The sequence below is a fragment of the Danio rerio genome, chromosome 5 (genome assembly GCF_049306965.1).
Source record: "Danio rerio strain Tuebingen ecotype United States chromosome 5, GRCz12tu, whole genome shotgun sequence".
NCBI classification, from domain to species: Eukaryota; Metazoa; Chordata; class Actinopteri; order Cypriniformes; family Danionidae; genus Danio; species Danio rerio.
In genome coordinates this window covers 32,814,657-32,884,483 of record NC_133180.1, presented here as the reverse complement: position 1 = coordinate 32,884,483, position 69,827 = coordinate 32,814,657, and the positions used below count along the sequence as shown (strand labels likewise).

The 69,827-nt window shown below is 39.0% G+C and overlaps 4 protein-coding genes across 6 annotated transcripts in view; 1 reads left to right on the top strand and 3 right to left on the bottom strand.

Annotated features, from left to right (window-relative positions):
* The window catches only part of myhz1.3 (myosin, heavy polypeptide 1.3, skeletal muscle), an 11,884-nt gene extending 5,704 nt beyond the window's left edge, over positions 1–6,180 (top strand). The window contains exons 24-41 of the mRNA XM_001923979.8: positions 1–41; positions 225–370; positions 456–546; positions 635–1,024; positions 1,115–1,241; positions 1,503–1,621; positions 1,747–1,943; positions 2,028–2,211; positions 2,325–2,490; positions 2,570–2,694; positions 2,774–3,082; positions 4,680–4,883; positions 4,988–5,113; positions 5,195–5,365; positions 5,487–5,591; positions 5,685–5,780; positions 5,868–5,999; positions 6,105–6,180. The exon at positions 1–41 is cut by the window's left edge and continues 136 nt beyond it. Of these exons, the coding sequence (XP_001924014.2) occupies positions 1–41; positions 225–370; positions 456–546; positions 635–1,024; positions 1,115–1,241; positions 1,503–1,621; positions 1,747–1,943; positions 2,028–2,211; positions 2,325–2,490; positions 2,570–2,694; positions 2,774–3,082; positions 4,680–4,883; positions 4,988–5,113; positions 5,195–5,365; positions 5,487–5,591; positions 5,685–5,780; positions 5,868–5,999; positions 6,105–6,125 (2,750 nt within the window). The 3' untranslated portion in view covers positions 6,126–6,180. The remainder of the gene's footprint in view (positions 42–224; positions 371–455; positions 547–634; positions 1,025–1,114; positions 1,242–1,502; positions 1,622–1,746; positions 1,944–2,027; positions 2,212–2,324; positions 2,491–2,569; positions 2,695–2,773; positions 3,083–4,679; positions 4,884–4,987; positions 5,114–5,194; positions 5,366–5,486; positions 5,592–5,684; positions 5,781–5,867; positions 6,000–6,104) is intronic.
* Positions 6,181–11,496: 5,316 nt separating this feature from the next.
* Positions 11,497–22,179, bottom strand: myha (myosin, heavy chain a). The gene is made up of 41 exons (XM_021476518.3): positions 22,091–22,179; positions 21,940–21,977; positions 21,333–21,547; positions 21,094–21,237; positions 20,853–21,009; positions 20,729–20,756; positions 20,510–20,624; positions 20,255–20,347; positions 20,103–20,166; positions 19,928–20,026; positions 19,737–19,840; positions 19,519–19,657; positions 19,277–19,395; positions 19,016–19,165; positions 18,763–18,933; positions 18,375–18,675; positions 18,211–18,275; positions 18,005–18,092; positions 17,802–17,919; positions 17,594–17,717; positions 17,359–17,495; positions 17,025–17,280; positions 16,699–16,941; positions 16,441–16,617; positions 16,201–16,346; positions 16,031–16,121; positions 15,547–15,936; positions 14,975–15,101; positions 14,622–14,740; positions 14,294–14,490; positions 14,029–14,212; positions 13,750–13,915; positions 13,544–13,668; positions 13,125–13,433; positions 12,803–13,006; positions 12,592–12,717; positions 12,334–12,504; positions 12,103–12,207; positions 11,941–12,036; positions 11,727–11,858; positions 11,497–11,615 (listed from the first exon to the last, which is right to left on the bottom strand). Exons 3-41 carry the CDS (start codon positions 21,537–21,539, stop codon positions 11,601–11,603), a joined length of 5,802 nt encoding a protein of 1,933 aa, XP_021332193.1. The 5' UTR covers positions 21,540–21,547; positions 21,940–21,977; positions 22,091–22,179; the 3' UTR covers positions 11,497–11,600.
* Positions 22,180–34,982: 12,803 nt separating this feature from the next.
* myhc4 (myosin heavy chain 4) lies at positions 34,983–47,096 on the bottom strand. Of its 2 annotated transcripts, XM_005171793.5 has the most exons (41): positions 47,068–47,096; positions 46,917–46,954; positions 46,342–46,556; positions 46,118–46,261; positions 44,355–44,511; positions 44,231–44,258; positions 44,012–44,126; positions 43,796–43,888; positions 43,644–43,707; positions 43,468–43,566; positions 43,277–43,380; positions 43,059–43,197; positions 42,817–42,935; positions 42,550–42,699; positions 42,297–42,467; positions 41,909–42,209; positions 41,738–41,808; positions 41,512–41,599; positions 41,283–41,400; positions 41,070–41,193; positions 40,835–40,971; positions 40,500–40,755; positions 40,178–40,420; positions 39,792–39,968; positions 39,567–39,712; positions 39,396–39,486; positions 38,920–39,309; positions 38,704–38,830; positions 38,334–38,452; positions 37,837–38,033; positions 37,572–37,755; positions 37,293–37,458; positions 37,087–37,211; positions 36,668–36,976; positions 36,356–36,559; positions 36,146–36,271; positions 35,887–36,057; positions 35,646–35,750; positions 35,455–35,550; positions 35,240–35,371; positions 34,983–35,101 (listed from the first exon to the last, which is right to left on the bottom strand). In XM_005171793.5, the coding sequence occupies exons 3-41, from the start codon at positions 46,546–46,548 to the stop codon at positions 35,087–35,089; spliced, it is 5,808 nt and encodes a 1,935-aa protein (XP_005171850.1). In that variant the 5' UTR covers positions 46,549–46,556; positions 46,917–46,954; positions 47,068–47,096; the 3' UTR covers positions 34,983–35,086.
* A 4,175-nt stretch (positions 47,097–51,271) lies between these two features.
* myhz2 (myosin, heavy polypeptide 2, fast muscle specific) lies at positions 51,272–62,465 on the bottom strand. 2 transcript variants are annotated; one of them, XM_005171786.6, is made up of 41 exons: positions 62,435–62,465; positions 62,300–62,336; positions 60,827–61,045; positions 60,562–60,705; positions 60,321–60,477; positions 60,198–60,225; positions 59,979–60,093; positions 59,802–59,894; positions 59,643–59,706; positions 59,468–59,566; positions 59,278–59,381; positions 59,060–59,198; positions 58,806–58,924; positions 58,523–58,672; positions 58,271–58,441; positions 57,874–58,174; positions 57,695–57,765; positions 57,474–57,561; positions 57,245–57,362; positions 57,032–57,155; positions 56,797–56,933; positions 56,462–56,717; positions 56,136–56,378; positions 55,762–55,938; positions 55,537–55,682; positions 55,366–55,456; positions 54,890–55,279; positions 54,677–54,803; positions 54,431–54,549; positions 54,153–54,349; positions 53,880–54,063; positions 53,601–53,766; positions 53,399–53,523; positions 52,988–53,296; positions 52,676–52,879; positions 52,463–52,588; positions 52,202–52,372; positions 51,882–51,986; positions 51,699–51,794; positions 51,485–51,616; positions 51,272–51,378 (listed from the first exon to the last, which is right to left on the bottom strand). In XM_005171786.6, the coding sequence occupies exons 3-41, from the start codon at positions 61,031–61,033 to the stop codon at positions 51,364–51,366; spliced, it is 5,808 nt and encodes a 1,935-aa protein (XP_005171843.1). In that variant the 5' UTR covers positions 61,034–61,045; positions 62,300–62,336; positions 62,435–62,465; the 3' UTR covers positions 51,272–51,363.
* Between the last annotated feature and the right edge of the window lie 7,362 nt (positions 62,466–69,827).

Below are 69,827 nucleotides of genomic sequence, written 5' to 3'. Positions count from 1 at the left end.
TGACCAAATCCAAGACAAAGCTTGAGCAGCAAGTTGATGATGTAAGTTGTTGTCATGGGGTTATTATTTTAGTATTTGTTCATACCACAAGAATAATGGTATGGAGTAAATATTAAAATAACAATGTATTAGACATATTGCTATTGATTTTTAATAGAATCATAAAAATTTAATAACAATTTGAGCACCTAATTTATGTCATGTCAACTTTACAAATAACTTAGCTGGAAGGTTCCCTTGAGCAAGAGAAGAAGCTCCGTATGGACCTGGAGAGAGCCAAGAGAAAGCTTGAAGGAGATTTGAAATTGGCACAAGAGTCCATCATGGACCTGGAGAATGACAAGCAGCAGTCTGAGGAGAAGCTGAAGAAGTAGGGATTCTTTGTAATTTCTATATAAGAGTGATTGTTAATTTGGTTTCAAATCATACATAATATTTTCCCATTTTACACACAGGAAAGACTTTGAAACAAGCCAGCTCCTCAGCAAGATTGAAGATGAACAATCTTTGGGTGCTCAGCTCCAGAAGAAGATTAAGGAGCTTCAGGTTTTTATTCATTTACATTTATTAAAAAATGTTAAAGGCAAAGCTAAAACAAAATCTAACATGGCTTTATTATTGTCTGAATCCATAGGCTCGCATTGAGGAACTGGAGGAAGAGATTGAGGCTGAGCGTGCTGCTCGTGCCAAGGTTGAGAAGCAGAGAGCCGATCTCTCCAGGGAACTTGAGGAGATCAGTGAGAGGCTTGAGGAGGCTGGAGGAGCCACTGCTGCTCAAATCGAGATGAATAAGAAGCGTGAAGCTGAATTCCAGAAGCTGCGTCGTGATCTTGAAGAGTCCACCCTTCAGCATGAAGCTACTGCTGCTGCCCTGCGCAAGAAGCAGGCAGACAGTGTGGCTGAGCTGGGAGAGCAAATCGACAACCTCCAGCGTGTCAAGCAAAAGCTTGAGAAAGAGAAGAGTGAATACAAAATGGAGATCGATGATCTCTCCAGCAACATGGAGGCTGTTGCCAAAGCAAAGGTTAAGATTTCATTGAGAAAAAAAATATCAAGGTAATATATCAAAAGAGGTTCATGATTCTTAAAACTTGATGACTTTGTTTTTTTGCAGGCTAACCTAGAGAAGATGTGCCGCACACTTGAGGACCAACTTAGTGAAATTAAGTCCAAGAATGATGAGAACATTCGCCAGATAAATGATCTCAGTGCCCAAAGAGCAAGACTTCAAACTGAAAATGGTAACTTTTTAAAAAACCTAAAACAAAACTATTACATTTTTACACTTTATTTCCGCCCCTAAACCCAGAAAAAGATTTTCAAATACATCATCAATGTCAAATACTGTCATGGCCCATTGACCTCTTTCTCAATACAAATATATTTTGTATTCATAGATGATATAGTTCAAATCTCCATTCTAATTGTGAAACAAATGTTTTTCCTATTATATTATTTAAATATTTTAAATGCACTTACATTGTTATTCTAAATTGAAACAGGTGAGTTTGGCCGTCAGCTGGAGGAAAAAGAGGCTCTGGTTTCTCAGCTCACAAGAGGAAAACAGGCTTTCACTCAGCAAATTGAGGAGCTTAAGAGGCAGATTGAAGAGGAGGTTAAGGTAATACAATATAAAATATAAGTGTATGTATATATATATATATATATATATATATATATATATATATATATATATCCCACATTTACTATAGAGCCAGGTTAATAGTATGTGACTTTGCCTCCTAGGCTAAGAATGCACTGGCCCATGCTGTACAATCAGCCCGTCATGACTGCGACCTGCTTCGTGAGCAGTTTGAGGAAGAGCAGGAGGCAAAGGCTGAGCTGCAGCGGGGTATGTCAAAGGCCAACAGCGAGGTTGCCCAGTGGAGAACCAAATATGAAACTGATGCCATCCAGCGCACAGAAGAACTTGAAGAATCCAAGTATGAACTTCAAAAGAAACGAGATTTTTTTTAAATTTGGGTGACTGCATGCATTTTTATTGATGACCGTGAAATGTTTAACAGGAAGAAACTGGCTCAGCGTCTGCAAGAGGCAGAGGAACAAATTGAGGCAGTGAACTCCAAATGTGCATCTCTGGAGAAGACCAAACAGAGACTCCAGGGTGAAGTGGAGGACCTCATGATTGATGTGGAGAGAGCCAATGCTTTGGCTGCCAACCTTGACAAAAAGCAGAGGAACTTTGACAAGGTAAAATATGTAGTCATGTTGTGATGTGATGTTCTTTTTCAGAAAGTAGTATGAGCTTTCTTCTGGAGAATACAAGTTGAACAAACCTGATCATAATATATTTCCCACTAAAGGTCCTGGCAGAATGGAAGCAGAAATATGAGGAAGGTCAGGCAGAGCTGGAAGGTGCCCAGAAAGAAGCTCGTTCACTCAGCACTGAGCTGTTCAAGATGAAGAACTCCTATGAGGAGACTCTGGATCAGCTGGAGACCCTCAAGAGAGAGAACAAGAATCTGCAGCGTAAGAATCAAACAGTTAAAATAAAAAATCTGATGAATGAATGTTCTTTATGATAAAAATTTTATTTTTCATTCTACAGAGGAGATTTCAGATCTGACAGAGCAGTTAGGTGAGACTGGTAAGAGCATCCATGAGCTGGAGAAGTCCAAGAAGGCAGTGGAGACTGAGAAGGCAGAGATTCAGACTGCCCTGGAGGAGGCTGAAGTGAGTATATGGAGATGGAAATTTATATGGGGTTATCTCTAAAACATTTTATACTATAAATTATTTATCTTTGTCATAGGGCACTCTGGAGCATGAGGAGTCCAAGATTCTTCGTGTCCAGCTTGAGCTAAACCAGGTCAAGAGTGAGATTGACAGGAAGCTTGCAGAGAAGGATGAGGAGATAGAGCAGATCAAGAGGAACAGTCAGAGAGTCACTGAATCTATGCAGAGCACTCTGGACTCTGAAGTCAGAAGCAGGAATGATGCTCTGAGAATCAAGAAGAAGATGGAGGGAGATCTTAATGAGATGGAGATTCAGCTGAGCCATGCCAATCGCCAGGCTGCTGAGGCCCAGAAACAGCTCAGAAATGTTCAGGCACAACTCAAGGTATGACTTCTCTTAAGCTTTAGGTGCATTTTGTTTAAATTTGTTTAGTTAACATGAACATTGTACATTGGTAAAACATTTCTGTAAACGCACCAGAATTAGCCGGAAGTAATTTTTCAAGTGTATTCCCTGAGCAGAATGTTAAAAGTCATCCTAAAGCAAATGTAATTTAAATACATGTTAAAACAACTTTACAATTATAAATCACAACCCATAAAAATGAATAAAAATACAAAATGCCCCAGAGACTTACTCCCAAGCTATATGATAATGGATTTTAATCTTAACGTACTGTAACTAACGTAATTTTTAATTTAACCCTAAATACTTCATATGTTCCTATATCTCTTACAGTTGTTGTTAAAAATATTTAATTCTTGTGCAGCTTTCATTAAAAATGAGAACTAAATAAGCTTACTTTACCTAAGTGGTATAATACAGTCTCTTTTAGAATGATAAACAGTTGATCTAATATTCACTAACTGATCAAGAGAGGGATATGTTAAACCATTAATATTTTTATACATCAAGCAGGCATTTGCATACCTAATCACAATTTCCCCAACTTAGCAGATTATACCTTATCAATATTGAACAGTGATGGATTTATGCAGGTTTCTAATTAAGAACTTTAATTGTACATTTGTATAAAAACTCTGTATAAAAGACTTTGTATAAAAGTATACTCTAAAATGATTTTAGAGTCGCTAAACTCGTCTAAGACCAAGTTGTTAAACAGTACGTTTTATGGGAAATAACCATAGAATACTTTCCCAGAGATTGGTTGCGGCTGGAAGGGCATCCGCTATGTAAAAACGTGCTGATAAGTTGGTGGTTCATTGCGATGTGGCGACCCCGAATTAATAAAGGGACTAAGCCAAAAAGAAAATGAATGAATGAGTGAACCATAGAATACATTGACAAGTCTTATTTTGCTCTGATGACATATACTTTCTTATAAACCTAAAATTAAAGAGAATTAACTTCACCTGTATACAAATCTTTTTAACCTAAGCTTTAAAAGGTAATTTTGAAATAATCAGTATTCCAAGATATTTAAATTGAGACACTACCTGCAGCCTCATCCCTGACTCATAAGCATCTGTTTATTCATTAATACGATTTGACTTAAAAAAAAAAAAACCTTGCAAACCGTTTTTGACACATTTAGTTGCAAGCAATTCTCATTTAGCTATGCTGACACATTTACCATAGAATTTGTAAGCTCATTTGTAACATTTGTGGAACTATTGCCGTGAACATAAACTACAGTATTATCTGCATACATCTGCATAATAATGTCAGGACAAGCAAAATTAATATAATGTATATAGATTGAAGAACTCCAGAAGAAGTACCTAAATCAGTTGATTTGTGATTTTGGACTCTGATACACTAAAGCCAATCTGACAGATATAATTCTATAAAACTAACTCTATGTTAAGAGAAAATAAAATTAGATAACTTAGACATCAGAATTTTATGATTAATAGTTTCAAAGACTTTCTTCAAATTAAGGAACACTGCTCCAACTACTCCACCTTTATCTAAAAGAGATTTATTACATTTCATAAAACAACTACTCTGTTGTGTTCAGGATGCCCAGCTGCACCTTGATGATGCCGTGAGAGGACAGGAAGACATGAAGGAGCAGGTGGCCATGGTGGAGCGCAGAAACACTCTGATGCAGTCTGAGATTGAGGAGCTGAGAGCTGCTCTGGAGCAGACAGAGAGAGGACGCAAAGTGGCTGAACAAGAGTTGGTGGATGCCAGTGAGCGTGTTGGGCTGCTGCACTCTCAGGTAAAAGAATAATAGCTTTGTTTTTTGTTTTCTTTTGTACAATGTCATTAAGATAGCTGAAAGCATCTTCCAATACATTTATATTGTTGCTTTCCATGTTGTAGAACACAAGTCTTCTGAACACCAAGAAGAAGCTTGAGGCTGACCTTGTTCAGATCCAGAGTGAAGTTGAAGACACTGTACAGGAAGCCAGAAATGCAGAGGAGAAGGCCAAGAAGGCCATCACTGACGTGAGCAACAGAACATGCTAAATGCTTAGTGTATTTAAAAAAATAATGAGATGCTAATGGAGATTTGTGTTCATGTAAAAGGCTGCAATGATGGCAGAGGAGCTGAAGAAGGAGCAGGACACCAGTGCTCACCTTGAGAGGATGAAGAAGAATCTGGAGATCACAGTCAAGGACCTGCAGCACCGTCTGGATGAGGCTGAGAATCTGGCCATGAAGGGAGGAAAGAAACAACTCCAGAAACTGGAGTCCAGAGTAAGCAGGATTTTATTCTCATGTTAATCATTATCATGTAAATAGAGTGTTGTGTTGGAATACTACTGAAAAATCAGATTCCTATTTAAGTCAGATTTGTTCAATAATGTGTTTTATTTAGGTTCGTGAGCTTGAGACTGAAATTGAGGCAGAGCAAAGGCGTGGAGCTGATGCTGTTAAAGGCGTCCGCAAATATGAGAGGAGAGTCAAGGAGCTCACCTACCAGGTAAAGACATCAGAGCAAAAAATTTGATCAAATGAATATAAAATAAAGTTTGGCAAAAGTTTAAATTACATTAATCTATGTTTCTTTATGCAGACTGAGGAGGACAAGAAGAATGTCAACAGGCTGCAGGATCTGGTTGATAAGCTTCAGCTGAAGGTCAAGGCTTACAAGAGACAGTCTGAAGAAGCTGTGAGTTCCTCATTTGAGAACTTTACATAAACACCTGTAAACTTCCAAGATGTTCTTTTACTAATACAGTTGTATGTGACTTTGCAGGAAGAACAAGCCAACTCTCACCTGTCCAAGTTGAGGAAGGTGCAGCATGAGCTGGAGGAGGCTGAGGAGCGTGCTGATATAGCTGAGTCCCAGGTCAACAAGCTCAGAGCCAAGAGCCGTGACGCTGGAAAGGTGATTATAAAAAATTAGGATGTACAACTTAGTGTTTTAAGTTTTTACAGTATGGTGACATTTATACCACATCATCGTCTTACAATATTTATTTTTATTTTTAAGGGCAAGGAGTCTGCTGAGTAAACGACGTTCAACAACTGTGACAATGTAAAAATCAAATAAACATTTCTGACTATTATACCTTGTTCTTGCTTTTTATTTTATCATATTTGTATGTACATGTGTATATTAACAACAATTAATAATATTACAATTGTGTAAATGTAAATAATTTATGTATATATATTTTTTATTCACAACAGCAACATTGCAACCAAGAGCTACCAACCTCACTTTTATGTAGCAGATTATTTGTTAGTGATGATTTGAGTGCCACTAACACTTAAATGCATCATAGTATTTGCCATCTGTATTAGAAGTTTATATTAGTTTACAGCCAATTAATTTACAAACCAAGGTTTGTTTTATCTTATTTACAGTAGCTTGCTAATGTCTGTGACTGCACTGTACACTAAAAAAATAACTGGTACTGTAAATATTTAATTACAGTATTTATTAGTCGCTTTGAGAATGACTGTTAAAACACTCTATTGTACATCTGGCCAGGAGCAGCCTGTTTCTACACTTATTTTGCTATGCATTATACTTATTCATTATACTTATACTTATTCAAAGGGTTAGTGATTATTATTATTATTAGTTTCATGACAAAACAAAATACTGAGACTGATGCAGAGGACAGCAAATATGAATATTAAAGTCCCCAACAATTAAAGTACAGTCAAATTTGCAAGTATTACTCCCTAAAATTTATGTGAACTCAGCAATTAGTTTTGTATTTGGTTGTGCTGGGCAATAGACCACTGTCACCACTAGAGTCACTCTAAAAAACGTTGAGTTCATATATATATATATATATATATATATATATATATATATATATATATATATATATATATATATATATATATACATATTACATACATATATATATATATATATATATATACATATATATATAAAATTATATATATATATATATATATATATATATATATATATATATATATATATATATATATATATATATATATATTTTTTTTTTTTTTAACCCTATGTGGCGGAAGCTTTCATAGTTGGGTAAATTTAGAAAGTAGTGAATGGGAAAATAGGCCTACAATAAGTCTTTTTTTATTTTTTTTTTTACAATTCTGTTAGCTAAAATAATAATAATAAAAAACTCCACTATGGTAACAAATTTCCTGTCCTGTCTATTTTAAATCACCTGGCACAAGCAGTACACAGCAAAGATATAATAAAATATGTGATATAATGCATACATAACTACATATAAAAGTACATATATTTAAAAAAAAAAAATCTAAATATTAAACACTTTCAAGGATTTATGATGCTGATAACTGTTAAACAGTCATGTGAAAAGGGTCCATCCTCCACCCCTGCCAGAAATTAAATTTACAAAAGCTAAAATTAGGAGTCAGTTCAGAGAAAGTACTACTATCACTACTATAAATTGCCAATTTGTAGGGTTTTTTAAAATAAACGACACGGTTCCCAATGATCTTGAGTATTACAGCTACGCATCTTAACTAAAACATTAAAACATGACAGTGTCACAATTAGACATTATTCTTATATCATTCTAAATAAAAATGATTTTTATATCTCCATTATATGGAAAGTTACGAACACAAATATATTTTGCATACTTTATTCTCATTAATCAATATTATTTACCTGCCATCTGCGACTTTTAGTAGTTGTAAGTTAGGTATAGCACGTGTGTCTCCAAGTGAGGAACTTCTTATAACGTTACTGTCCTCGCCTGGACATTGTCAGTAAGTTGGATTTATTTTTTAAATACTGAATAAACGAGTATAAAAATATTGGACACGAGTATTACAGAGATGGCAGTATTTCATGGTTCTGATGTGTGGCATTAAAAAACGGAAGTAAATTATTAAATAGCAAAATGATATGTTTTCCACTGGAACTCGCCAGCCACCTCATCTAAAGAGCGCAAACTTAAGTTAGTTCTAGCGTTGATGTCCGTGAGAGAAGTAACGCTGTCTTATTTACGTTTTTGAGAAGGGAAGACCATTTGCTGTCGGGGGCCTTAACCTGGGTGGCTAGTTGTCTGCGGATATAGATTAAACCCAGAAGCCTGGAATACAGAAACTGTGGTAGTCTGATAGCCAGACAGGAAGGGCCAACTTTACCCCGCCCTCCAAAAAATCTTAAAAATATCAAGTAAGTCAATAATTTTCCCGAATACCTCACCGTTTTAAATGAACATCAATTCTTCATTTAGGTAGGTTTGTGGGCCGCGTGCATATCGCGTCTCTGAAAGCGCGTGGAAAGCGAGAGGCGGTTCCTTCGGCATTTTCGTTGCTTTTTTGTTGTTGCTAGGCGACCATCAATTAGCTGCTTTCTCAGAGGATGACAAATAAAAAAAACATTGCTGCAGTTCTGATATAAGCCAAGGAGCTTAGACCTTTTAGCTAAGATGAAAATTGTGGTGTTTGGGTGTTCAATGTTTGAGGTAGTTAGTTTACCGAAATGTGCATATTTTATACTAAGAACCTGATCAGTCAGCTTTTGTCATGCGACTCGCGGTCACGCTGTGTGCTTGCGGCATTCTGAAGATGATTAAACTGTAGGCACCGTGACACTAATAACCATGTTTTTTGTGTGTGTACCGTGGCTTTACTATACTGTAATGTTCATAGTACTAACGTTATAGTAACTGTAGTAACAGTTAACCATGACTCTATAGTAACCATGTTTTTGTAGTTTTTTTTATTAATATTAATTAATATTATTTTTTTTATTAATTAAAGTTTTTAGTAATGCTGTAGTATTGTAAAACTGTAGAACCTTGATGCTTGTAATCAAGGTTTTTTTTTGTTTTGTTTTTTTTTGGTGCATGATATTACTACAGTAATACTTAGGCATGGGACGTCGATAACCCTTTCAAGGTATTCCAATGTTTGGAAAGTCAAGGTAACTTTATCGTTTTGATATGTGTGCAATTTTTTTAAAGATTTATTCAAAGATACCATCTTAAATTGTAAACAATTTGGTGTTTTTGAAACTTATAAAGACAGTAGAGGTCAATGAATCATTCTCATTATTTAGCCTGACATGTTTACTGTTCAAAAATGTTTTAAATGTTTCTCAAAACAAAATATATTGTCTTCAAAGGGGAGAAAAATAAGTTTTTTACTCAGACATTTAAAAATAAGCTATTACAAAGCAGTAATCACAATACAGTGAAACCTTGATATTTTTATTTAAGGTTATCCATACCGTCAGAATATTATACCGGCCAATATCTAAATACTACAGTAGTAGGCCTATAATATAATATAATATAATATAATATAATATAATATAATATAATACATGACTGTATTAATCATGTTTTTTATTTATTTATTTTTTTATTTTTTTGGTGTGTACTCTGTTTTTTAAAAGCCATGGTTACTGAAAATGGTTCAAATGAGACAGACAAGCCAGCCAGGTGAAGGTAGAGGTGGAAGTCGCAAACCAAAATTTTGACCAATCAGATTCTTATTGGTTGCAACAGTGGTTCTTTTGTCAAGCAACATCTGTTGTATAATAAAGGTGATGCAGCATATTGACTTACTGGAGTCAAAAGATGTATACACATAGACAGGTTCGAAAACAGATGGCATAGACTACCAGCAACAACGGCACCATCTTGTTCTCTAGTTTAATTAAAATTGTAACCAAAAACTAACAATAGAAGTTAAACTGGACAGTGTAACTACAAGACAAGCATTGGTAAAGGATGTTCAGCAGCTGTCACCACATCAAACCCAAGATTTCATGAGCTAACATATCTATCTTTAAGCGAACACTGGCACTATCACAGAAGGAGGATAGAGGCCAAAACTGTGAGTGAATAGTAAACAGTTTATTGACAGTGGTGGTAAATGTAGATAAACTAACCAAACAAGAGTCTATTGCAGATTGGAGTTGAAGTAGTGGATTGGATGGTATGGAGGGACCGGAGGATGTCATTGAGTGACTGGAAGATAATACGGAGGGACTGGAGGATGTATGGAACCAGACACCAGTTCTTGGAAGGAGCAGGAAACAGACACCATACGAGATTAGGAGAGAATCACACTAGGAATGAGAGAGATGAGGTACACTGAAGGGAAACAGGATAGGTAAGTAATACTCTGAATTAGCTAGATTGCACTTATGTGAGCGTTAGTCTTTCTGTCTGTCAAAGAGGCTGGGAACTGAATAAGCGGAGGGGCTGGGTTATATGGGGCTGGCGTAAATGGCTGCGGATAATGTGTAGGTGAGGGTTATCAGAATGACTGGGGTGACTGTGAGCGGGTAGAACCTTGTCTAGCTGTAACATGTATCTTGCCAAGATCAAGAACCTGCTCCATTCTTTACTGGTTTTCCTCACATTATTCCATTCAATTTGAGTTTTTTGTATAGCGCTTTTTTACAAAAAATATTGTTTCATAGAAGCTTTACAAAAGGTGCACATTATTGCATTATTATCACGTTCACAATATCACACTATCACAAGTTAAAATGACAATCCAATTCAAGTTGTTATTAAATACAGACACAATTAACCTGGAAAACACTTTATTTTGATGGTCCCCCTTTAGATGGTCTGCTGAAGTTACTTTTCAAGTTCTTATCTGCTTCCTCTCATCTGAATAGTATCTGTAGATTGTCTTTTTAATGTTCTTAGGCAATCATTACAATGTCTACAAAATTAAAACATTTATTAAACTTTCTGTAAGCTAAGTGTTACCTTTAACTGCAATTTTATTGCATATAGCATGTATTTGTGAATTAAAGTAGAAGTGAAGCACTGTCAAGTTTGTATTATTTTGTACAATAGTTTTCACTTTAATTAAAATATATTAAACAAACTCGATTAATGTAACCAATCAGAAGAAAACGACATGTTTTACTATAGATTTTAGCACAAGAACATTGTAACATTGCTATGTCTGATGTCAGGGGAGTGGTTCTGTTCCCTCAGCTGAACAGATACAGTGGAAGTAATGGACTAAACTGAGTAGGCAGCCTAATTTAACACAATGATATATGATACTCAATTATATATTTCAACAAAACCTGATGACATGTCTTTTGTGAGATTCTCAACATGGTTTGCTATGCATGTGTATTGTTCAAGTTGCTCATTTAAAAAAAAAAAGCAATTCAATGGGAAAATTAGTGTTTTGATATCTGTCTGAAATATGTGATTGCACAGCATGGATACCCGCAGGCTGTAATGGTTACTCCTTTACGCTCTGCTTTCAGTGCCTTAAGTAGTTTGTTAAATAACCATTTGGTTGCATGTTACCACACAAGTGTGAGTTCTGATACTGCCTAACTTTTAGTTTCGAAATATGAAAGTGAAAAACATTGTATTAATTATTCTAAAGATCACTCCAAAACAAATGTATTTTGTAGTAAGCACAGATTTATTTGAAAAGCAATTGTTAAACAAATTCTACAAAACAGTCATATTATATGACTTCAGTAGAGCCTTCCTTTGAGTTAAAGAGTTCATTCTTCCTTAGCCTAAAATAAGAAAAAAATCATATCATGTAAATCATGTAAATAATCAGTGTATATTCAAGAATTCATTTTTCTTCTGAGTAAATGTACAGAATCTAGTAATATGCAACTGACCTTTCCAGCGTCACGGCTCTTGGCTCTGAGCTTGTTGACCTGGGATTCAGAAATGTCAGCGCGCTCCTCAGCCTCCTCCAGCTCATGCTGCACCTTCCTCAACTTGGACAGGTGAGAGTTGGCTTGTTCCTCCTGCAAAGTCACATTCAACTGTATCAGTAAAAGAACATCTTGAAAGTTCACAGGTGTCTAAGTTCTCAAAAGAGGAACTCACAGCTTCTTCAGACTGTCTCTTGTAAGCCTTGACCTTCAGCTGAAGCTTATCAACCAGATCCTGCAGCCTGTTGATGTTCTTCTTGTCCTCCTCAGTCTGCATAAAGCGAACATAAATTATTTTATATTCATTTGATAAAAATTTGTGCTCTGATGTCTTTACCTGGTAGGTGAGCTCCTTGACTCTCCTCTCATATTTGCGGACGCCTTTAACAGCATCAGCTCCACGTCTCTGCTCTGCATCGATTTCGCTCTCAAGCTCACGAACCTAATGGAGATACTTTGCTGAACCTTACCCAAATATGTTGCTTTCCTGAATTTTCTCAAAAAAGGTGTTCAACTTGACATACTATTTAGATATTAATGATTAACACGGGAAACAAATCCTGCTTACTCTGGACTCCAGTTTCTGGAGTTGTTTCTTTCCTCCCTTCATGGCCAGATTCTCAGCTTCATCCAGACGGTGCTGCAGGTCTTTCACTGTGATCTCCAGATTCTTCTTCATCCTCTCAAGGTGAGCACTGGTGTCCTGCTCCTTCTTCAGCTCCTCTGCCATCATTGCAGCCTTTTGCAAACATACAGAAATGCATTTGTTTCACATTTTTAAGTTTATCCGTTCTTTGTGGTATATTTGCTATGTTTTGTTGCTCACATCAGTGATGGCCTTCTTGGCCTTCTCCTCAGCATTTCTGGCTTCCTGTACAGTGTCTTCAACTTCACTTTGGATCTGAACAAGGTCAGACTCAAGCTTCTTCTTCGTGTTCAGAAGACTTGTGTTCTACAACATGTAAAGCAACAATAAAAGTCTTGAAAAATGCTTTCAGTTATCTTAATGTCCAAAAACATAAACATTGTTCTTTTACCTGAGAGTGCAAAAGTCCAACACGCTCACTGGCATCCACCAGCTCTTGTTCAGCCACTTTGCGTCCTCTCTCTGTCTGCTCCAGAGCAGCTCTCAGCTCTTCGATCTCAGACTGCATCAGAGTGTTTCTGCGCTCCACCATGGCCACCTGCTCCTTCATGTCTTCCTGTGCTCTCACAGCATCATCAAGGTGCAGCTGGGCATCCTGAACACAACAACATCTTTGTAAGCAAATTTTTATCTGGTTTCAGTTGACTTTTACTTAACATAGTTTAGCTTAAACAAACACATATATGTGCCCCAATGACACAACAAAGTCATACCTTGAGTTGTGACTGAACATTCCTGAGCTGTTTCTGGGCCTCAGCAGCCTGGCGGTTGGCATGGCTCAGCTGAATCTCCATTTCATTAAGGTCTCCCTCCATCTTCTTCTTGATTCTGAGAGCATCATTCCTGCTTCTGACTTCAGAGTCCAGAGTGCTCTGCATGGCTTCAGTAACTCTCTGACTGTTCCTCTTGATCTGCTCTATCTCCTCATCCTTCTCTGCAAGCTTCCTGTCAATCTCACCCTTGACCTGGTTTAGCTCAAGCTGGACACGAAGAATCTTGGACTCCTCATGCTCCAGGGTGCCCTATGTCAAATAAAAACAACATTTGCATTTTTAGGGGGAAAAAAGCAGTAAGACATATTAAAACAAACATAAAAATTCCTAGAAACAATTCTAAATCTCCATATACTCACTTCAGCCTCTTCTAGGGCGGTCTGAATCTCTGCCTTCTCAGTCTCCACTGTCTTCTTGGCCTTTTCCAGCTCATGGATGCTCTTACCAGTCTCACCTATCTGCTCTGTCAGATCTGAAATCTCCTCTGTAAAAAGAAAAATCATCCTCTGTATCATAAAGAACATTCATTCATCACATATTTTTATTCTTAATGTTTGATTCTTACGCTGCAGATTCTTGTTCTCTCTCTTGAGGGTCTCCAGCTGATCCAGAGTCTCCTCATAGGAGTTCTTCATCTTGAACAGCTCAGTGCTGAGTGAACGAGCTTCTTTCTGGGCACCTTCCAGCTCTGCCTGACCTTCCTCATATTTCTGTTTCCATTCTGCCAGGACCTTTAGGGTGGAATATATCACTATGAGGTTTGTTCAACGTGTATTCTCTAGAATAAAGCTCATACTACTTTCTGAAAAAGAACATCACATCACAACATGACTACATATTTTACCTTGTCAAAGTTTCTCTGCTTTTTGTCAAGGTTGGCAGCCAAAGAATTGGCTCTCTCCACATCAATCATGAGGTCCTCCACTTCACCCTGGAGTCTCTGTTTGGTCTTCTCCAGAGATGCACATTTGGAGTTCACTGCCTCAATTTGTTCCTCTGCCTCTTGCAGACGCTGAGCCAGTTTCTTCCTGTTAAATATTTCATCGTCATCAATAAAAATGCATGCAGTCACCCAAAGTAAAACCACACAGTTCTTTTAAAGTTCATACTTGGATTCTTCAAGTTCTTCTGTGCGCTGGATGGCATCAGTTTCATATTTGGTTCTCCACTGAGCAACCTCACTGTTTGCCTTTGACATTCCCCGCTGCAGCTCAGCCTTTGCTTCCTGCTCCTCCTCAAACTGCTCACGAAGCAGGTCGCAGTCATGACGGGCTGATTGTACAGCATGGGCCAGTGCGTTCTTAGCCTAGGAAACAAGTCAGATACTATTAACCCGACTCTATAGTAAATGTGGTATATATATATATATATATATATATATATATATATATATATATATATATATATATATATATAAATTATTATTATTATTATTACCTTGACCTCCTCTTCAATCTGCCTCTTAAGCTCCTCAATTTGCTGAGTGAAAGCCTGTTTTCCTCTTGTGAGCTGAGAAACCAGAGCTTCTTTCTCCTCCAGCTGACGGCCAAACTCACCTTTTCAGATATTTTTTAGGTTATATTTTTGATTAAAAAATAATTTGTTTTTGTAAGTTGTAACAAACATTCTTTGGAAGTAAGATTTTATCAGTTTACTTTTCAAAAATTGTTTACACACTAATAAGACCTTTTCAAACTGCTGAATAATCACAATACATAATTATTCTTGATTATTATTGATTCATTGTTTACTAAATATTGTAAAAAAAATTTTTAAAAATCATTAGTTACCATTCTCAGTTTGAAGTCTTGCTCTTTGAGCACTGAGATCATTTATCTGGCGAAGGTTCTCATCACTCTTGGACTTTATTTCACTAAGTTGATCCTCAAGTGTGCGACACATCTTCTCAAGATTGGCCTGCAAAAAAACATTTAGTCATTTAATATGTTATAAATTTCAAGATGTGCATTTTTTAAATACTTATTTTCTGATATTGTAATCTTTTTCTGGTAAAGAATTTGCTAACAATTTAAACATGACTAAAAACATTTATCTCTTAAATCAATTATAACTGTATAACAGAATGTTTACTGACGCAACAAAACATATTTTTATTTTAAAAGAAAAAATCAACAATTACATTTTATGTTTGTAACTTCATTGTATTCATTTAATCACAATTTATCAGCTTAAATGGCTGTGTGCGTAAGAAGATACAAGATTAAACAACTCAGGCAATCATGGTTGCAAATTGTAAAAATGGTTCTTAATTGGCCTGAAACTAAGAATGCCATTTTAGCCAATAATTTACGTCTTATGAAAATTAGGTGCACCCCTATTCCTAAGATATAAAATTCCCAACCTTTGCTTTGGCGACAGCCTCCATATTGCTGGAGAGATCATCGATCTCCATTTTGTATTCACTCTTCTCTTTCTCAAGCTTCTGCTTGACACGCTGGAGGTTGTCGATTTGCTCTCCCAGCTCAGCCACACTGTCTGCCTGCTTCTTGCGCAGGGCAGCAGCAGTAGCTTCATGCTGAAGGGTGGACTCTTCAAGATCACGACGCAGCTTCTGGAATTCAGCTTCACGCTTCTTATTCATCTCGATTTGAGCAGCAGTGGCTCCTCCAGCCTCCTCAAGCCTCTCACTGATCTCCTCAAGTTCCCTGGAGAGATCTGCTCTCTGCTTCTCAACCTTGGCACGAGCAGCACGCTCAGCCTCAATCTCTTCCTCCAGTTCCTCAATGCGAGCCTATGGATTCAGACAATTAATGAAGCCTTGTTAGTCTTTGTTTCACCTTTGCCTGCCTTTAACATTTTTTTACTAAATGTAAATAAATAAAAACCTGAAGCTCCTTGATCTTTTTCTGGAGCTGAGCACCCAAGGATTGTTCATCTTCAATCTTGCTGAGCAGCTGGCTTGTTTCAAAGTCTTTCCTGTGGGTGATCAAGTATCAATAGTTTGTACACAGCAAGTTTGTGGAATGTTTTGTTAAAGTATTTATATATTTTTTACTTTTTAATTTTCTCTTCAGACTGCTGCTTGTCATTTTCCAGGTCCATGATAGACTCTTGGGCCAATTTTAGATCTCCTTCAAGCTTTCTCTTAGCTCTCTCCAGGTCCATACGGAGCTTCTTTTCTTGTTCAAGGGAACCCTCAAGCTATATGACAATGATGTTTATAACATATTTAATTCAATATATTCAAAAGCAAAAATTATAAATCAATTCTAGACATATTTAACATAGAGCTCACATCATCAACTTGCTGCTCAAGCTTTGTCTTGGATTTGGTCAGGGTGTTGACTTTGTCCTCCTCAGCCTGAAGATCATCCAGAGTCTGCTGATGTGCCTCTTGGAGGGCTTTCTTCTCCTTTGTAAGCTTGGCAATGCTCTCATCCTGAGATGCCATTTCCTCTGTCAAGTTCTTAACCTGTGTGATTTGATTTCAAATACGCTTAGTTATTTTACAATATATACTGTATATATAAGTCAAAGAGCCTTTGTCTCCAACCTTATTCTCAGTGGCATGTTTCTCCTTTTCCACTTTAGCCAAGGTGAGCTCCAGGTCATCAATGTCTTTCTTCAGCTCAGAGCACTCGTCCTCCAGTTTTCTCTTCTTGGCTGTCAGTTCAGCATTGATTTCTTCCTCATCCTCCAGTCTCTCAGTTGTCTCTTTGAGTTTAGCCTCAAGCTGGATTTTGCTCTTGATCAGACCCTCACACCTCTCCTCAGCATCTGAGAGATTTTCAGCTTCCTGTTAGGAAAACACATTGTTATATCATTGCAAACTAATTTTAATGGAGATGAGATTGAGTTTATTAAATTAAGAATACTCACAGAAGCCACTGCCAGCTGCAGATCATTTTTCTCTTGCAGCAGTGCCACCATCTTCTCTTCCAGCTCCTTCTTTTTAGCTTCAGCCTTGACAAGATCTTCTTTGCATTTGACAAAGTCCTCTTTCATGTTTGCCAGTTCTTTCTCAGTCTCAGCACTCTTCAGCAGAGGCTTAATCTTGTAGTAAACCTTCATCCATGGCCAGTGTTTGACATTCATGAATGAGCGGATGTTGTACTGGATGGTGTAAATGGACTCCCTGTGAATAGTTCATCATTAAATGCCATAATTATTACTTTTTACCATTCACACAATTATAACTCATGCTTTCCCTCACCTCCTCTCCATCATCTTCACAAACTCTCTCCTCATCAGATAAGCACGGCAGAGAGCCTGAGTCATTGTGACCAGACTAGCCAGTTTCTCATCACGCATCTCCTCAAGAGTACCCAGCAGACCAGCTTTGAAGAACACCTGAATTCATGTAAATAGAGAAAAGGAAAAGAAATTGATGCCTAATGTAAACTACACTGATCACTGAATCTCTTAAAACTGTAAATTAAAATATGAACCTTTGTGTGTCCAAATCTGTACTCATCATGATTAACATCAATAGATCCCAGGAGTTTCTCACTGGCCTTCTTGTTGTCAATGAACTGTCCCTCTGGGATAACACTGGCATTCAACACCTTGTATCTGTTGAACATTTATGAAAATTGTTAAGATCTTGTAATTAAGTAATTCCTAAAGTTAATTATGCTTTCAGAAGGTCCCATTTACCTCTGCTTGAAGTCGGCATAAAGAATTCTGCTTGGGAAACCCTTTCTACAGATTCTGATACCCTCCAGTACACCGTTACACCTCAGCTGGTGGATAACTAGGAAGTTCTCCATAAGACCTATAAGTAACAGCATGATGTTATCAACACCGTCGTTACATTTTGTATTTATGTCAGTACATCTGTAAGCCCTTTATTTTTTTACCTGGAGTCTTGGACTCATTGGGAATCAGACAACGCACAAAATGAGGGTGAGTGCTCCTCAAGTTGGTCATTAGCTTGCCCAAGTTCTCCTGTTTAGTCATAGAAAGTTTCAGTTTTGTATATGCATTTCTGTTTTTATGTATTATCACCTAGAGTTAGCTCAGTGTTTACAGTGTATTCAGCATTATCCACAGAAAATTGAAATACCCTGAACTGAGAAGACACAGTCTGCATGGAACCACCCTTCTTCTTGCCTCCCTTCTTTGAAGTGTCTATACATATAAAAATACAAACGATCACAATATAATAACAAGGGGGAATTTTAAGTATGGTTAAATTGATGTACATGATCATATTAGCACTTTATTTACCCTCAACGACGGGTGGGTAGAGAGTAGCCAACAGTTTGACAGAAGACTTCTGGTACAGCTGCACAACAGACTCGTTCAGTGGATCCTTGTTCTTGTCCAGCCAGCCAGAAACGTTGTAGTCCACAGTTCCAGCATAGTGGACCAGGGAGAAGTGAGCCTCAGCCTTGCCTTTTTGAGGCCTTGGTTTCTGGAAAGCATTGCACTTGCCAAGATGCTGATCATACAGCTTGTTCTTGAAGGAAGTGTCTGTAGCCTTGGGGAACATGCACTCCTCTTCAAGGATGGAGAAGATTCCCATAGGCTGTTTATAAAAGAAGGTTGTTTGTTAATAAGAATTGAATGAATCTGAGAATAGACAATGGAAACAAATACATAAACCAGTAAAAACCTTCTCAATGAGCTCAATGCAAGCGGCCAAGTCCATGCCGAAGTCAATGAACTCCCAAACAATGCCCTCCTTCTTGTACTCCTCTTGTTCCAGCACAAACATGTGGTGGTTGAAAAACTGTTGCAGTTTCTCATTAGTGAAGTTGATGCACAGCTGCTCCATGCTGTTGAACTAGAGAAGGAAACAGGATTATTTACTGACTACTGAATATGACTCAGTTTGAAGTAAAAAGAAATGAAAGAATCCTTCTTACATCAAAGATCTCAAAACCAGCAATATCCAGCACACCAATGAAGAAATTTCTTTGTTGTTTTGTGTCCAACATCTGGTTGATACGAATGACCATCCACAAGAACATCCTCTCATAGATAGATTTGGACAAGGCGCTAACAGAGTTGTACACCTGCAAGTAAAAGAGGTAAAATTAAAAATCATTACTTTTTACAATACCTAGTCATTTTCACTCACTATGTCTTGTTAAACACATGAACATACGAAAAATGTTACTACACACCTGTGGCACAGTCTGTCCTTTGGTCACAAACTCATTTCCGACCTTGACTCTGGGGTAGCACAAAGCCTTCAGCATTTCAGCAGAGTTCAAACCCAGAAGGTAAGAGATTTTGTCAGCCTCTGCAATTCAAACATTACAAAAATATCAATCCTTTTCTTGCCTTGAATAATCAACTATTTTTGCTTATAAACAGAAACAATGATCTGCATGTGATGACACACATTAGTGCAAGTGGGTCTCACCCTCTGTGCCATCAGGCTCTGCCTGCTCCTCACGCTGCTTCTGCTTGAACTTCATGTTACCATGATGAAGCACAGCTCCAGTGAACTTGTAGATGCCCATTTTCTCTTCACCAGTGAAGCCCAGAATGTCAATAGCAGTCTGGAGATTACAGAGAAGAATGAGACCTACGATCTGTCATATCTATATAGAATATATCAATAATCAAACATTGACTCACATCAGTTGCAACCAGCTCCTCTTTATCATCAATGCTTGCCACTGTGATCTGACCTTGACTGCACATGGGGAAGTCATAGGGGTTGGTGGTGATGAGCGTCATTTCTGTAAAATAAGAGCAGAACATTTATTATGCAGTTTTACAATATTACATTTACAATTACATGCACTGAATAAAATATGTGCATCTACCAATCAGCTCAGGCTTGTGGTTGGTCATCATCTGGTAGAAGATGTGGTAGCCTCTCTCATCTGGAAGCTGGAATGTCACTCTAGATTTCTCCAGCAGATCTGTTGAGAGAATCAACTTGAGTCACAATCATCTGAAGAGTGACAGACAAAGATAAATTAAATCACGTCCACCTACATGTCTCAATGTCAGCACTGGCCAGTTTTCCAGTTGTACCGAAATGAATTCTGATGAATTTACCCTGTTTTAAACACAATACCAAGTTAAATACTAGAAAAAACGACAATAATTGTCCTATTGTACTTCATGCATGTAAAACCTGAACTTACAAAACGAGAGGAGTTGTCATTTCTCACAGTCTTGGCATTACCATAAGCCTCAAGCAGAGGGTTGGCAGCAATGATCTGATCCTCAAGAGAGCCCTGTGTTGTATGAATGGGTTTCATTAATTTTGCATTACAACACTTTTTGCAGGGATATCACAAATTCAGTAGTGTATGTGTTTTTTTTTTTTTGTTTTTTTTTTAGTTTTATATGTATTTAAGATAAGTATAATTTAATTAGTATATTTTTTTATTGCATACCTGCATTTTGCCTGGAGTCTGCTCTTTCTTCTTGTCACCGCCCTGAACTGCAACGGTGGCAAAGTACTGAATGACACGTTTGGTGTTCACAGTCTTTCCAGCACCAGATTCTCCACTGGTTTATGAGAGACACGAAGACAGAAAATGATAAGACATGTAGAATTTGCACGAGAGGAAAATAAACCTGTTCTCAGCATCTCTATTAGATTAGATACATACGTAATCAGGACAGACTGGTTCTCTCTGTCTGTAAATGCAAAGGTAATAATGTTTTAGCAATTGTTTTGTTAAAATGATGAATGTGAACTTGTGTGTAAGTCAGATCTTGTAAATGAGATCTCACCAGTCAACATGAACTGATAGGCGTTGTCAGAGACAGAGAAGATGTGGGGTGGAGCCTCCATACGCTTTTTGCCTCTGTAGGCAGCAACCACTTCTGCGTCATACACTGGGAGCCACTTGTAGGGGTTTACAGTGGCGCAGAACAGTCCAGAGTAGGTCTGAAATGAGGAGAGAAGTGGTCAGATGGCAAACACACAGACTAAATGTCTTGAAGTGCTGTTGTAGGTTGTTTCAGAACTTACGTAGATCATCCATGCTGCATAACGCTCTTTGAGGTTATACAGCACAGAGGGTTCATTGAGATGGGTCATCATGGCCATGTCCTCAATCTTGTCAAACTTGGGAGGATTCATTGGGTGGACATCTTCCTCCTTAGCAACTCTCTCCTATAAAAGTCATCCAGTCAATAATAGATTTATTAAGTCTGTGTTATTGCAATTAATTGAAATTCATCTAATTTACATGAAATGTAAAAATTCACCTCCTTAGTGTCAAGTGTAATAACGGTGACTTTGCCACCGTCTCTGCTCTTGATTGTTCCCTTGACGTACAGCTCTTTGTCATCAACCACATAGCAAGCAGATTTGGCATCAAATGGTTTGTTCTGAGCCTCAATTCTTTCCTTCTCAGGCTTACGGAGGTAAATGGCAGCCTTGCCATAAACGGCCATCTCCGCGTCCGTACTCATGGTGGCGGCTTGGTGGAAATTGGACAAAGAAATTGCAGTAACTTTAACTAAAAAAAAATTACTTTAGCACAAAACTCTACAGACCTACTGCATATTAGCAGCAAATATCAAACTAATTGCTTTTTTACAAGATAAAATTGACAACAAGAATATTGATGTGACATGAATCTAAATATTTGTAAAAAATGTGTTGCTTTTTAAAACATGCATAATTATATAAATAACAGTATGCTGTAAATCTGTTAACATAGACAAACACTTTTGCAAATTATGTTAAAAGTTTGCTTTTACCTATGGAGTTTTAACACACAGAACTCTTATCCAAAACATCAAAAGTATCCACTTGTCATATGAATGCAAAACAAGCCCAATTTGAGCAATGCAAGAGAAATTCACCAACCTTCCTTTGTCTTAAGGTCAGATGAAATTGATTCCGCCCTGCAAAAGCAATCACATATATGTGATGCTTTTTGAACCACAAGAAAAGTTATATTGATGCTATGTTACCGCTATGAGTCTGCAACCACTAATATAACTGCAGAGCAACTTACCACCCGCTGGATCTTCTTTAGTCTCTGATAGGGTTGATCATGCTCTCCCTTATGCTTATATTGAGTTGAACTTGCACACCAAGCAGACACTAAATATGGATTGGCATCACAGTTTTAATTACTGTATATAGAAGCTATCCATCCTCAGTGAGGAAAGTATTCAATAGCATATTAGAAATCAATAAGTAAATAACAACAAGGTAGAAGCTGTCAATAAAGTAATGCTTAACTATGAAAAAATGTTGGAAAAATTACTTTAAATTATTATATTATTAGTACTGGTATTCATATTGTTAATATTAATTGGGATCTATGCATGCCGGCTAAATATACAAATATGAATTAAAATATAAATATATTAGGAGGGTGTATAGCTGAAGTTTTAAAATTGTAATGATTTATCATATTTTGCTACACAAAAACTGCTAAATCTATATACATGCATCAATCCTTTTTATAATATATTACATTTAATATAATTGTATCATATCTCTGTTGGGTTAAATTTGTAACAAGCTCAACACCATATATTGCGTATTAGCTTTGTAGCATTTCTATTTATGTACCATGCAAGCAGATGCTTAATGTGATGTGATAGCCAGATGATGAGGAACTGACTCTAATCCTAATGCTTGGACTGAAGTGATCACTTGGTGAACTAGTGAGGTGCATGGCTTATTTGTCAGTAAATACTAGTTGACTTTTTCTTTGAAATAGTATGCTGTGGTATACTTGAATTACAGAAATGTCTAACTATACCTTGTACTTTGTTATCTTTAACAGTTTCATTCTTTATATTTAGCAATCTATGTTAATTTAAAGAAAACTTAAATGTATACTTGTAATATAAAAAATATAAAACTAACCTACTAAGTTTATTTCTTATGTAAAGTAAAACAAAATTTAAAGTATTTATGGGTATACCTCCAATTTTACTTACTGTACAATGCAAACAATCATTTCTGCTGGAAGTTTAATGCAATTACACTTTATTAAACAATAGGGTGTACCACTCACTCTTTCAGTTATTCAGTTATTTGAGTCCCTTTTTAATGAGGGGCCACTACAACGGAATGAACAACCAATTACTCTGGCACGTTTCTTGCCACAATCCAGCCCTGAGAGTGCACTAGCTCATACAACCCCCAGTGCAGAGAAACACCCCACACTTTCCTATTCATCACTACACTTACAAAATGATTTAGATTATACAAGTGTACTATTAGTATACATTTTAAAACTAAAAATAAGAAAGTATACTTTCTGTCAACTTTTTATATATCTAACTTGTACTTACCTTACAAAAATGTGTTCAAGTGTATACTAGTAGTATAGTTCTTTTAAACTAAATATTTATACTAATAATAAACTGAAAAAGTACAGTAGTGTGAAAAAGTGTTTGCCCTCTTACTAATTTCTTATTTTTTGCGTGTTTGTCATATTATAATGTTTCAGATCATAAAACAAATGTCAATATTAGTCAAAGATAACACAAGTAAACACATGCAGTTTTAAACAAATGTTTTGATTATTTAGAAAAAGCAAAAAAAAAAAAAAAAAAAAAAGACAGGCCTGATTGCCACACCTGCTCGCAATTCTCTTAAATATTACCAGACTGACAAAGGGAAGTAGACCAAAATTTCCTCAAAAGCTTAACATCATTCAGAGATCCAAAGAAATTCAAAAACAAATGAGGAAGAAAATAATTGAGATCTACCAGTCTGGTAAAGGTTATAAAGCCATTTCTAAAGCTTTAGGACTTCAGCGAACCACCGTGAGAGTCATTATTTATAAATGGCAAAAACATGGAAAATTGGAGAACATTCCTAGGACTGGCTGGTCAACTAAAATCACCCCAAGAACACAGCAAAAACACATCAAAGAAGTCAAAAAAGATCCCACAACTATATCCAAAGAATTGCAGGCCTCACTTGTTTCAGTTAAGGCAGGGGTGTCCAAACTTTGTCCTGGAGGGCCACCTAATTAGGGTTGGAACTAAACTTTGCACACTGCTTGAAATGCTTTTCTTACTCAGATTTTTTGTCTTGTTTCTAGTGCAAATATCTAAAAGTTCTTAAATCAAGAAGCATTTTCTAGACAAGCAAAACATATTGTCTTGTTTTAAGAAATAATATGCCAAAATGAAGTGAGTTTTTTCTTAAATCAAGCTAAATAATCTGCCAATGGAGTAAGCAAAATAATCTTATCAAAAATCGAAAAACAAGATTATTTCTAGGGCACAGTCTTGGAGGGCACCTTGCTCTGCCCGCGCTGCATCCGCCTCCGTCCGGGGTATGAGGTGATCCCGCCGGTGGAGCGCGCCATTGCGGTCAATCTCTGTCCGCGTGGCGCCCCTACTTGGCGCGGTCCGCCCTGTCTCCCGTCCAAAGCCTGTAGGTTATCTGCCTCCCTCGGAGCTAGAGCTTACAAGGCTGCGGGCCAGGCTGCTTCCGCCTTGCACGCAATGGCCACCTACCAGCGGTACGCAGGCGCTGGCCGAGCTGCACGAGGGTGGCTCTAACCCAGGCTTGTTACACGAGCTGCGCACCGCGACCGACTATGCTCCCCGGACTACTAAGTCCGCTGCGTGTGCGCTGGGGAAGACAATGTCCACACTTGTAATCCAGGAACGCCACCTCTGGCTAAACCTGGCTGATATGCGCGATGTTGACAAAATTCGCTTTCTTGACTCGCCCATATGCCAGGCTGGCCTGTCCGGCGACACCGGCGGTGAAATTACCCAGGAGTTCAAGGCGGTGAAGGAGCAGTCAGATGCGATGGGCAATGTCATCTATCGGCGGGACCGTAAGCCCGCTCCGTCCGCCGAGCCGTCCACCTCCGCTGCTCCTAGTCGAGTACGTCGAAATCCAACAGCTCCTCCTGCCCTGGGCGCCGCTAAGTCTGGTAAATGGACTGCGAAGCGTCCCTGAGACAGGCCATCCAGAGAAGAGGAATTCTGCTCTTTCCTCGCTGGAGGGCAGGGCCCATATTCCAACGGTACTTTTCAGTGCCACCAAAAATTTAATGAAAGAGCACCTTTCCCCTTCCCCGGATGTGACAGCTCAAGCCCTGCCAGTCTGGGACGCCCCCAAGCCCCCTCTTCGGAGTCAGGGTGTGGAGCCAGAGCGAATCGCTCTCCTCCAGCTCTTCTGTGGGACCCTCGCGCTCCCCGGATCAGCACACCCGCTCCGCGCTGCTTCACCACTGGTACGTGAGCGGTTGTAGCAATGACGCCATTAGCGAGGGCTTCACCTGCCTGGTAAGCACGGGCCAGCCCCTCGCGGTGACTCATACGCACAATCAGACTCGCTACGAGATTCAGTTCTCGAAACGGCCTCACAAGTTCACGGGCGTGTATTTCATCAGGGTCAACCCCCTGTCCGCCCCTGTCTTGCGAGAGGAGATTGCTGCCCTCCTGGCAAAGGGTGCAGTCGAGCCAGTTTCTCCAGCCGAGATGGAGAGCGGGTTTTACAGCCCGTACTTCATCGTACCCAAAAAGAGAGGTGGGTCATGGCCAATCCTAGATCTGCGCGTTTTGAACCGCTGTCTTCACAAGCTGCCATTCAGAATGCTTATGCAGAAGCGCATCCTCCGATGCGTTCGTCTTCAGGATTGGTTTGCAGCCATAAACCTGAAGGACGCGTATTTTCATGTCTCCATTCTTCCGCGCCACCGCCAGTTTCTGCGGTTTGCGTTCGAAGGTCTAGCGTGGCAGTACAAGGTCCTCCCCTTCGGGCTCTCTCTGTCTCCGTAGGTCTTCACCAAACTCGCGGAGGGTGCCTTAGCGCCCCATCGGCTTGCGGGCATCCGCATACTCAATTATCTCGACGACTGGCTGATTTTAGCCCACTCGCGGGAGCAATTGACTATGCACAGAGCCGAGGTGCTCCGGCATCTTCTGGAGTTGCAGGTCAACCAAGAAAAGAGCAAACTCGCCCCGGTGCAGAGGATCTCTTTTCTCGGGATGGAGCTGGACTCGGTCACCATGGTAGCGCGCCTCTCAGGAGAACACGCTCGCCTGTTGCTGAACTGTCTGAGGGAGCTCGACAGCAAAATAGTGGTCCCACTGAAATACTTTCAGAGGCTCCTGGGGCATATGGCTTCCGCTGCGGCCGTCACGCCGCTCGGACTGCTCCATATGAGACCACTTCAGCAATGGCTTCTAGATCGAGTTCCCAGACTGTACTGTGTCGCCGCACCCTCAGCCCCTGGAATGACCCCTCGGTTCTGCAGGCCGGTGTGCCTCTGGGACAGGCGTCCAGTCATGTTGTTGTTTCAACAGATGCTTCCAACATGGGCTCGGGAGCCGTATGTCGCAGGCATGCAGCTGCGGGCCTGTGGAAAGGTGCCCAGCTGCATTGGCATATCAATCGCCTAGAGCTGTTGGCAGTGTTCCTTGCTCTCCACCACTTTTTTCCGGTGCTGGAGCAGCAACACGTGCTGGTCAGGACGGACAGTACAGCGGCGGCAGCGTATATCAACCGCATGGGGGGTACGTGCTCTCGCCGCATGTCTCAGCTTGCCCGCCGTCTGCTCCTCTGGAGTCACCCGCGGCTGAACATTCACATCCCAGGTATGCTCAACCGTGCAGCTGATGCGCTCTCACTGCAGCAAATTCACTCTGGAGAATGGAGACTCCACCCCGAGTCTGTTCAGCTGATATGGCCGCGATTCGGGGAGGCCCAGATCGATCTGTTTGCCTCCCACAGCTGGCCTCGGGGCACACGCAAGTATGCGTTTCCCCCAGTTAGTCTACTCGCGCAGCTACAGTATTGTGCATGGTCAGGGATGACGAGGAGCAGGTTCTGCTAGTTGCGCCCCTCTGGCCCAACCGGACCTGGATATCAGAGCTCTCCCTCCTCGTGACGGCCCTCCCCTGGCAGATGCCTTTGAGAGAGGACCTACTTTCTCAGGGACAGGGCACCATCTGGCACCCTCGCCCGATCTCTGGAACCTCCCCGTGTGGTCCCTAGACGCGAGGAAGACTTAGGTAACCTGCCGTCTACGGTGGTTGATACCATCACTCAGGCTGGAGCCCCCTCCACTAGGCGCACCTATGCCCTGAAGTGAGGAGGAGTCTATTCACTGAATGTTGTGTCTCTCGCAGAGAAGGCCCCCGAACTTGCCAGATCAGTGTTGTGCTGTCTTTCCTTCAAGAGAAGCTGGAGAGCAGGCTGTTGCCCTCCACTCTCAAGGTTTACGTTGCCGCCATCTCCGCTTATCACGACGCGGTAGCTGGCGGCACCGAGGGAAAGCATAACCTCATCATCCGGTTCCTCAGAGGCGCTAGGCGAATTAATCCAACTCGCCCCCCTCTCATGCCCTCTTGGGATCTCGCCCTCGTTCTCACGAGCCTGCGTTCAGATCCCTTCGAGCCACTCGATTCAGTATCCTTAAGATTTCTGTCCCTGAAGACAGCTCTGACCTGGAGGCATTTTCGGTCAGTGACTCGTGCCTGGAATTCGGGCCGGATTTTTCTCACGTTATCCTGAGACCCCGCCCATGTTATGTGCCCAAGGTTCCTACCACTCCCTTTAGAGATCAGGTAGTAACCCTGCAAGCGCTGCCCCCGGAGGAGGCAGACCCAGCTCTTTCCTTACTCTGTCCAGTTCGCGCTCTGCGCATTTATGTGGACCGTACTCAGTACTTTAGATCCTCTGAGCAGCTCTTTGTCTGTTATGGCGGTCTGCATCAGGGAAGTGCCATGACCAAACAAAGATTATCCCACTGGATTGTGGGGGCCATTTCTTGTGCTTATTTGAGCAGAGGTCAGCCGCGCTCCTCGGGAGTGCGTGCGCACTCCACTCAGAGCGTTGCATCCTCTTGGGCGCGTGCACGCGGTGCCTCTTTAACAGACATCTGTAGAGCTGCAGGCTGGGCGACACCCAACATATTTGCAAGGTTTTACAATCTGTGAGTGGAGCCGGTTTCCTCAAGGGTATTAGGTAACCCTTGGTGATTGAGGAAACAACTCGGTGGGGTGTTGTAATACGCTTGCGGTGCCCTTTTTTCCTTAACACGGAGAGATGTGCACCTTCCTGTCTGTCAGTAAAGTTCCCCGTTCGGTGAGCCCTGCAGATTCCTCCAAGGCCCCCAGCACTGACTCAGCGGAGGAGTCACTTGCTGGCCCACTACGTTAGGTCTGCCCGCTGGTCAGCCCGCGTTTTTGGGTATAGGTGCCGGCTATGTGCGATCCCCTCTGGCGATCCCATATGCTTTTCCGCCTTCCCTATCCGCTAACCACCTTCTTATGCGCACTCCCCCTTCTTAGGGTTAGTCCATATGAATTCCATTTTGTCTCCCTCATTGGGTGCGGATGGTCTCCTCAGCGTTCTCCCTACTGGGATTGCTTGCTTCCCAACGTACTGTCGTAATTCCTAGAATTATCTAGACGGTAGCGACTCCCCAAAAAATATACCTATTCCGTAAAACTTCTTTTGAAGTGGGGATAAGTTAGGGCCAAGGGCACGTTGGAGGACCGCGCCTTCCATAATTTGGGTACGTCACGCTTGCTTGACTGCACTCTCATCGGAGGCGTTGGTAAGATTTATTTATAGGTCCAGTGATGAGTAAAAAAGCATCTTAATAATCCACAAGCCGGAGGGCGAAAATGAGTCCTGAAGCACCACGTGAACACTTATAAAAGCAAGCAATGATCCCACGACAAGCATCAACACAGACATCCTACAGCCGCGTATACACAGCCAGGTTTAAAAACCGCGTTAGCCAGCACACCAAACGATAACGGCGCAAGTAAATGGGAAAGTAGCCCTTACTGAGACCACCTGCACCAAAAACCAGCAATACGACCAACAAGGCAGCGACCGACACTCCAAAGAAAGTGTTTACTTACTTATGGAAGACGGAGGAAACAGCCCGCTTCGTGGTGGCGAGAGCTCGCGTTTGGCAGGTAAGACAGCTTGACTGAAAGGAGTTATCCGGTCAAAATGCAGGAAAAACGTTGTGTTAAAAGGTAATAAAACCAGGCAAGAAATAAAACAAAATAAAACTTAAAAAGTAAGTCAAGGTAGTAATAAAAATCAGTCCGGGGAGCAGCGGCAGTCAGACACGCCAGCGTTCACTCAACCGGAAATCCAGAGCAACAGAACAAACACAAGCTTCAGTCATTATGGCGTTTTCCATGGTCTCCCATACGTGGATTTTAACATCAAATCCACTTATAGCACTGGAGTTCCCCAACTGAAGGGGTCGTTCGAGGTTACAGAAGTAACCCTTCGTTTCCCGAGGAGGGGAACGGAGGTACTATACTCAGTCGCCATAATGACGGTCCCTTAGCTGTTTAAAAAGTCTATTTAGCTTAAAAGGATGGTGTTTGCTAGCGCCAGGTGTGCTTATTTGCTGGGAAAATTGGCAATGAAGCATACCTGCGCAAGCTTACGCTGCCAATTCATTGTTTTCATTGGCCCGTTCAATACTCTTTCAGACAAGCGTTTTCTGAACCAAAACCTCCCATACATGGATTTTAACATCAAATACACTTATAGCACTTCCGTTCCCCTCCTCGGGGAATGAAGGGTTACTTCTATAACCTCGAACGTTCTCCTTCATGGGAACTATAACATGCGTCTGAAACAGACTACAGGAGATTGCTAGATGACAAATCACTCTGAACAGAAAGAAAAGAGGCCAATAAATTGCCAAATGAGTTGACAGAAATCGGCTACACAGGTGTCAGTGATAAGTCATTAAGGAAGTATATCATCTGGCGTCTGCGAAGCGAGCATCAGATTCTTTGCTTCAGATCTCTCACTAGAGACTGAAGAGCTCCTGATCTGCAACCTGATGCAACGAAATAACTAGCTTCTTCACCAGTGCGGGCGAAGATGCAACAGCTGTGGTCAAACTGGGGGAGCCCCTGGGCGTTTCACTGATGTATTGGAGCAGTTTTCTCTAAAAGAACAGATACCCTAAGAGAGCAACATGGCCGAGCACCTCATCTGCGTTTTTGGATGCAGTGGTTTCCTAGCCCCGGATGACAGGCACAAATATTGCATCACATGTCTGGGGGTCCAGCATGTTGAGGCGGTGCTTGCGGACAGTTCTTGCCCTCATTGCGAGGGGTTGACTGTTGTGCAGTTAAGGTCGCGGCGTACTATAGCATTAGGGTGCGCCACCCCTGTTGCTCTCCGCAAGTCAGTTAAGGGCAGGCCAAAGGATTACAGTGGGAGCTTGTTCGTTGCATTCGGGTCCGCGGACCTCTCACTCCTCATCAATGCACTGTCCAAGCATTGAGTGAGGGTGCAAGGTGCCTCCCCCTGGAGAGGTCCACCTAAACTCCTGTCCAAAGGATGCAGGTTGTCTGAGTCTCTCACAGCCAGAGCCTACTCTGCTGTGGGCCAGGCTGCTTCCACCCTGCATGCAATGGCTACCTATCAATGGTGCCAAGTGGAGAAGTTGGCCGAGATGCAAGAAGGTGGTTCTTCCCAAGGCTTAATGCACAAGTTCTGCACAGGGACTGATTTAGCTCTCATGACAACCAAATTGGCCGCCCGTGCCCTGGGGAAGACAATGGCAGTCCCGTGCTCGCCCTTATGTTGCAAGAGGTGATTACTGTTATCCTGTTAAAGTATGCAATTGAGCCGGTCCCTCCAGCCGAGATGAAATGCAGGTTTTACAGCTCGTGCTTCATCTTTCCCAGAAGAAGCAAGGGCTCAAGACCAATCCTAGATCTGGGCAAATTAAACCATTATTTACACAAAATTTCATTAAGGATGCTCATGCAAAAACGCATACTCCAGTGCGTCCATCCTCAGGATTTGTTTGCAGCTCTAGACCTGAAAGACACATATTTACGTGTAGTACAAAGTACTCCTCTTCGGCCTCTCTCTGTCTCTGTTGGTTTTCACGAATTTCGCAGACGGTGCCCTAGCGCCTTTATGACTTGCAGGCATACGCATACTCGATTCATTCATGAAGACAGCTCTCCTGATCACATTGGCATTATTCAAGAGAGTCTGGGATTTGGAGGCATCAGCTACTTATGCCTGGAATTCAGGCCGGCTTACATCATCCGGAGAGCCCAGCCTGGCTATGTGCCCAAGGTTCCTACCATCCCATTTAGAGATCAGGTGGTGAACCTGCAAGTGCTGCCCATGGAGGAGGCAGACCCAGCCCAATCACTGCTTTGTCCCGTTCATGCTTTGCGCCTTTACGTGGAACAAACACAAAACTTAAGATCTTGTGAACAGCTCTTTATCCGTTATGGTGTTCCGCAGAAGAGAAGTGCCGTATCAAAACAGGTTGGCCCACTGAATAGTTTATGCAATTGCCCTTGCTTACCAATGCCTGGGTGAGCCGTGTCCCCTGAATGTGAGAGTATACTCTACTAGAAGTGTTTCTTGTCTTGGGCATTAGCACCCGGCACCTATCTCACAGATGTATGTATTGCTGCAGGTTGGGCAAGAACTAACAAATTCGTGAGATTTAATCATTTTTGACTGGAATCAATTTCCTCCAGATTACAGGGTAATCCCAGTCAATCAAAAGGAAATTAAGCTCAGTGTCAAAAACGCTTGCTGTACCATGCTCCCTAACTCGGAGACACGTGCACTTTTTCTATTCTGCTATTAAGTTCCCATCTGGCGAACCATAGAGAATCCCTCCGAAGCCTCCAGCACCAGACTCAACGGAGAAGCCAGGTGCTGGCTCAGTGTGATGTCTGGTATGCCAACTTAGTCTACCCACATGCTGAGGTTCAGTGGTAGCTTTACGTAATCCCCCATGGCAACCCTATAGGCTTTTTCGGCCAAAGTGTGTTCTTCCTGACCAAGCAGACCCGTGTCTTCCCTACCCATTAACCAGCTTATCATATGTAGTCCCCGAATAGGGAATGGAGATGTGCGTCTTCACTGCCACAGCATCTGAGTCTCCAGCTGTTAGCTGAGTGATCGCCTCTTCAGCAGGCAAAAATTCTAATGCTCGCTTCTCAGCTGATATATTCTGCTAATGACTAATCACTGACAGCTGTGGAGCTGAGCTACGATAATTCATTTGGCGTTCATTGGCCCGTTTTTTTACTCTTCAGAGTAATTGGTCGTCTAGCAATCTCCTATAGTCTGTTCCAGATGCTCGTCTACATTCCTTATTTGTGGAATGTGGGTTACTTATGTAACCAGCACGTTTTCATGGAATATCTAATGATTTTATACTTTGTGCAAGGTATTGCACTATTTGATGCTACTCGGCAGCAGAGAGATCCTTTTCGTTCCCATATTTCCTAAAATTTGTTGCCTGCTTAATATGGGGAACATCCTTTTCAATCGATCCTTCATCAATCCTGGGTAACCAAAAACAGGCAAAGAGGTGGGGTGTTGGCAGAGCTAGAAATGCCTGGTTGCATTTTCCTTACATAATTTTTCCTTTGGGTGAAATTTCTCAACAATTATTTTAACACAAGTCATTCATGTTTACGCAACATTTGCTTGGTTGTATACTGTATTAATAATGTGTTTACACAGTTTTATTGCATTAAGCTACATTAAATATTATTTTTATGACGTTTACAAGAGGAAAAATAATGACTTTCAGATATTTAAAATGTAGTCTGCTAGGCTATTTATGAAAATATTTTAGACAAATCTTTTATAGCCTAAAGTTAATCAGTTGGTTGGATACAGGAGTGCATTAAAGTTCCTAAATAAATATATTTAAGAATACAATAATATAATTACTGGAAAAAAGGAGGCCAGATTTGAATGGTCTGTGAGTACAATTACATGCGCAGCATGCCATACAATTTGATAAGAAATAACCCCAACAAATTTGAAAGGGATGGTTCACCTAAAAGTGAAAATTTACTCACTGTTTACTCACACACAAATACAGAATCACCCACAATGTTATGCACAAATGTTGATACAACACCAGTCTCCTTTACAACTGTTTCAATGGTACCCGGAGGAAGCAGTTAGAAACACTTTAAGAACAGAGACGACACCTGAGCCAAACAACAGGGCTTTCTATCAAAGAACTGGGTGTAGGTAGTCGCTGTAGGTAGTGCTGTCGCCTCACATCAAAAAGGTCGCTGATTCGAGCCTCGGCTCAGTTGGCGTTTTTGTGTGGATTTTGCATGTTCTCCCTGTGTTTGCGTGGGTATCCTTCGGGTGCTCCAGGTTTCCCCCACAGTCCAAAGACATGCGGTACAGGTAAATTGGGTAGGATAAATTGGTCGTAGTGTATGAGTGTGTGTGTGAATGTTTCCCAGAGATGGGTTACAGCTGGAAGGGCATCCGCTGCATAAAAACTTACTGGATAAGTTGGCGGTTCATTCCGCTGTGGCAACCCCAGATTAATAAAGGGACTAAGCTGATAAGAAAATGAATGAATGAATGAATGAATTGGCTTTTTCAACTGAAAGGAAGGGTTTCCTTCACTTTGGCGGCCATACTGAGTGTTGTACATTGTACTGTTGTACATAATAATGCCAGTCTTTGTATATCTATAGACTTTGCTATGTATCCAGAGAGTTCAGAGTCAGTCAGGTGAAAAACATTCAGCAAAACAACACTAAGTTAGCAACATGAATAAACTTGAGGGTCAAGAAACAGAGCTGGTATATTCACTAGCAGATGTATTTACACCTATACTATCGCTTGCTTGGAGATTTTAAGGACTTGGAGTCCACTCCAGACGATAAGCACATCTGCACCGTACTATACCTGATAAAGTTCTAAACTTTGTTCAAATAAGTGTCTGTCTGCAGCAAATAGAAAGCAATGTGGTGTGCCATGGTGTGCCAAGACTGCCTTTTATGAAACTTTTAATCTCTCACAGCCGCCATTGTTGTTTTTAGGAGTCCTCTCAAGCCGTGTGACACATTTACAACCTCTACTAGTGGTTTTTTTTTTTTTTTTTTTTTGCAGAGATCTAATGGGGAGTGCTATAACAAGAACCATTGCTTTTGCTTCAGCATTTTTAGTACCCAGGACACAGACTTGAGTTTTTGGTGATGAAGTGGGCTATTTGTCATAAGTTTAGTTATAGGCTTTGGGGACACATATTTATTGTGCGCCACTCAAGTATATTCTCACAAAACTCAAGCTAGATGCATGTGAACAGCGGTGGCTAGGAAAGCTGTCACAATTAGATTTTTGCATTCAGTACATTCCCAGACTGAAAAAAAGTAGTGGCAGGTGCATTAAACAGACAACCATTTGTGACTTAGGGAATTCTCCATCAATTGACTAGAAGCTTTACAATGTTTTGCTTCATGAGTACAAAGCTGTTGCTTTTAAGTGAGTGCAGGATATGTTTTATTTTTTGTGTGAACATCCAGATGTTAAAAATGTGTTGGGAACCAACTTCATTCTAAAAATGGCAATACTTGTCACTGGGTTAATAACTGCTTCTTTCTTACCAAGTTGCTTCTAGTGTGTTTGGTATCCACTATTTTTTGACCAAAGTAATATTAGTATTATTAGTGGTTTTGAACCTCTGACTTTGTTTATATTTGTTCATGTACTGTACAGTAGTTTACTCAACTGGGGTGTACAGAACAGAATTATCACTAAAAGTATAAGTGACTATGTAATGTAACTGCTTTGTGAGTGTTGCTATTGTATTTATTATGTATTGTAAATAAAAGACATTTATTGACTAAATTAATATTGAATAAACTATTTGTGAATCCGTCTACCCCCTCCTCACTTACAGTTTGTGTTGCAGTGCTACCGTACTTCAGTTATTCTGCGTGTATTCAGTATTTATACTAAACCGGCTAAATCATAGAAATGATTGCAGTAAGTTTAATTTTTAATAAACAGGCATACGGTTATACAGCCTTCCAGTTCTAAGATTTTCACTGGAGCTGTTGATGTTGCTGTCATGCATTTATTTTAAACAAAGTTGTTTAAAGATCACTCCAAGACATATGCATTTTCCTCTAAAAACATATTTATTTAAAAGTATCTCTTCTGAACAGTCATATTATATGACTTCAGTGGAGCTTCTATTCGGGTTTAAGAGTTCTTAAACCCTTCACTCTTCTTTGGCCTAGAACAAAAAAAAAAAGCACAACAATAAAACTTGTAAATATATGTACAATAAAAATGCACATATACTCAATCACAAGCTGAATGCTATATTTTCCTTTTCAGTAAAAGTATAGAATCTTGTAATAAGACAACTGACCTTTCCAGCGTCACGGCTTTTGGCTCTGAGCTTGTTGACCTGGGACTCAGAAATGTCAGCGCGCTCCTCAGCCTCCTCCAGCTCATGCTGCACCTTCCTCAACTTGGACAGGTGAGAGTTGGCTTGTTCCTCCTGCAAAGTCGTATACAATTGTATGAACATCTTGAACAAAACATCACAGGTGTTTATGTAAAGTTCTCAAAAGAGGAACTCACAGCTTCTTCAGACTGCCTCTTGTAAGCCTTGACCTTCAGCTGAAGCTTATCAACCAGATCCTGCAGTCTGTTGATGTTCTTCTTGTCCTCTTCAGTCTGCATACAGCAAACATAGATTAATGTAATTTAAACTTTTAACATTCTTTAATTTTATGTTAATTTGATAGCAACTTTTACTCAGATGTCTTTACCTGGTAGGTGAGCTCCTTGACTCTCCTCTCATATTTGCGGACGCCTTTAACAGCATCAGCTCCACGTCTCTGCTCTGCCTCAACTTCACTCTCAAGCTCACGAACCTAAATAGGTAACATTATTAAACTTACTTTTCTCAACATATGTGTTGACTTTCCAAAATATTCTAGGATGTTCCAAAATTACATACTATTTATATAATAATGATAGATAATGACACAAGATTAAAATCCTGCTTACTCTAGACTCCAGTTTCTGGAGTTGTTTCTTTCCTCCCTTCATGGCCAGATTCTCAGCCTCATCCAGACGGTGCTGCAGGTCCTTCACTGTGATTTCCAGATTCTTCTTCATCCTCTCAAGGTGAGCACTGGTGTCCTGCTCCTTCTTCAGCTCCTCTGCCATCATTGCAGCCTTTTGAAAGTATACAGAAACTTATTAGATTCATATTTTATAAGTGTACCAGTCCTTGGTGCTATATTTGACAATTTCTGTTGCTCACATCAGTGATGGCCTTCTTGGCCTTCTCCTCTGCATTTCTGGCTTCCTGTACAGTGTCTTCAACTTCACCCTGGATCTGAACAAGGTCACTCTCAAGCTTCTTCTTGGTGTTTAAAAGACTTGTGTTCTACAACATAGAAGCAACAATATGAATGTGTATAAGGAAGCTCAAAATTACCTTACTTTCAATGTAAACATAATGAGCTTTTACCTGAGAGTGCAGCAGTCCAACACGCTCACTGGCGTCCACCAGCTCTTGTTCAGCCACTTTGCGTCCTCTCTCTGTCTGCTCCAGAGCAGCTCTCAGCTCTTCAATCTCAGACTGCATCAGAGTGTTTCTGCGCTCCACCATGGCCACCTGCTCCTTCATGTCTTCCTGTCCTCTCACGGCATCATCAAGGTGCAGCTGGGCATCCTGAACATAACAACATCTTTACAAAAGGCTTTCTGTGTGCTTTGTGTAAGCACATAGCTTAAAATTGACAAACATATTAATACACCTAAAGCTAAGGAGAAGTCATACTTTGAGTTGTGCCTGAACATTTCTGAGCTGTTTCTGGGCCTCAGCTGCCTGGCGATTGGCATGGCTCAGCTGAATCTCCATCTCATTAAGGTCTCCCTCCATCTTCTTCTTGATTCTGAGAGCATCATTCCTGCTTCTGACTTCAGAGTCCAGAGTGCTCTGCATGGCTTCAGTAACTCTCTGACTGTTCCTCTTGATCTGCTCTATCTCCTCATCCTTCTCTGCCAGCTTCCTGTCAATCTCACCCTTGACCTGGTTTAGCTCAAGCTGGACACGAAGAATCTTGGACTCCTCATGCTCCAGGGTGCCCTATGTCAAATAAAAACAACATTTTCATTTTTAGGGGAAAAAAAGCAGTAAGACATATTAAAACAAACATAAAAAGTCCTAGAAACAATTCTAAATCTCCATATACTCACTTCAGCCTCTTCTAGGGCGGTCTGAATCTCTGCCTTCTCAGTCTCCACTGTCTTCTTGGCCTTTTCCAGCTCATGGATGCTCTTACCAGTCTCACCTATCTGCTCTGTCAGATCTGAAATCTCCTCTGTAAAATGAAAAATCATCCTCTGTATCATAAAGAACATTCATTTATCACACATGTTTATTCTTAATATTTGATTCTTACGCTGCAGATTCTTGTTCTCTCTCTTGAGGGTCTCCAGCTGATCCAGAGTCTCCTCATAGGAGTTCTTCATCTTGAACAGCTCAGTGCTGAGTGAACGAGCTTCTTTCTGGGCACCTTCCAGCTCTGCCTGACCTTCTTCATATTTCTGTTTCCATTCTGCCAGGACCTTTTGGGTGGAATATATCACGATGAGGTTTGTTCAACGTGTATTCTCTAGAATAAAGCTCATACTACTTTCTGAAAAAGAACATCACATCACAACATGACTACATATTTTACCTTGTCAAAGTTCCTCTGCTTTTTGTCAAGGTTGGCAGCCAAAGCATTGGCTCTCTCCACATCAATCATGAGGTCCTCCACTTCACCCTGGAGTCTCTGTTTGGTCTTCTCCAGAGATGCACATTTGGAGTTCACTGCCTCAATTTGTTCCTCTGCCTCTTGCAGACGCTGAGCCAGCTTCTTCCTATTAAATATTTTATAGTTATCAATAAAAAATGCATGCAGTCACCCGAATAAAATCACACAGTTCTTCTAAAGTTCATACTTGGATTCTTCAAGTTCTTCTGTGCGCTGGATGGCATCAGTTTCATATTTGGTTCTCCACTGAGCAACCTCACTGTTGGCCTTTGACATTCCTCGCTGGAGCTCAGCCTTTGCCTCCTGCTCTTCCTCAAACTGCTCACGGAGCAGGTCGCAGTCATGACGGGCTGATTGTACAGCATGGGCCAGTGCGTTCTTAGCCTAGAAGACAAAGTCACATACTATTAGCTTTGCTCCATAGTAAGTGGAAATTATGTGGGATATATATACAGTTGAAGTCAGAATTATTAGCCCCCCTTTGAATTTTTGTTGCTTTTTTTAATATTTCCCATATTATATTTAACAGAGCAAGGAAATTTTCACAGGATGTCTAATAATGTGTTTTCTTCTAGAGAAAGTCCAGATTATTAACTTCTGGGGGTTGATAATTCTGACTTCAACTGTATATATTTATTTATTTATATTTATTTATTTATTTTTTTATCATTATTATTGTATTACCTTAACCTCCTCTTCAATCTGCCTCTTAAGCTCCTCAATTTGCTGGGTGAAAGCCTGTTTTCCTCTTGTGAGCTGAGAAACCAGAGCCTCCTTTTCCTCCAGCTGACGACCAAACTCACCTTTTGAGATAATTTTTTTTTTATATCAGATTTTTGTTTCTATCAGTAATGTCAGCATAATTGGAGTATTTCTTATTGTTAGAAATGAGAAAGCCAGTCCCTTCTCTTCTCCCAATCATGCCAGGAGTGTTGATAAATGCTAAAGTTTTTAGACAGAGCAGCCAGATTGAATCCATGTCTCAGTCAAGGCCAGTATGTGAAGATGGAATTTTGATGCAAAGAAATAGTTCATAAATAATTTAATTATTTACCATTTTCAGTTTGAAGTCTTGCTCTTTGAGCACTGAGATCATTTATCTGACGAAGATTTTCATCATTCTTGGACTTAATTTCACTAAGTTGGTCCTCAACTGTGCGGCACATCTTCTCAAGATTGGCCTACCAAAAAACAAAGTCATTTGATTGTTAGGAATCTTCACTAAACTACATAAATTTACTTGAAAATCTATTAGAAACAATTCTCAAACCTTTGCTTTGGCAACAGCCTCCATGTTGCTGGAGAGATCATCAATCTCCATTTTGTATTCACTCTTCTCTTTCTCTAGCTTCTGCTTGACACGCTGGAGGTTGTCAATTTGCTCTCCCAGCTCGGCCACACTGTCTGCCTGCTTCTTGCGCAGGGCAGCAGCAGTAGCTTCATGCTGAAGGGTGGACTCTTCAAGATCACGACGCAGCTTCTGGAATTCAGCTTCACGCTTCTTATTCATCTCGATCTGAGCAGCAGTGGCTCCTCCAGCCTCCTCAAGCCTCTCACTGATCTCCTCAAGTTCCCTGGAGAGATCGGCTCTCTGCTTCTCAACCTTGGCACGAGCAGCACGCTCAGCCTCAATCTCTTCCTCCAGTTCCTCAATGCGAGCCTATGGATTCAGATAATTAATTAAGCTATGTTAGTCTTTGTTACATCTTTGCCTTTAGCCTTGTTTAATAAGTTTAAATGAAAAACCTGCAGCTCTTTAATCTTCTTCTGGAGCTGAGCACCCAAAGATTGTTCATCTTCAATCTTGCTGAGCAGCTGAGCAGTTTCAAAGTCTTTCCTGTGGGTGATCAAGTATCAATGGTTTGTACACAGCAAATTCATGAATTTTTTTGTTAAAATATTTCTTGTTTTATTTACTTTTTAATTTTCTCTTCAGACTGCTGCTTGTCATTCTCCAGGTCCATGATAGACTCTTGGGCCAATTTCAGGTCTCCTTCAAGCTTTCTCTTAGCTCTCTCCAGGTCCATACGGAGCTTCTTTTCTTGTTCAAGGGAACCCTCAAGCTGTGGGACAATGATATTTAAAATATGTTTGAAGTAAAAAAGGTAAATAATTTACTGCCATGTTTAATGAAGAGCTCACATCATCAACTTGCTGCTCAAGCTTTGTCTTGGATTTGGTCAGGGTGTTGACTTTGTCCTCCTCAGCCTGAAGATCATCCAGAGTCTGCTGATGTGCCTCTTGGAGGGCTTTCTTCTCCTTGGTAAGCTTGGCAATGCTCTCATCTTGAGATGCCATTTCCTCTGTCAAGTTCTTGACCTGTGTGATTTGATTTCAAATATGCTTAGTTTTTTTATTACTATATATATTGTAATAAGTATATATATATATATATATATATATATATATATATATATATATATATATATATATATATATATATATATATATACACCAACTATTTATTACATATATCAACAGTTTACAAATAATTCTAAAAAAGAAGTAAAAAAAAAATAGCCTCTAACCTTATTCTCAGTGGCATGTTTCTCCTTTTCCACTTTAGCCAAGGTGAGCTCCAGGTCATCAATGTCTTTCTTCAGCTCAGAGCACTCGTCCTCCAGTTTCCTCTTCTTGGCTGTCAGTTCAGCATTGATTTCTTCCTCATCCTCCAGTCTCTCGGTTGTCTCTTTGAGTTTAGCCTCAAGCTGGATTTTGCTCTTGATCAGACCCTCACACCTCTCCTCAGCATCTGAGAGATTTTCTGCTTCCTATTAGGAAAACACATCATTCAATCATAACAAACCAATTTTAATGGAGATGAGATTTTATTAAATTAAGAATACTCACAGAAGCCACTGCCAGCTGCAGATCATTTTTCTCTTGCAGCAGTGCCACCATCTTCTCTTCCAGCTCCTTCTTTTTGGCTTCAGCCTTGACAAGATCTTCTTTGCATTTGACAAAGTCCTCTTTCATGGTTGCCAACTCTTTCTCGGTCTCAGCACTCTTCAGCAGAGGCTTAATCTTGTAGTAAACCTTCATCCATGGCCAGTGTTTGACATTCATGAATGAGCGGATGTTGTACTGGATGGTGTAAATGGACTCCCTGTGAATAGTTCATCATTAAATGCCATAATCATTACTTTTTACCATTCACACAATTATAACTCATGCTTTTCCCTCACCTCCTCTCCATCATCTTCACAAACTCTCTCCTCATCAGATAAGCACGGCAGAGAGCCTGGGTCATTGTGACTAGAGTTGCCAGTTTCTCATCACGCATCTCCTCAAGAGTACCCAGCAGACCAGCTTTGAAGAACACCTGAATTCATTTAAATAGAGAAAAGGAAAATAAATTGATGTTTAATCTAAGTTACACTGATCACTGAATCTCATAAAACTGTAAATTCAAAAATGAACCTTTGTGTGTCCAAATCTGTACTCATCATGATTAACATCAATAGATCCCAGGAGTTTCTCACTGGCCTTCTTGTTGTCAATGAACTGTCCCTCTGGGATAACACTGGCATTCAACACCTTGTATCTGTTGAAAATGTATTAAATACTTTATAAATTTTAATTAAATTACTCTTACAGTAAATAAATTACATGTTTATATAAAGTCCCATTTACCTCTGCTTGAAGTCACCATAGAGGATTCTGCTGGGGAAACCCTTTCTGCAGATTCTGATACCCTCCAGTACACCGTTACACCTCAGCTGGTGGATAACCAGGAAGTTCTCCATAAGACCTAATTGTAAAATTATACAGCATGAGCTTGGTAATTATTAACATTATTTTGGAAAAAAACATTAAACATTGTGTTTATGTCAGTACCCCTGTAGGCCATTTATTTTATTACCTGGAGTCTTGGACTCGTTGGGAATCAGACAACGCACAAAGTGAGGGTGAGTGCTCCTCAAGTTGGTCATAAGCTTGCCCAAGTTCTCCTGTTTAGTCATGAAAAGTTTCTGATTTGTATTCACATTTTTAATTTTTTATTTATCATTTCCCTTACCTAAAATAAAACAAGGTCATATACAGTGCCTACTTTAAGTTGTTTCTTTATTGATATAGAATTAATATACCCTGAACTGAGAAGACACAGTCTGCATGGAACCACCCTTCTTCTTGCCTCCCTTCTTTCCGCCGCCAGTCTCTATTCATATAAAAATACATAGGATTACATAATGTAATAACAAGGGGAAATCTAAGTTTGGTTAAGTTTATGTAAATTATCATATCAAAACTTTTTTTACCCTCAACAACAGGTGGGTAGAGAGTAGCCAGCAGTTTGACAGAAGACTTCTGGTACAGCTGCACAACAGACTCGTTCAGTGGATCCTTGTTCTTGTCCAGCCAGCCATTAACGTTGTAGTCCACAGTTCCAGCATAGTGGACCAGGGAGAAGTGAGCCTCAGCCTTGCCTTTTTGAGGCCTTGGTTTCTGGAAAGCATTGCACTTGCCAAGATGCTGATCATACAGCTTGTTCTTGAAGGAAACATCTGTAGCCTTGGGGAACATGCACTCCTCTTCAAGGATGGAGAAGATTCCCATAGGCTGTTTATAAAAGAAGATTGTTTGTTAATAAGAATTAAATGAATCTGAGAATAGACAATGGAAACAAATGCATAAAGCAGTAAAAACCTTCTCAATGAGCTCAATGCAAGCGGCCAAGTCCATGCCGAAGTCAATGAACTCCCAAACAATGCCCTCCTTCTTGTACTCCTCTTGTTCCAGCACAAACATGTGGTGGTTGAAAAACTGTTGCAGTTTCTCATTAGTGAAGTTGATGCACAGCTGCTCCATGCTGTTGAACTAGAGAAGGAAACAGGATTATTTACTGACTACTGAATATGACTCAGTTTGAAGTAAAAAGAAATGAAAGAATCCTTCTTACATCAAAGATCTCAAAGCCAGCAATATCCAGCACACCAATGAAGAAATTTCTTTGTTGTTTTGTGTCCAACATCTGGTTGATACGAATGACCATCCACAAGAACATCTTCTCATAGATAGATTTGGACAAGGCGCTAACAGAGTTGTACACCTGTAAGTAAAAGAGGTAAAATTTTATTAAACATTTTTGCTTTTTACAATTACTAGTCAAATTTACTAATGATATTCTAATTAAACTCATGGACCAGCTAAAAATGTTACTACTTACCTGTGGCACAGTCTGGCCTTTGGTCACAAACTCATTTCCGACCTTGACTCTGGGGTAGCACAAAGCCTTCAGCAATTCAGCAGAGTTCAAACCCAATAGGTAAGAGATTTTGTCAGCCTCTGCAATTGAAACATTACAAAACTCTTAATCATTTTCTTGCCTTGAAAATTCAACTATTTTTGCTTATAAACAGAAACAATGATCTGCATGTGATGACACACATTAGTGCAACTGAGTCTCACCCTCTGTGCCATCAGGCTCTGCCTGCTCCTCACGCTGCTTCTGCTTGAACTTCATGTTACCATGATGAAGCACAGCTCCAGTGAACTTGTAGATGCCCATTTTCTCTTCACCAGTGAAGCCCAGAATGTCAATAGCACTCTGGAGATTACAGAGAAGAATGAGACCTACGATTTGTCATATCTACATAGAATATATCAATAATCAAACATTGACTCACATCAGTAGCCATCAGCTCCTCTTTATCATCAATGCTTGCCACTGTGATCTGACCCTGACTGCACATGGGGAAGTCATAGGGGTTGGTGGTGATGAGCGTCATTTCTGTAAAATAAGAGCAGAACATTTATTATGCAGTTTTACAATATTACATTTACAATTACATGCACTGAATAAAATATGTGCATCTACCAATCAGCTCAGGCTTGTGGTTGGTCATCATCTGGTAGAAGATGTGGTAGCCTCTCTCATCTGGAAGCTGGAATGTCACTCTAGATTTCTCCAGCAGATCTGTTGAGAGAATCAACTTGAGTCACAATCATCTGAAGAGTGACAGACAAAGACAAAGTTAAATCACGTCCACCTACATGTCTCAATGTCAGCACTGGCCAGTTTTCCAGTTGTGCCGAAATGAATTCTGATGAATTTACCCTATTTTAAAAACAACACCAAGTTAAATACTAGCAAAAATGACAATAATTGTCCTATTGTACTTCATGCATGTAAAACCTGAACTTACAAAACGAGAGGAGTTGTCATTTCTCACAGTCTTGGCATTACCATAAGCCTCAAGCAGAGGGTTGGCAGCAATGATCTGATCCTCAAGAGAGCCCTGTTTGAAGGGATTTTATCAGTTTTGTATTACAACACTTTTTGTAGGGATATCACAAAATCAGTAGAGTATACAGTATGTAGATAAGTGTAATGCATTAGATAAGTTTTTTTTATTGCATACCTGCATTTTGCCTGGAGCTTGCTCTTTCTTCTTGTCACCGCCCTGAACTGCAACGGTGGCAAAGTACTGAATGACACGTTTGGTGTTCACAGTCTTTCCAGCACCGGATTCTCCACTGGTTTATGAGAGACAAGAAGACAGAAAATGATAAGAAATGTAGAAGTTGCACAAGTTGAAACTAAACCTGTGCTCAGCATCTCTATTAGATTAGATACATACGTAATCAGGACAGACTGGTTCTCTCTGTCTGTAAATGCAAAGGTAATAATGTTTTAGCAATTGTTTTGTTAAAATGATGAATGTGAACTTGTGTGTAATTCAGATCTTGTAAATGAGATCTCACCAGTCAGCATGAACTGATAGGCATTGTCAGAGACAGAGAAGATGTGGGGTGGAGCCTCCATACGCTTCTTGCCTCTGTAGGCAGCAACCACTTCTGCGTCATACACTGGGAGCCACTTGTAGGGGTTCACAGTTGCGCAGAACAGCCCAGAGTAGGTCTGAAATGAGGAAAGAAGTGGTCAGAGGCAAGCTGTTGCGGTTAACAACGAAAATTGGGTGTTGTTTGCTTTTGATGGCCCTTTCCTGTTTTTTTTTCTCCCATTCTTGTTTCTTATTACTGTGCTATCTCTATGGGCCTGTTTACACTGGGTCACTTCATGCATTTTCTCTGGATGGATAACTATCTGATTTCCGAAAAAGGATCCATTTACATTTGACCGCATAAATGTGTCTCCAGTCAACGGATATGATTTCAATCTTCAACACTAAATGTTATCTAACAGTATATACAGATTTATCTAGGTTATGTTAACTAAATCATCAGATACACCACATTGTATTTTATTAATATTACAGAAGCTTAAGTGTATCGGAGGCCAGCTAGTAAGTGCTGTGCAGGTAAACCTCACTTCTCTGACCTCTAAAGGTGCTCTAGCGACAGATGCCATGGTCTTTAGTCTCCTTGGTAGAACACCAGACAGGAGGGTCGTCGGTTCGAAACCAGCTCGGAGCGAGTTGGGTGGCGTAGGACTGGTGGGGTTACATTGGTGCTGTGATCCGGATGGGAGCAAGGTTTAGGTGGGTGAGCGTAATGGAGGCCAGCTAGTAAGTGCTGTGCAGGTAAACCTCATTCCTCTGACATCTAAAGGTGCTCTAGCGACAGATGCCATGGTCTTTAGTCTCCTTGGTAGAACACCAGACAGGAGGGTCGTCGGTTCGAAACCAGCTCGGAGCGAGTTGGGTGGCGTAGGACTGGTGGGGTTACATTGGTGCTGTGATCCGGATGGGAGCAAGGTTTAGGTGGGTGAGCGTAATGGAGGCCAGCTAGTAAGTGCTGTGCAGGTAAACCTCATTCCTCTGACATCTAAAGGTGCTCTAGCAACAGATGCTAGAGGCCATGGTCTTTAGCCTCCTTGTTAGAGCTACCACTCCCATGCGAAAGGTCGCCGGTTCGATACCAGCTCGGAGCAGGTTGGATGGCGTAAGACCGGCGGGGTTAAATAAGCTGTATATCCTACTTAGAGTTTAAATTATTTTATAGGCTGTACGGCATGGTGGCTCAGTGGTTAACACTGTCACCTCACAACATCAGACTTATATCCATCTCAATTGCATTTTGGAGGGCATTTACACCTGCCCATATCATGATCCGATAGCTATTTGATCAGAAAAAGCACGCAAAGTGACCAAGTGTAAACAGCCCCCATGAGCGTGTGTGTGGTCTTGCCTTTACTAGGTGAATGCATCTGTTTGTTGTAAAGTGGCTGATTGGTAGAAGCTAAAAGATGCCAACAAGGAAGAGAAGGAGCAACAGCTTTTATTGGCCAGCCAACCAAGAATTTATTAATTTTTTTGATTTGCTTGTATTTTTGTCTCTTTAGTTTTATTTTAGTTGCCTTTTATTTGTTAATTTGTTTTTTTTGGTGATCAAGTGTACATACTGTATGTGTTGAGTGAGTGAATAAACCTGTTTGGAATGTCTAAAACACTTGCTCATCCTTTTATGTTATATAGTCTCTCTACTGCCTATTTAATCAGAGGTTGTAACACAAGCACACAGACTAAATGTCTTGAAGTGCTGTTGTAGGTTGTTTCAGAACTTACATAGATCATCCATGCTGCATAACGCTCTTTGAGGTTATACAGCACAGAGGGTTCATTGAGATGGGTCATCATGGCCATGTCCTCAATCTTGTCATACTTGGGAGGATTCATTGGGTGGACGTCATCCTCCTTAACAACTCTCTCCTATAAAAGTCATCCAGTCAGTAATAGTTTTATAAAGGCTTTGTAATTTTGATTCATTTATGCAAAGGGTAAAAATTCACCTCCTTAGTGTCAAGCGTAATAACGGTGACTTTGCCACCGTCTTTGCTCTTGATTGTTCCCTTGACGTACAGCTCTTTGTCATCAACCACATAACAAGCAGATTTGGCATCAAACGGTTTGTTCTGAGCCTCAATTCTCTCCTTCTCAGGCTTGCGGAGGTAAATGGCAGCCTTGCCGTAAACGGCCATCTCCGCGTCCGTACTCATGGTGGCGGCTTGGTGGAAATCAGATAGAGAAAATGCAGTGAATTTAATCACCAAAATTATTTAGCCACAAAACACAAGACAGACCTCTACAGTACTCCTGCCTATAGTTTGCAAATATCAAGCAAAACTGCTTTTTCACATTATAGCATTAACAACAACAATATTGATAGGACATGATTCTAAAAAACAAAAGCAAAATCTGGTGCTTCTTAAAACATTACATGATAAATCTGTTAACATACACAACTACTTTTCTAAATCATGTTAAATTGAGTTAATTGAGTTTTAACACACATCCAAACAAAAATCCACCTGTCTTACAAATACAAAACAAGACAATTTGAGCAATGCAAGAGAAATTCACCTACCTTCTCTTGTCTTGAGACCAGATGAAATTTATTCCACCCTGTAAAACAATCACATAAGTTGTGTGATAACTGATGTTTTTTATATTACAAGAAAATGGAAACCTGTGTTCTGCTTCACTTCAGGTTTGAACATAACTGCAAAGCAACTTACCACCAGCTGGATCTCCTCTAGTGTCTGATAGGGTTGATCATGCTCTCCCCTACATTTATATTAAGATGAACTTGCACAGCAAGCAGACACTAAATATGGACTGGCATCATAGTTTTATTACACTATAAAAAAAAGCTGTCCATCTACAGTGAGGAAGGCATTCAACAGTCTATTAGAAATACTTAATAAATAAATAAAAACAAGAAAGAAGCTGCTGTTAAATTAATTCTTAACTACAAAAACATGAATAAAAATATTACTATACATTTTTATGTTATTAGTAGTAGTTTGTCTATTATTAATAAAAATTGGCATTTATCCATGCAGTTTATATAGAAAAATATAAATAGATATATCTAAGTTTTAAAATGGTTATCATTCATCATATTAAGTTGAATTGCTGCACCAAGAAATGCAAGATATAAACATACATAATTCCTCTATTTACATTTGATTTAAATGTACCATATATGTCTTGGGTTAAATTTGTAACAAGCTCAACACCATATATTGTATATTAACTTTGTAGCCTTTCTATTTATGTACCATGCAAGCAGATGATTTATATGATATGATTGCCAAATTAAAAGGAACTGGCTGTAATCATAATGCTGAGACTGTAGTACCCTTACTAAAATAAGTTTTTTCAAGTATACTATTTATTTACATACTTTAAACTTACAATAAGAAGGCACTCAGTCTGCTTTTTATGTACTTCTCTAAAATGTACTTCCCTCACAAAAATAAGTTTTAATTAAGTGTACTATTAATATACTTCTTTAAAAAAAAAGTTATAATAATAATATAAATAATTGTAAACAAATGATGGTAACTCATAACTTTCTGTTTTAGGTGTAGTTTTATGTGCTAAATTGGAGCAACTTAAAACATACTCAGTTAATGCCAAATCACAATTTTACTTCTTAGCCTTTGCCCTTATATGCCTACCCCTCTATTTGTGCATTCATGTGAGGGGTAGGGGTGTCCCAATTCTCTTTTGCCTGGAGGCTTAAAAGGTAAAGGGAAGGGTCATATACTGTAGCTTTTCAGATGAAGATGTTTTAGGACTATTTTACAAAAAATGGGTATGAGATTTTTCCCTGACTAAAAAGAAAAAATAAGTTTTTACAACAAATAATTGGATTTATTGCAGTCATAACAATGTTAATGTGTTACGGTCATGATCTTCAAAGAAGCATTTAGAAAAAAATTGGCAGCTAGTTTTAAGAGAACGAAATCACTTAATTTTGACGGATTATTATTCTACAAAGAAAACACAAATTTTTACTTGCCAATAAAATGCCTTTTAATTTAGGATTTTTACATATTTGCACTAGAAACAAGACTTTTTTTTTTGCAGTGAACGGATGCAGGTGACAAGCATTTTGGCCAATTCTTAACGTTTTCTTGACAGAAACTTTACTATCTTGTGAGGATTTGATTTGGAGGCTGATGTAATCTCTCTTTAATCACTGTGTATCGATCCCCATGACCCTATGTCAATTATCTAAAAGAGTTTTCTGATTTTATTTCTGACTTACCAGTTAAAACTGATAAAATACTAACTGTAGGAGATTACAACATCCACATATATGACACTATTCACACATTAGGACTCGCTCTTACTGATTTATTACAATCACCACTTACACCACATTACAATGCACCATTGTATGCACCCAATCACTTAAAACATACATTAGATCTAATTTTATCCTATAGACATATATCTATATAGACATAACACAAGATGTAACAAATCACTCTCTAATTATATAAAAAAATAATTCAAAGATGATTCCTTGAATTTAACCCAACACTGGGAAACACCCATACACACTCTTTCACACACATACACTATGGCCAATTTAACTCATTCAAATCACCTGCACCACATGTCTTTGGACTGTGGGGAAAACCGGAGCACCCGAAGGGAAATTTATGCGAACACGGGGAGAACATGCAAACTCCACACAAAAATGCCAACTGACCCAGCCAGGGCTTGAACCAGCGACCTTCTTGCTGTGAGGCGATCATGCGCCACCATGACGTCCATTAGTAATGATTGATTAATCATTAATCAATGATTGAATGAATTGATTTTTCAGTGATAAAATGGAAAACTTCCGACAGAATATAGAATTTGTTAAACATTCTGCACCGTCTAAAAGTTCAGATTGATTAAACATTCCACTAAATCAAAATAATCTACAGTGCTTCAAAATCATAGGACAGAAAGAGCTACATAAACTTTTAAATATGTCTAAACTAGTGTCTAATGTCTAATCCAGCTACATGTATGCTAGACCCAATTGCAATAAAATTACTGAAAGAGTCGCTACATGTAGTAGGAGAACCTCTTCTTAACATTATCAACACTTCTTTATCATTAGGCCATGTTTCAAACCCCTTCATGCTGTTATTAAGCCTTTTATTAAGAAACCACAACTTGATTGCAGCAACCTAGCTAATTGTAGGATTATTTCAAATCTTCCATTTATGTCTAAAATAGTAGAAAAGGTTGTTTTTGCCTAATTATGCTACTTTCTACAGATAAACAATGTTTTTAAAGCATTTCTGTCAGGTTTCAGGCCTCATCACAGTATGGAAACCACTTTAGTGAAAAGATTGAACTATTTACTTTTAGCTGCTGACAGCGACTTATCACGTTACTAGTTTTATTTGACCTCAGTGCTACATTTGACACTACCGATAATGATATCCTCATAAATCGCTTAAATTTTACAGGTGTCCAGGTACAGGCTTTTTCATGGTTTGAGTCGTACTTAATTGACGGTTACCAATTTGTAAATATAAATGGACAGCTTTCACAAATCAGGCCTGTGAAGTATGGGGTGCCTCAAGCATCAGTTTTAGTCCTTTGCTGTTTACAATATACATGCTACCCCTGGGAGACATTATTAGAAGACATGGGATCAGCTTTCACTGCTATGCAGATGATACGCAATTATGTTTTTCATCAAAACCTGATAACACGTGTGAACTCTAAGCTAACTGAATGTATAAAAGATGTAAAAAACTGGATGACCAACTATTTCCTTTTTTTAAATGTAGACAAAGTTAACATTAGCTCTACTGTAAAAGAACTGGGTGTTATATTTGACAGCAACTTAAATTTGAAAAACCATATCTCCCATGTCACAAAAAATCACCTTCTTTAATCTAAGAAATATCAAAGCTAAAAAGCATGCTATCTATCTCAAATGCAGAAAAGCTAGTTCATGCTTTTATGACTTCTAAGCTTGATTACTGTAATGCTCTGTTCGCTGGGTGCCCAGCGTCCTCTATTAATAAATTTCAGTTAGTGCAAAATGCAGCTGCCAGAGTTCATACCAGGTCAAAAAAATATGACCATGTCAACCCTAAATTTATTCTTACACTGGCTGCCTGTTAATTTTCGTTTTCATTATAAAATATTGCTTCTCACCTATAAAGCTTTAAATAATATAGTTCCTGCTTATCTAACCAACCCTCTGTCTTGCTACAATCAAACCTGCTCTTTAAGATCTCAAACTCGGGGCTTCTGGTAGTACCCAGAATAGCAAAATCTACTAAAGGAGGTCGAGCATTCAGATTTTCTGGCTGCTGAACTATGGAATAGCCTTACTGAGAATATCAGAGGCTCAGACACACTTTCTCAGTTCAAAACATGATTAACAAGATCTCTTTAATAAAACATAGGTGCGATGCATCACATAATTGTATGAGACATGAACATACTCCATGCAGGTGAGTGGGCTTGACAAGCCACCTGTAGGACACACTCCTCCTGTCTTAATGCACCAGGTGTTTTGTTAGAAATACTTCTATGCTTTATATGTTTGTTTCTATGTTTGTTTATGTAACTCATATTTTTATTTATAGTACTTCATTTTTGCATTAACATTCAATATCTCTTGTTCAAATACATACATGTAATTCATTTCTGTAATTACATTTATAAATACACTATTGAACCAACTTTTGGACCCCAATCCATTCATAAATGTGTGCAACTATTCATTTTGAGTGAAATCTTCCTTCAATAAAGCACTAGTGTAAAATAAAGCAATGTTATTTTTTTTCTAACCCTAACCCTCTTCATTCGATCACTCTACCTTTGCTGGAGCTGTTGCTGTCATACATACATAATAATATACATTTTAGCGTGAAGTTATTTTAAAGATCACCCATAACAAATGTATTTTCCAGTAAGCACATATTTATTTAAAAATATATCTACAGAACAGTCATATTATATGACTTCAGTAGAGCCTTCCTTCAGGTTTAAGGGCTTTACTCTTCTTTGGCCTAGAAAAAAAGAAGCACATAAATATGGCATGTTAATAATCCCCATATATTCATAACATAAGCTAAATACTAATTTTAAAGTACAGTCTTGTAATATGCAACTGACCTTTCCAGCGTCACGGCTCTTGGCTCTGAGCTTGTTGACCTGGGACTCAGCAATATCAGCACGCTCCTCAGCCTCCTCCAGCTCATGCTGCACCTTCCTCAACTTGGACAGGTGAGAGTTGGCTTGTTCCTCCTGCAAAGTCACATACAACTGTATCAGTAAAAGAACATCTTGAAAGTTCACAGGTGTCTAAGTTCTCAAAAGAGGAACTCACAGCTTCTTCAGACTGTCTCTTGTAAGCCTTGACCTTCAGCTGAAGCTTATCAACCAGATCCTGCAGTCTGTTGACATTCTTCTTGTCCTCCTCAGTCTGCATACAGGGAACATAGATTAATTTGATCTATTTTACCAACCTTCATTTTATATTTGATTAAAACTTTTACTCAGATGTCTTTACCTGGTAGGTGAGCTCCTTGACTCTTCTCTCATATTTGCGGACGCCTTTAACAGCATCAGCTCCACGCCTCTGCTCTGCTTCAACTTCACTCTCAAGCTCACGAACCTAAATAGATAATAAAATAATTAAATACATATATAATAAATATTATATATAAATAATAAATATAATAAAGACACATTATTGAACTTACTTTACTCAACATATGTTTTGATTTTTTTTTTTACTTTCCAGTGTGTTACGACTCACTATTTACATAATAATGATTAACATTAAAATATATGTAATATATGTATTACCATGAAAAAATATATGCTTACTCTGGACTCCAGTTTCTGGAGTTGTTTTTTTCCTCCCTTCATGGCCAGATTCTCAGCCTCATCCAGACGGTGCTGCAGGTCCTTGACTGTGACCTCCAGATTCTTCTTCATCCTCTCAAGGTGAGCACTGGTGTCCTGCTCCTTCTTCAGCTCCTCTGCCATCATTGCAGCCTTTTGTAAGCATATACAGAAACTTAATAGATTCATATTTTATAAGTGTACCATTCCTCGGTGGTATATTTGTCATCTTCTGTTGCTCACATCAGTGATGGCCTTCTTGGCCTTCTCCTCTGCATTTCTGGCTTCCTGTACAGTGTCTTCAACTTCACTCTGGATCTGAACAAGGTCAGTCTCAAGCTTCTTCTTGGTGTTCAGAAGACTTGTGTTCTACAACATGGAAGCAACAATATGAATGTTTATAAGGATGCTCTACTCAATTTCCATGCTTTCAATGTAGAAATTATATGCTTTTACTTGAGAGTGCAGCAGCCCAACACGCTCACTGGCATCCACCAGCTCTTGTTCAGCCACTTTGCGTCCTCTCTCTGTCTGCTCCAGAGCAGCTCTCAGCTCCTCAATCTCAGACTGCATCAGAGTGTTTCTGCGCTCCACCATGGCCACCTGCTCCTTCATGTCTTCCTGTCCTCTCACGGCATCATCAAGGTGCAGCTGGGCATCCTGAACATAACAACATCTTTACAAAAGGCTTTCTGTGTGCTTTGTGTAAGCACATAGCTTAAAATTGACAAACATATTAATACACCTAAAGCTAAGGAGAAGTCATACTTTGAGTTGTGCCTGAACATTTCTGAGCTGTTTCTGGGCCTCAGCTGCCTGGCGATTGGCATGGCTCAGCTGAATCTCCATCTCATTAAGGTCTCCCTCCATCTTCTTCTTGATTCTGAGAGCATCATTCCTGCTTCTGACTTCAGAGTCCAGAGTGCTCTGCATGGCTTCAGTAACTCTCTGACTGTTCCTCTTGATCTGCTCCATCTCCTCATCCTTCTCTGCCAGCTTCCTGTCAATCTCACCCTTGACCTGGTTTAGCTCAAGCTGGACACGAAGAATCTTGGACTCCTCATGCTCCAGGGTGCCCTATGATAAAAGTTTCATTTTCAGAATGAAATCACAGATTAACAACATAGTATAAAAGAAAGTATAAAATAAATAACCCCATGTAAATCTCCATATACTCACTTCAGCCTCTTCCAGGGCAGTTTGAATCTCTGCCTTCTCAGTCTCCACTGTCTTCTTGGCCTTTTCCAGCTCATGGATGCTCTTACCAGTCTCACCTAATTGCTCTGTCAGATCTGAAATCTCCTCTGTAGAAAGAAAAATCATCCTTTCATAAAGAACATTCATTCATCACATATTTTTATTCTTAATGTTTGATTCTTACGCTGCAGATTCTTGTTCTCTCTCTTGAGGGTCTCCAGCTGATCCAGAGTCTCCTCATAGGAGTTCTTCATCTTGAACAGCTCAGTGCTGAGTGAACGAGCTTCTTTCTGGGCACCTTCCAGCTCTGCCTGACCTTCCTCATATTTCTGCTTCCATTCTGCCAGGACCTTTAGTGGGAAATATATTACGATCAGGTTTTTCAACTTGTAGTCTCTAGAAGAAAGCTCATACTACTTTCTTAAAGAGAAAAATCAAATCACAGTTTAATTCCATATTTTACCTTGTCAAAGTTCCTCTGCTTTTTGTCAAGGTTGGCAGCCAAAGCATTGGCTCTCTCCACATCAATCATGAGGTCCTCCACTTCACCCTGGAGTCTCTGTTTGGTCTTCTCCAGAGATGCACATTTGGAGTTCACTGCCTCAATTTGTTCCTCTGCCTCTTGCAGACGCTGAGCAAGCTTCTTCCTGTTAAATATTTCATAGTCATTAGTAAAAAAATGTATGCAATGACACAAAAAAACTCACAGTATGAGTTGCAATTGTAAAGTTCTTACTTAGACTCTTCAAGTTCTTCTGTGCGCTGGATGGCATCAGTTTCATATTTGGTTCTCCACTGAGCAACCTCACTGTTGGCCTTTGACATTCCCCGCTGCAGCTCAGCCTTTGCCTCCTGCTCTTCCTCAAACTGCTCACGGAGCAGGTCGCAGTCATGACGGGCTGATTGTACAGCGTGGGCCAGTGCGTTCTTAGCCTAGGAAACATGTCACATACTATTAAATTGGCTGTATAGTAAATGTAAGATATACATAAATAACCTTTTATTTTGTATTACCTTAACCTCCTCTTCAATCTGCCTCTTAAGCTCCTCAATTTGCTGAGTGAAAGCCTGTTTTCCTCGTGTGAGCTGAGAAACCAGAGCTTCCTTCTCCTCAAGCTGACGGCCAAACTCACCTTTTAAGATTTATATTGTTGTGTCAGACTAGTACTATAACTAATATCAAAGTAACTAATCTCTCAGCTAATATCAAACGTATTTTTTGGATTTAATATTTAAAGAGTTGACTTTTGAATTAGTTACCATTCTCAGTTTGAAGTCTTGCTCTTTGAGCACTGAGATCATTTATCTGGCGAAGGTTCTCATCATTCTTGGACTTAATTTCACTAAGTTGGTCCTCAACTGTGCGGCACATCTTCTCAAGATTGGCCTGTAAAAAACAAAGTCATTAAATTGTTAGTACTCCTAACCAAATTAGATAAATTTACTTGAATTAAAAAAAAACTATCCTCGAACCTTTGCTTTGGCAACAGCCTCCATGTTGCTGGAGAGATCATCGATCTCCATTTTGTATTCACTCTTCTCTTTCTCAAGCTTCTGCTTGACACGCTGGAGGTTGTCGATTTGCTCTCCCAGCTCAGCCACACTGTCAGCCTGCTTCTTGCGCAGGGCAGCAGCAGTAGCTTCATGCTGAAGGGTGGACTCTTCAAGATCACGACGCAGCTTCTGGAATTCAGCTTCACGCTTCTTATTCATCTCGATTTGAGCAGCAGTGGCTCCTCCAGCCTCCTCAAGCCTCTCACTGATCTCCTCAAGTTCCCTGGAGAGATCGGCTCTCTGCTTCTCAACCTTGGCACGAGCAGCACGCTCAGCCTCAATCTCTTCCTCCAGTTCCTCAATGCGAGCCTATGGATTCAGATAATTAATTAAGCTATGTTAGTTTTTGTTACATCTCTGCCTTTAACATTGTTTAATAAGTTTAAATGAAAAACCTGCAGCTCTTTAATCTTCTTCTGGAGCTGAGCACCCAAAGATTGTTCATCTTCAATCTTGCTGAGCAGCTGAGCAGTTTCGAAGTCTTTCCTGTGGGTGATCAAGTATCAATGGTTTGTGCACAGCAAATCCATGAATTGTTTTGTTTAAATATTTCTTGTTTTATTTACTTTTTAATTTTCTCTTCAGACTGCTGCTTGTCATTCTCCAGGTCCATAATAGACTCTTGGGCCAATTTCAAATCTCCTTCAAGCTTTCTCTTGGCTCTCTCCAGGTCCATACGAAGCTTCTTTTCTTGTTCAAGGGAACCCTCAAGCTGTGGGACAATGATATTTAAAATATGTTCGAAGTAAAAAAGGTAAATAATTTACTTCCATGTTTAATGAAGAGCTCACATCATCAACTTGCTGCTCAAGCTTTGTCTTGGATTTGGTCAGGGTGTTGACTTTGTCCTCCTCAGCCTGAAGATCATCCAGAGTCTGCTGATGTGCCTCTTGGAGGGCTTTCTTCTCCTTTGTAAGCTTGGCAATGCTCTCATCTTGAGATGCCATTTCCTCTGTCAAGTTCTTGACCTGTGTGATTTGATTTCAAATACACTTAGTATTTTATATGGAATATATATATATATATATATATATATATATATATATATATATATATATATATATATATATATATATATATATATATATATTCATTGTATTGAATACTTTTATCAACAGTTAAATAATAATTCTAAAAAGGAAGTAAAAAAGCCTTAGCTTCCAACCTTATTCTCAGTGGCATGTTTTTCCTTTTCCACTTTAGCCAAGGTGAGCTCCAGGTCATCAATGTCCTTCTTCAGCTCAGAGCACTCGTCCTCCAGTTTCCTCTTCTTGGCTGTCAGTTCAGCATTGATTTCTTCCTCATCCTCCAGTCTCTCAGTTGTCTCTTTGAGTTTAGCCTCAAGCTGGATTTTGCTCTTGATCAGACCCTCACACCTCTCTTCAGCATCTGAGAGATTCTCTGATTCCTGTTAGGAAAACACATTGTTATATCATTGCAAACTAATTTTAATGGAGATGAGATTGAGTTTATTAAATTAAGAATACTCACAGAAGCCACTGCCAGCTGCAGATCATTTTTCTCTTGCAGCAGTGCCACCATCTTCTCTTCCAGCTCTTTCTTTTTGGCTTCAGCCTTGGCCAAAGCCTCTTTACATTTGACAAAGTCCTCTTTCATGGTTGCCAGCTCTTTCTCAGTCTCAGCACTCTTCAGCAGAGGCTTAATCTTGTAGTAAACCTTCATCCATGGCCAGTGTTTGACATTCATAAATGAGCGGATGTTGTACTGGATGGTGTAAATGGACTCCCTGTGAATAGTTCATCATTAAATGCCATAATCATTACTTTTTACCATTCACACAATTATAACTCATGCTTTTCCCTCACCTCCTCTCCATCATCTTCACAAACTCTCTCCTCATCAGGTAAGCACGGCAGAGAGCCTGGGTCATTGTGACTAGAGTTGCCAGTTTCTCATCACGCATCTCCTCAAGGGTACCCAGAAGACCAGCTTTGAAGAACACCTGAATTCATGTAAATAGAGAAAAGGAAAATAAATTGATGTCTAATCTAAACTACACTGATCACTGAATCTCTTAAAACTGTGGATTAAAATATGAACCTTTGTGTGTCCAAATCTGTACTCATCATGATTAACGTCGATGGATCCCAAGAGTTTCTCACTGGCCTTCTTGTTGTCAATGAACTGTCCCTCTGGGATAACACTGGCATTCAACACCTTGTATCTGTGGAAAATGTTTTAAATACTTTATTAATTTTAACTAAGTTACTCTTACAGTAAATAAATTACATGTTTATATGATGTCCCATTTACCTCTGCTTGAAGTCACCATAGAGGATTCTGCTGGGGAAACCCTTTCTGCAGATTCTGATACCCTCCAGTACACCGTTACACCTCAGCTGGTGGATAACCAGGAAGTTCTCCATAAGACCTATAAGGAAAAGTATACATCATGAGCTTAGTAAATATTGATAGTATTGTAAACAAAAATATTTAACATTGTGTTTATGTCAGCACATATGTAAGTCATTTATTTCTTTACCTGGAGTCTTGGACTCGTTAGGAATCAGACAACGCACAAAGTGAGGGTGAGTGCTCCTCAAGTTGGTCATGAGCTTGCCCAAGTTTTCCTGTTTAATCATATAAAAAGTATTTTATTCATATTCATTCAATTTTTTATGTATTGTTTCTCTGACCTAGAGTCAACTAGGTAAACCCATGTAGCTGTTTTCAGTTTTAAAATGGTCTCAAACAAAAACATACCCTGAACTGGGAAGACACAGTCTGCATGGAACCACCCTTCTTTTTGCCTCCCTTCTTTCCGCCACCAGTCTCTATTTATATAACAATACAATGGTACACATAATGTAATAACTAGAAAGAAAAAAATCCAAGTTTGGTTAATATGATTCAAATGAACATATTAACACTTATGTCTTTACCCTCAACAACAGGTGGGTAGAGAGTAGCCAGCAGTTTGACAGAAGACTTCTGGTAAAGCTGCACAACAGACTCGTTCAGTGGATCCTTGTTCTTGTCCAGCCAGCCAGAAATGTTGTAGTCCACAGTTCCAGCATAGTGGACCAGGGAGAAGTGAGCCTCAGCCTTGCCTTTGGCAGGCTTTGGTTTCTGGAAAGCATTGCACTTGCCAAGATGCTGATCATACAGCTTGTTCTTGAAGGAAGTGTCTGTAGCCTTGGGGAACATGCACTCCTCTTCAAGGATGGAGAAGATACCTAAGGGCTGTTTGTAAAAGAAGGTTAGTAAGTTTGTTAGTAAAAATTGTATGATTTTGAGAATAGACAATGGAAATGAATATATCCATAAACCAGTAAAAACCTTCTCAATGAGCTCAATGCAAGCGGCCAAGTCCATGCCGAAGTCAATGAACTCCCAAACAATGCCCTCCTTCTTGTACTCCTCTTGTTCCAGCACAAACATGTGGTGGTTGAAAAACTGTTGCAGTTTCTCATTAGTGAAGTTGATGCACAGCTGCTCCATGCTGTTGAACTAGAGAAGAAACAGGATTATTTACTGACTACTGAATATGTCTCAGTTTGAAGTATAAAGAAATGAAAGAATCCTTCCTACATCAAAGATCTCAAAGCCAGCAATATCCAGCACACCAATGAAGAAATTTCTTTGTTGTTTTGTGTCCAACATCTGGTTGATACGAATGACCATCCACAAGAACATCCTCTCATAGATAGATTTGGACAAGGCGCTAACAGAGTTGTACACCTGTAAGTAGAACACAGTTCATTTTTTTAAAAATATGCTCTTTAATAAAATTAAACAACTAGCAATAACTACTCTGATTCACTTATGAGTTTCTAATAAAACTGATGGACCAGCTAAAAATGTTACTGCATACCTGTGGCACAGTCTGTCCTTTGGTCACAAACTCATTTCCGACCTTCACTCGGGGGTAGCACAAAGCCTTCAGCATATCAGCAGAGTTCAAACCCAGAAGGTAAGCGATTTTGTCAGCCTCTGTGATTTTAAAATTACCATACAATCATTTATTTTCCTGACTTTTAAATTCAACCATTGATTATTGTAAACAGAAACAATGATCGGTCAAAAGCATCATATGTGATGACACACATTAGTGCAACTGGGTCTCACCCTCTGTGCCATCAGGCTCTGCCTGCTCCTCACGCTGCTTCTGCTTGAACTTCATGTTACCATGATGAAGCACAGCTCCAGTGAACTTGTAGATACCCATTTTCTCTTCACCAGTGAAGCCCAGAATGTCAATAGCAGTCTGGAGATTACAGAGAAGAATGAGACCTACGATCTGTCATATCTATATAGAATAAATCAATAATCAAACATTGACTCACATCAGTAGCAACCAGCTCCTCTTTATCATCAATGCTTGCCACTGTGATCTGACCCTGACTGCACATGGGGAAGTCATAGGGGTTGGTGGTGATGAGCGTCATTTCTGTAAAATAAGAGCAGAACATTTATTATGCAGTTTACAATATTACATTTACAATAACAAGCACTGAATGAAATATGTGCATCTACCAATCAGCTCAGGCTTGTGGTTGGTCATCATCTGGTAGAAGATGTGGTAGCCTCTCTCATCTGGAAGCTGGAATGTCACTCTAGATTTCTCCAGCAGATCTGTTGAGAGAATCAACTTGAGTCACAATCATCTGAAGAGTGACAGACAAAGACAGATCAAATCATGTCCACCTACATGTCTCAATGTCAGCACTAGCCAGTTTTCCAGATGTGCCGAAATGAATTCTGATGAATTTACCCTGTTTTAAACATAATAACAAAACAATAATAACAACAATTAGAGTCAAAATAAAATCAATTTATAGACAAACCAACTGACTAAGATTTGACTTACAAAACGAGAGGAGTTGTCATTTCTCACAGTCTTGGCATTACCATAAGCCTCAAGCAGAGGGTTGGCAGCAATGATCTGATCCTCAAGAGAGCCCTGTGTAGTTTAAAGTTTCATTAATTTTCCATTAAATTTCTAAACATTTTTTTAGCAATATTTTCTAGAGTTTTAAACTCATACCTGCATTTTGCCAGCAGCTTGCTCTTTCTTCTTGTCACCGCCCTGAACTGCAACGGTGGCAAAGTACTGGATGACACGTTTGGTGTTCACAGTCTTTCCAGCACCAGATTCTCCACTGGTTTATGAGAGACAAGAAGACATAAAATGATAAGACATGTAGAAGTTGCACAAGTTGAAACTAAACCTGTTCTCAGCATCTCAATTAGATTAGATACATACGTAATCAGGACAGACTGGTTCTCTCTGTCTGTAAATGCAAAGGTAATAATGTTTTAGCAATTGTTTTGTTAAAATGATGAATGTGAACTTCAGAATTTTGTAATTCAGATGTTGTAATCTCACCAGTCAACATGAACTGATAGGCGTTGTCAGAGACAGAGAAGATGTGGGGTGGAGCCTCCATACGCTTCTTGCCTCTGTAGGCAGCAACCACTTCTGCGTCATACACTGGGAGCCACTTGTAGGGGTTTACAGTGGCGCAGAACAGCCCAGAGTAGGTCTGAAATGAGGAGAGAAGTGAACAGATGGCAAACACACAGACTAAATGTCTTGCAGTGCTGTTTTAGGTTGTTTCAGAACTTACGTAGATCATCCATGCTGCATAACGCTCTTTGAGGTTATACAGCACAGAGGGTTCATTGAGATGGGTCATCATGGCCATGTCCTCAATCTTGTCAAACTTGGGAGGATTCATTGGGTGGACATCATCCTCCTTAACAACTTTCTCCTATAAATTTAAATAAAAAGAAAGTGTTTACATGAATGCAAAATAAATAACTAAAACAAAATTTTAAAAAAGCATTCTAGCGTGTAAATAACAACTGCTTGAATTGCAAGAGTAAAATTACCGTCTGAGTGTCAAGTGTAACAACAGTGACTTTGCCACCATCTTTGCTCTTGATTGTTCCCTTGACGTACAGCTCTTTGTCATCAACCACATAACAAGCGGTTTTGGCATCAAATGGTTTGCTCTGAGCTTCAATTCTCTCCTTCTCAGGCTTACGGAGGAAAATGGCAGCCTTGCCATAAATGGCCATCTCCGCGTCAGTACTCATGGTGGCGGCTTACTAAAGAAAGTAGTATGAATATTTAATTTTAAAATTAATATTATTTTCATTTATAATGCAAACAATTTTACATAAAATGTATAAAAACATAGAATATAGAATAAATATAAGTGAGGAGCATTTAAGCAGCCAAGCAACATTTATTAATCTTGCTTTTTCACAACTTTGCTCATCACTATTCACTGTCATTAGTAGAGTATTATTTTAAACAATGTTGTTTTATTTTTAAATCTTATTTTGTGTTTAAAAAATGAAGAATTATGCACAGAATGTTAGTTGTGATGTTTGATAATAGTTTTTTTTTTTTATATATATATTTTTGACATGTTTTGTTGAAACTGGGCAGATGTCCTAAGGTGATGCATACTATAACCATGGACAAAGTGTGATCGGAATATGCATAGATCCTGTTAAGATACAACCGTCTGTCTATTTTGGAGAGCTTGTGTATAATATTTGAGAAGAGTCTTATCATCTTCAATAAAAATTGTGTAACTTTTTTGTTAGTATGATCTGACAATTATCTATTTTGATTTCTATTAAAACTGCCCATGGGGAGTTTAATAAATAAGTTTTTGCTAAAAATGAAATTAAGATGAAAATAGAAAAATTTGTAATGACAGAAAGTTACATTTGTGTAAAGTTATTTGTGGAGTTTAGTTATTGGATTTTTATTAACACAAAACAGTTTGAGCTAAAGTCCTAAACTTTAGCTTATGTTGAGTTATGTTTATACTGTGCTCTCTTTGTTCCAGTTTTCATAATCAGTTGTATGGGCTGTCATCACCTTACAAGTGGAACAAAAACATGACTATAATATGAGACATTAAAAAGCTATTATGTTAAGTGCACCTTCAGTGCTTTGTACTAAACAACACAATGCACCTAATCCCTAGAATTATCCTACTACTACAATATTTTTAGGTGCATATAGAGTATCTGTAAATAGATACAGATACAGATCCCAAAATAGATTAGATTTTTGTAAATTGTTCTTAATTGTTGTAATGATTAGATCACTTTATTAACAATGTATTCATTGTTATTAAGGTTAGTTACACCTTAACTCATTTTGATTGTGATGTAATAACATTCACCTTTTGTAAAGGTGATAGTTATTGTGAAAAGAGCTTTAAAAATCTAATTTAATTCAAATTGAATTTTCTTAATTAAAACATCTTTGTTTAAGTTATTTAAATGCAGCATGCTTTAGATATCTTCTCACAAATAAACAAGCTCTACCCAAAATCTTACCTTGCGTTCCTTGAGACCAGATGAATAATTCACTACCCTTCAATAAAAAAACAGCATACAATGTATTAATCCTCAATCAAAGAATTTAAAACTCAATTAACTTTAGGTACAGTCACAGCCAGCATGAGCTCTTACCACTGGCAGGAACGTCTGAGGTCTCCTCTGCAGCCCTTCTGCTCTCTCCACTGGGCTTTTATTGAAGTTGACCATGCACAGTAAGCAAAATCTATACATGGGCAAGCCCAAACCTTCTGATTTATGATCGGCTTTCTTGACCCATTTTATGAGCAAGTTGAGGACAGACTCACAGATAGCCTATAACTGGTGGTATCTGTCATAAGTCAAACCTATACTTGTTAAAATATCCCCAATTATTAGGTTCACAGCCTCTATCTCGGGTGTTATTTTGATTGAGCATCACTGCAGCTAATTAACTTGTTCATTTACAAATATTTATTTTACTCTATTAATATATTGCCATTTGACGTGCACTTAAGCCATTAAATCCTTTTTAGGATGAGGTATTCCATAGAATATTTAATGGGCACATTCTGAACTCATGAGAGTTGCATAGCATATTCTTGGCTGTTATGTAGGCACGCCCTGTTTTTTTTTAATCTTGCTGTTATGGTAAAATGATTTGTTGATAGTTCCAGTATAATTTTCTTTCCTATTAAACAATAATTATAAAATTAACTCACATAGAAAAATACATACTTTTTTATCAATTAGAACACATTTCACATTTTTACTCATAAACATTTCCATGTGACAGCATAAGTGCTTAATCAGCAAAATAAAGAACTTGTTTGACAAGATATAGTTAAAGCAATATATTGAAGAATAGAGAAATGTATTGCAAACAATGTCGGAACACTTTTTTGATACTAATAATCTATGACGTGTAATATAGATAGTAATATATGTGTATGCTTATATGCATTGAAAAAAATGATTCAAGGATGATTCCTTGGATTTACAAAACAAAATTAAGGTAAGTGTTTGTAAATTATTTATTTGGGCTGAATTTAAATGAAAAATTAAGTTGAATATTACTAAATTTAATTTGTTTAAATTCAACCTATATATTTTGCAGACATTGTTGTCAGTGTACAGTAGTAAGCTTGATTCATAAAGATATTAATACACATATAAAAACAACAAAAAGCACGTTCTCATTCTGCAAAAATCCCTTTATTACTATTTGTGAAAATGTAGCAATCGTCTATAAGGGCAGCTAGACATTTCTTGGTCTTTAGGAGTCATAGCAGTCACACAGATTCTAAAATAGGCTTAAGATACAGTATAAAATCATACACAATATTTTTCTTGGGTGGTCAAAGCTAGCAAACACTGCTAATTACTTAGTAAAATAGACCATGCTATATATATTATGCATCACCCTACACCATATAGCGATTCATGTGGTTCAAGTTTACCTTTATACTGTATGTACTGTATGATGGGTATGTGGCTATAGTAAAAATTGCAAGGCTTGCCAACTGGCACATCTCATCCTGCATTTCTCTGTTTCATCACTATGCTTTGACTCAAAACAGAGTTTCAAAGAAAGCATGTATGTTCTCTTACATTTAAAAAGAACTCAAATAAAATGACCACAACAGATGATGATCACAACCCAAGAACTTGTCTTCTACAACTAGAATTGTTCTGGAAGATGATCTTCCAGTTATTTGAGCTTATATCAATAGTGTGCTCATTATATAGACTGGATGTTCCTTCTCATAAGTCTTCACACCATCTGTTACCTTCCCCTGATCTTGATGGCAAGCTTATCTCATTCAAATACTCAGAAACCTCCCAACGGCCTGACCTTTAAGTAAGCCAAGTTGTAATTTAAGCCTCCTCAGTGTGTTTTTTCCTTTCTTAATTCATGTCTGATGTTCTATTAGAGCTTTTTAAATGTCTGAACGAGTTACCATACTGGCCAGTGAAACACACACGACTGCGTTAAGCCCCGTTATGGCCTTTAACCTCTCACAAATTCAAGAGAGATTATGTCTGCTGTTAAATTTGTTATCAGCTGTTTGCCCTGTATGCATGCCATATATGCTCTAATTGAATCTAAATTTAAATGTGTTTAACAGTATATATATATATATATATATATATATATGGAAAGTATTTATAAGGAAGGAAAGTTGTCAAGACATCTTATTAAAGCAGTCACCTAGCTACTGGGTAGAGGTTGTTGCTAGCGACGATGGAGTTTGTGTTGACATATTGTCTTTGATAGATCTCTTGTGAAAGGGATTTGCCGTTCTAGGGTTTCTGTGCCATGTGCAATACACTTTCGTGGGGGAGCCAGTAAGGGTGTTTAATTGATGGTATGGTGGCTTAGTGGTTAGCACTGACTCACAGTAAGAAGGTCACTTGTTCGAGTCCCGGCTGGGAAAGGTGGCATTTCTGTGTGGGGTTAGGAAAATGAATAAATGAATGATCCATTTGAAATAAAAAAGAATATTGCTGAAGTAAAACACAAATAAAATAAAAATTAATTAGCATGTTTGCACATTGATAGTATGGATAAGTATGTTGCTAGCATTTTTACAACATGAGTATTCTATTCTAGCTGTCATTTTTATTATTTTAAATACATTGCTAGCATGAATTAGCATGCTACTACCATGTTTAGCCATAAAGAAAGAATAAGAAAATAGACAACAATCTCCATTTCCTTCCACTGCAGAAAAAAATGAAGGCAAAACGTCTTAGTGATGGCAGCTAGCTTATTTGTATTAGTCAGTAATGTAATTTTGGAGCCCAGGGTTTGTTCTTTCGTACCTCTCTTGAACAAAGATTATTTGGCATATCATGTATCTTTTTATATTGACAACAGATCTCTGGCTATTTTTATTGTTCAAATATCTGGATGAGTTGATCTGAGATTGATGCGTGTGCTCGTGCTTGTTGTGAAAGACAGATCTATCAATCCTTGAAATCCTGAACAACAATGCAACAATTGGCTGATGGAAAGACAGCAAAAAGTGTTGCATGCATAACTGTTCCAAACAATTTATTTGTGTTGAATTTAATGAAACAAATTAAGTTTAACAATGTTCAACTTAATTTGTTTTTTTTTTTCAATTCAGCCCAAATAAATTGTTTATAACCACTTAACGTAAATTGAGTAAATCCAAGGAATCATCTTTGAATCATTTTTTGCAGCGTAATAATGTCATCTGGTCAATATTCAATTATCATCCATGTTAGCAAAATTATGTAAAAACTGGTAGTAAATGAAATGGTTTGTTAAATTTGGTCATTTAAATACATATTAATTTGTTTTGACTACAGGCTTCACACTTTCATGATTTAAGAGTATGGTATTACATTATTTACATTAATGTTGCTTTATTATTACTTAATTTAGATTTGAGGTATTACTTTATTTTAACTTTAGAGTGGATTTGCTTCAGGATAGTTTATTCAGGTTTTTTAACCCCTGCAAGGCATAGCTGGCTACTTTAAAGAGTTTTGCCTTTAAAATGCACAATATATCTCTCAACAATGTGTGCTTGACTAGCGAACTATAGAATTATTTATTATCCTCCACAGTCCAAAGTCATGCAGTATAGGTGAACGGAAAAAACTAAATTGGCCATAGTTTATGAGTGTGATGTCAACATCTGCTGTGTAAAACATATGCTGGATAAGTTTTTGGTTCATTCCACTGTGGCGACCCCTGATTAAACAAGGGACTAAGTTGAAAAGAAAACGAATGTATGAATGAATGAATGAATGAATGAACGAATGAATGAAATAGAATTGCAATAGAAATAGTACTAAAGGCGGTATCTTTTCAAAGTACTTGTTTGGATTAAGAATGTCCATATTTGTATCTTATTAGTATATATTAGTATGTAAAGTGCATTAGTATGTATCAGTCACTAAAAGTACAGAAAAACTTCTCTTTTAACTCCTTGGGGTACCACATATTGGTAATGTTCTTGTCCTTGACTAAAACAATGTACACGTCTGATGGCCTTATACCTATTTGTAAGTCTATAATGGTGAGTTTTATTATGTGTAGGTCTAGGGAATTCTGTTTGTTTGTTTACTATTCACATGATTAATTAAACAGCACACATGTGTATATACGTTTTCATTTAAACTTTATATTATTTTTTTTTCTGTTGTCTTCTTGCTGCATTGTCAATAAATATTCATTTAATATTATTGTTATTGAGTCATATAATTTCCTGAACTGTTTGGATATCTAATTACATTATGAGACACTGAATGTTTAAATGAACTCCAGTCGCACATGTATGTTTTGACCCCGATGAAGGCAAAGCATTATCAGTACCTGCATCACATCTGCCCCAAGGACCAAGACGATGTTCTGTTGATTTGTATTACAACTTATCAGATTGTCCTATCTCCCATTCAAAAAGTAGGTAGCACATTTTGATAATGCAATACGCTACCCATCAGATTTTGCTACCAGTGTAAATTTTAATGTGAACTCGTGTGACATGAAGCTGCAATATGACCCTAATTTACCCAAACCCTAACCACAACCTCAGAACAATTCAAATACAATGTTGATAGTATATCTGAGGGGTAGGAAAAAATGTCAGGACACCTGTTCTGACTGATAGTGTTTGTGTCTAGACTTGGGTGACATAAAACTATGTTATTTTAACAAGGAGTTGACCAGATTTGGAGTTCGTTCTTCATACCTTCCTTAAATGATCTAAGATGATTTGAAATCTTGATCAACATTACAATGATCGGCTGATGGCAGAACAGTGCAATGACCTCATCTGATTAATATTCAGTTATCCATGTCAGCAAAATGACATACAATTTGTATTAAATGGTTTGATAAATATGATACATAATAACTTTGCACATTTGTTGTGGGCTGCAGGTGTACACTTTCATGTGTCTAAAAAGTATTCAGCAATTTACTTTTTCAAAGTGTTTGCAACTTTGGTGAAGCATTAAATTACTAGCATATCAGTCAAAATGTGTGTTTGACCCCTATAAATCATTTTAAAATGTATTTAAATCTGTGTAATTTTGTACAGTAGCATAATGGACATAGAAGTGTATGTTAACTTGTATCCTGTCACATTTGCCGCAAGTAAAAACAGTGCTCATAAACTGAATCTGTGTCTGTCTATGTCACTTGGTTTTCTGACGTAAGGCATGAGAAGCAGACACACACATGGGAACAATGGGCAGAACCAGCTTCCCACTTGTGTGTTTGTACCTGCAGGCCAGCTGGAGGTTGAGGAAGAAGTGAAAAGCGCTCATTTTCGGTTTATTTGGACCCAAGAAATGGAGGAAAAGCTAGTGGAGGTTTGACGGGAGCACCCATGTCTGTTTGATGTTTCATACAGAAAGCTAAAAAGGAAGTTGAGGAGAAATTGCTAATTCCCTTCAAACCCAGGTGAGCAAATATGTAAATTTTCTACCCCATTTAAAGCTTCTTTGTCGTTGTGTAGTTATTACCAAAATAAATACTACTGTACGTGTTTTTGGCCGTGAGACAGTTTGGACAAAGTAAGCGATTCTTCCTATTGTAAAGTCATGCAATGTGAAAGCCGCTGTCGCTGATTCATCTTACAGTGTAAACAAAGCAGCGACAAAAACGCTTACACAGATAGTCATGCAATGTGAAAACATCTGTGACACGACTACTTACAAAATGATGCAGTCTGAACTCGGCATTAGAGCCCCCAGCAGGGTGCAAGGCCATTGAGATTTTGCTTATTGGCAAAAAGTTAACCCTGCATGAGCAGCCCTCAACCTAAGCTCTCACTAGGACCACATAGAGCCTGCAATATATCTACAACAATAAATATTATAAAGTATAAATACTTTCTGTTCAGTCATCAGGATATATTTATTTTCATATAGCATTCTAGCCTCTTTGGCTTTAATTATGGGGAGGACCAGTTCTCTGTTATCTGTTTATAACATTCAGCCTCAACAGCAAGTAAAAAAAAAAGTTCAAAATAGGTCAGATTTTAGTTGTGTGAGAGGTTTGTGAGTGTTAAAAGAATGACACAAAAATAACTGTGGTTATAAAATGTATATTCACAAACATTCATTAGGCTTTAAAACAACACAATTAGTTTAACATTTACTAGGCTTTAAATCAACACACTGGAACAAGAAACTCAGTCTGTTCGAAGCACACAGTTCAAAATCATCATGCCCTAAAAAATTGCGACAATCAAGGTGTGTTGTAAAACTCCCAAAGAATTAGTGCACCAGCGTATATATTGTACAAACCAAAACACTGATAATACATAAACTCACAAGAAAGGTTATACTGGAAAGGTTAGTCTAGGCTAGGTGAGGGCCGCCTATGCAGTGCCAGTGTGAAAGACAGAAAGGCAACAAAAACCCTACCCAATGGGGAAAACATTTCTAAAACAAATATTGACTGCACTAGCAAGGTAAGGCAGAGCAGGAATCATCACAGGAAATGAAGACGATGTACAGGCACACAGGAAAGCACACAAGAGGAAGCTATAAGCAATCAAAATCAATAAACAAACAGGTGAACAGACTTAACTAATAATGGGTGACAAGGTCGGTGGGATTAAAATATAGACATGAGAGCACATGGCACAAAGACACCTTCCATGTGCTCACATATGGATGATTGATCCCAGCGCCAAACAAAAACCGAGATCGACTTGACCAAAGCATAGTGTTCAAACAGCATGCCGTGGACAAATGACAATCTCCACGAGCTCATGCACCCCCTACAAAGACAGGAGACAAGTCAACATGCAGACCTCACGTCCAGTACAAAGACAAGAGAAACTTTCATGACAAGACAAAAGCAGTGCCTGCCATCAAAACAAAAATAAACTTGTCAAGACTGAAGTGGCAGAGTCCTGACTGTGCTTAATGTGCAGTCAACCATCACCATTAACCCTAATGCTAAACACAAGCATGTGTAGACATAAGCCTGTGTTTTTAAACAGTAACTAAATCCCATTTGATGCCAAACAACAAGATGTTAACATAAGACAGAGTAGACATTCGAAAAACTGTCAGCTGTTGAAAATTCCATTTAGGTTCAAAGAGCAACACAAAGGGTTGAGCACCACTGCTTTAGACTATCGAAATGAAATATAGCTTAAATATAAACATTTTGACCTTAAAATTTGTTAATTAATTAAAAACTGTTTTTATTCTAGCTGAAATAAAATAAATAAGATATAAATATAAGAAGAAAAAAATATTATAATTTGCCAAATTTTTATAAAAGAAAAAAAATTAAAAGGGGGGCTTATAATTCTGACTTCAACTGTATAGATAACAGATAAATTACTATTATGATTTTTATTTACTAACTCACTAAATGGACTTATATCCCTAAGCTTTAATCCAGGTCTGCAAAACCTTTTTTTTGCAAAAATCTAAAAAGTTCTCTATGTTACACTCAACATTTAAAAATGGCGTATGGTTTATTTAATTGATGTGCACTCTGTTACAACTAATCCGGCTATGTTGGATTTTTGCCCGGTTTTAGCCC

Coding starts and splice junctions, on each gene's coding strand:
- myhc4 (XM_005171793.5), bottom strand. CDS start 46,548: ATGAGTACGGACGCGGAGATGGCCGTTTACGGCAAGGCTGCCATTTAC. Junction 44,259..44,354: donor CTATCAGTTCATGCTGACTG/GTGAGATCTCAT, acceptor TTGCATTTACAG/ACAGAGAGAACCAGTCTGTC. Junction 39,487..39,566: donor TCTGAAGAGAAAATTAAAAA/GTAAATAAAACA, acceptor GATCACCCACAG/GAAAGACTTTGAAACTGCTC.
- myha (XM_021476518.3), bottom strand. CDS start 21,539: ATGAGTACGGACGCGGAGATGGCCGTTTATGGCAAGGCTGCCATTTAC. Junction 20,027..20,102: donor CAGTGCTGACATTGAGACAT/GTAGGTGGACGT, acceptor TTCTCTCAACAG/ATCTGCTGGAGAAATCTAGA. Junction 13,007..13,124: donor ATGTTCAGTCACAACTCAAG/GTATGACTTTGT, acceptor TGTTGTGTTCAG/GATGCCCAGCTGCACCTTGA.
- myhz2 (XM_005171786.6), bottom strand. CDS start 61,033: ATGAGTACTGACGCGGAGATGGCCATTTATGGCAAGGCTGCCATTTTC. Junction 57,156..57,244: donor TATGGTGACTTCAAGCAGAG/GTAAATGGGACA, acceptor CATTTTCCACAG/ATACAAGGTGTTGAATGCCA. Junction 54,350..54,430: donor AGATTGAAGAGGAGGTTAAG/GTAATACAAAAT, acceptor CATGTTTCCTAG/GCTAAGAACGCACTGGCCCA.